General features: G+C 42.9%; 2 protein-coding genes and 2 pseudogenes across 6 annotated transcripts in view; 1 reads left to right on the forward strand and 3 right to left on the reverse strand.

Moving 5' to 3' along the window:
- Positions 1-1,671: 1,671 nt before the first annotated feature.
- Positions 1,672-56,811, forward strand: ACSS2 (acyl-CoA synthetase short chain family member 2). Of its 2 annotated transcripts, XM_066624100.1 has the most exons (19): positions 1,673-1,907; positions 7,277-7,472; positions 26,646-26,737; positions 30,411-30,514; positions 31,112-31,184; positions 31,943-32,018; positions 33,477-33,591; positions 36,797-36,835; positions 41,184-41,321; positions 42,630-42,800; positions 43,751-43,884; positions 44,577-44,709; positions 47,124-47,180; positions 47,559-47,639; positions 49,654-49,762; positions 50,533-50,601; positions 51,640-51,816; positions 53,747-53,821; positions 54,854-56,811. In XM_066624100.1, exons 1-19 carry the CDS (start codon positions 1,778-1,780, stop codon positions 54,979-54,981), a joined length of 2,097 nt encoding a protein of 698 aa, XP_066480197.1. In that variant the 5' UTR covers positions 1,673-1,777; the 3' UTR covers positions 54,982-56,811. The 2 variants fall into 2 exon arrangements, with proteins under 2 accessions (XP_066480198.1, XP_066480197.1); XM_066624101.1 differs by lacking the exon at positions 36,797-36,835 and having other exon boundaries at positions 1,672-1,907.
- On the reverse strand, positions 15,145-15,261 carry LOC136650676 (5S ribosomal RNA; annotated as a pseudogene).
- On the reverse strand, positions 49,972-50,091 carry LOC136650055 (5S ribosomal RNA; annotated as a pseudogene).
- A 3,163-nt stretch (positions 56,812-59,974) lies between the features above and the next one.
- The window catches only part of GSS (glutathione synthetase), a 26,071-nt gene continuing 14,485 nt past the window's right edge, over positions 59,975-71,560 (reverse strand). For 2 of the 4 annotated variants that reach the window (XM_066625960.1, XM_066625958.1), the window contains 5 exons: positions 71,487-71,553; positions 65,622-65,816; positions 65,275-65,356; positions 63,460-63,649; positions 59,975-61,826 (listed from right to left, as the gene is read on the reverse strand). In XM_066625960.1, the coding sequence (XP_066482057.1) occupies positions 61,703-61,826; positions 63,460-63,649; positions 65,275-65,356; positions 65,622-65,816; positions 71,487-71,553 (658 nt within the window). In that variant the 3' untranslated portion in view covers positions 59,975-61,702. Of the gene's footprint in view, positions 61,827-63,459; positions 64,275-65,274; positions 65,357-65,621; positions 65,817-71,486; positions 71,554-71,560 lie in introns of those variants that run through there. The other 2 variants (XM_066625961.1, XM_066625962.1) reach the window with 2 other exon arrangements.

Consider the following 71,560-nt stretch of genomic DNA (forward strand, 5'->3'; position numbering starts at 1 on the left):
TCCTCTTGCCACATCAGTCCCTGCTCTCTGTCACCCTGTTTACAGATGGGACAGGGCAGGGGAGTGTTTAAAGAGAACACACACATCCCAGCAACATCCCTGTTTTCCCCCCTGAACTCAGTGGGCTTTTTAAAGGGGGGCTACTTGACTTGAGTCTTTTAGAGTTGGGATTTGCCCATCCCTGGTTATTACTTATTTGTAAATAACTAAAAATGTGCCAGGTGCTTATCAGTCACACATGTTTTTGAAATAGCTTTACATGTCAGAAGATGCCGCTGTAATAGCAGTAGTAAAACAGATATTTTGTGGGCAAAGCTCAGGTTCAATCCCTGGCATCTTCAGAGAAAAATCTATAAAATCTTGGAGAGCTGCTGCCCCTCAGCGCAGACAGTATTGAACTAGCTGGACAAATAACTTTAGCTGTCAAAAAGTAGCTTCACATGTTATGTAGGAAGAACATAAAGGCAAAGAATCAAAACTTTACATATAGGCTAATGGGTTCTGAGCTGTCTGTGACAGATCAGGAGAGAGATCTTGGGGCCCTTGTAGACAGCTGGATGAAAGTGTTCACCCAATGTGCGGCGGCAGTGAAGAGGGCTAATTCCATGCTTGCGATCATTAGGAAAGGCATTGAGAATAAGGCAGCTAATATTGTAATGCCATTGTACAAATCAATGGTAAAGCCATACCTGGAGTATTGTGTCCAGTTCTGGTCGCCACATCTCAAAAAGGATATAGTGGAGATGGAAAAGGTGCAAAACAGAGCAACCAAAACGATTACTGGGCTGGGGCACCTTCCCTATGAGGAAAGGCTACAGTGTTTGGGCCTCTTCAGTCTAGAAAAGAGGCGCCTGAGGGGGGACATGACTGAGACATACAAAATCATGCAGGGGGTGGACAGAGTATAGAGAGACGCTCCTTTCCCTCTCACAAAACACCAGAACCAGGGGACATTCACAAAGGTTGAGTGTTGGGAGAGTTAGAACAGACAGAATAAAATTTCTTTATCCAGAGTGTAATTAGTTTGTGGAACTCCTTGCCACAAGAAGTAGTGATGGCATCTTGCCTGGATGCCTTTAAGAGGGGATTGGACAAATTTCTGGAGAAGTTCATTACGGGTTACAAGTCATAGTAGGTATGTGCAAGCTCTTGGTTGTAGAGGCAGGCTGCCTCTGATTGCCAGATGCAGGGGAGGGCACCAGGGCTAAGGTTGTCTTGTGAGCTCCCTCAGGCATTTGGTGGGCCACTGTGAGATACAGGAAGCTGGACTAGATGGGCCCTTGGCCTGATCCAGGGGGCTATTCCTATGATCGGGTTGTTAGGCTACAATCCTATCCACACTTTCCTGGGAGTAAGTCCTGCTGACTGTAATGGGTCTTACTTCCGAGTAGACATGCATAGGGTTGGGCTCTTGGGGTGTGAACGAGCAGGGCTGATGCTGGTGGAAGTTAATCCGGAGCAGTGAATGTGATGCTGCGTCAGGCGGGTGCACCGGCGTCGCGTCTCCTCCTCCCCCGGGGAAGGGACGGGGCTGCTTTGGGTGCCAGCCTGGCCGGCACTAAGGCGAAGCGGAGAGTCCCCTTCGTTGGGCTCCAGGCTTGGGCGGGACTTGGCTTCGCCCGCCCCTGCTCCTCCCTCCGCCGGAGCTTGGTGGAGCTGCCCCGCCACGGTCTTTCCCAGCTCAGTGCCCGCCGCCGCCTCGCTCTCTGCCGGCTGCAGCTGCGCTCTCCGCTCGCTCCCTTCCTTCCTTCCTCCCTCCCTCGGCTGGAGCCCGGAGATGGTGCTGCCCGAGGAAGAGCGCGCCGCCGGGGTCTACCGGGCGCCCCCGGAGCTGGTGCGGGGCGCGCACGTGCCCTCCTTGGAGAAGTACCGGGAGCTTCACCGCCGCTCGGTGGAGGAGCCGCAGGGTGAGTGCCAGCCGGGCCCGGGCAGCAGCCCCCAGGCAGGCCCCTCTGCTGGCAGCCTGCACTTCCGGGCGCGGCAAGGGCGGGAAGCAGCAGCCCTGCCAGGCGTCTCTTGCAGGGGGCTGTGCCAAGGGCGCGGGACCCACCAGCCACGCGCTGGCACGACGGTGCGTGGCCCTCTTCCTGGGCTCCTGGCTGGCGGGGCTGCTTCCACTGGGAGGCCTTGTCGTGCCCTTTTCTTGGCCCCTCCCGCCTGTGGCCACCCCACCCCGCCAGTGCATGCACAGCCCAGGCCGCTGGCTGGCTGTCACCTGAAGAGCAGTCAGGTAGCCTGTGTGGCTTGGCTGAGTACTCCCAGGTAGTGTGGCTAGAACACACTCAGCCTTGTCCCTGCAGTGCCACAGCTCCCAGTCAAGGCTCTTGGAGTTGTGTGTCAGGCATAGGAGCGGCAGTCCTATGCACACTTTCCTGGGAGTAAGCTCCACTGAACTCAATGGGGCTTACTTTTCCACATGCATAGGATTCGGCTCTCAGTCTTCTGCTATTGTCTTGCAAATGGAGACTGTTAAATAAACAACCTTGTCTAAGCTCCTGTTGAGTTAGGCCTCTCCCCTGCTATCAAAAGCTACTATGTTGCTTGGTTATGCATGTGTTGAAAGCTGCCAATATTTGTTTGAAGGCTGCCAGGTTATGCACACCAAGTTTTCCTTGTACATTCCTAGACCTTCTCTGCCAATTGTTCAGACATGCTCCGTAGATACTTCCTTGTATGGTGGCCATGTGCGGTTCTGACCTAACATTGCTTCATTTTTGTGTGCATGTTTTAAATATGTATTCATTTACATGTGCAGTAAGTGCATGGCACCTGTGTAAATTCCCCCCCCCATCTCGATCATGGATAGATGCATCTAAAAATGTGTTCATTTATATGTGCATTAAGTGCATGGCACCTCTGTAAATTTTGCCCTCCCCAATCTGATTCATGGAAAGATGTATTTGCATATGCAGGTACAACATTCAGGAGCTGTGGAGGAGAGTGTCAGTACTCTTGTAGTTCTGTACCAGTGAGTTGTTTTTTTTGGGGGGGGGGATTAATATTGAAGGGCAGTAATACAAGTTGGCTCAATACTGCACTGATATTATTATTCTGGAATGGTTGACTTGGCCCAGCCGCTCTCTTCAGTATCAACCATGAGGCAAATAGGCCAACAGCAGTGCCTGGGACATGCTGCTTCCGGAGCTGCTGGAGAATTATCTCCACTCAGTGATTTCTTCCTAAATGTGCTCTAGAGCCTGCAGTAAAACTGGGTTCCAGGGCTTTGGCAGTGGGTAGAATAGTCAGCTGTGCAACCAGTGCTATGCCCAGAGCTATATTCCTGGGAAAATGGTGATTGCCTTGTAAAGTCATCTAAGCAGGGTGCATTTGCATCCTGTCAAACAGCAGCAACTGACAACTCTTGCTCAGTTGGTAGTAGAAGTGGAGTAATGCTAGTAATGTTACTGGAGCAGATGACTGCTGTTTTGAGAGCATAGATACAAATTTTATGCATATATGCACTTCTAGCCTGTGAAGCACTTTTGCATCCTAAGGTGACTTGTCGATCAATTGCATATATGTAGAAATATTTGATCAGATTATAGCCACACCACTTCTTTGAAGACATTCCTGTGAATCTGGTTATAGATTAAGGTTGTTCACAGAATTGCTTTGGAGCAAGCTGCACTGGTGACACAATATAATTTTCCCTCATTGCCCAAGGATTTTATTTGAATGTTGCAAGCTTCCTGCTTGTGGGGAGAGAGAGAGAGAGAGGAAAGAGAGAAAATTTTTGGTGTTTGAGATCCAAGGATAAAAAGTTGCCAGTGAACTTTGAGGGCAGAATGACTTGGCTGGCCTTCTTGTACTGAATGGGCAGCTCTGATCATTCTTCTTACGCATGGTTTAGCAACAAGCAGAAAAGGCATTGATTCACTCATCTTGAGAAAACTGGAGTTGTACAGTAATTTGAAAAAAATCAAGTACTGTACAGTATTGTTGCACTAATACAGTTAGCCAGGTGATTCAATGGAATGGACTCATTCAATTCCATTCATTCCATTCAATGGAATGGACTCAGCCATGCGTGTACAGTATATTATTTTTCACGTTTTAATACAGCCGTTCCTCTAAGGAGCTCAGGGTGGTGCACGTAGTTCCCTCCTTTTTGTCCTCACAACAACCTGATAAGATAGGTTAGGCTTAGAGATTGTGACTGGTCCAAGTTTGCCCAGGAAGCTTCATGGCTGAGCAGGGATTTAAATCTGGATCTTCAAGGTTTAAGTCCAATTCCAGAACCACTGAACCATCCTTGCTCTCTACATCAGTACATTCATGTACAGGTGGGACCTCGGTATCCATGGAAGTTCCATTCCCAGACCCCCATAGATACAGAACCCGTAGATAACAAGATCCACAGAGGCTCTCTTACAGGACCTCAGGGCACAACCTCAGAATGTGCCCCAGAGGCATCTGAGACACACTTCTGGTTTTATGAAAAACCTAGAAGTGTGTCTCAGAAGGCTCTGGGATGCATTCTGAGGTGCATAGAGGCAGCAGGCAACCTCCACACACCTCAGAACATCCCCTGGATGTGACTGGAAGACATTTCTGGTCATGTCCAGGAGGTTCAGTGAAACCTTCCAGCTGTGGGTTCAGAACCCACAGCAAATCAAAGCTGCAGGTTCCAAACCTGCAAATGAGTAGGGCCTACTGTACTTAGTATTTTGAGTAGCTTGTGATCACTGTGAACTTCCGTACCAGAAGAGTCTTGCAAGAAGTGTCCTAGTTGAATGGCTACTGCATTTTTCCCTGATTTGTGTAAATAAGAAAAATATTTTCCTTGAGAAGATCACAGAAAAAGAGGGGGTGTGCTCAACTTGCATACAGAGGAAATGAGGGTTATGATCAAAGCTGATTATTCTGGGCAAAAATTCCTGGATGCAATTCAGTTGATCCAGAATTAACTACATTTGGAGCAGTGTCCATCTGTTCATGCATCAGGCCAGGTGTATTCAAAAATGCGCCAGGTGTATTCAAAAAGAGAGAGCATGGCAGATTTCCATGTGCGACATGTCCCATTTCTTCAGCATTACTAAACTCAAATTATATTATATACATTAGTATATAGAAGTTATACGATTTTGTCTAATTGCAATGTTGCTCTCATTTAAATGTACTAGCATTTGGTTTTAGACATTTTTTAAATACGTAGACATAATTGCTGGCCACAAGCTAAACTGAGAAATTTTGAACACATGAACACCCCCACCCCCCACCCCCAGTCTTGTGGCATCAAAATTTAACAGCTTTATGGTAGCATAGGTTTTTTGTGGGCCAGATCTCTCCAAGTTATAAATGTTTCTGGTGCAAAAGATCTGTTGGTCCTGAAGCTGCCACCATATTCATTTTTATTCTATTTGTTGTAACAGATTGCTGTGACTCTATAATTTGGGAAATTTCCATGTATCAAAGGAGACATACCCTTGCTGAAGGATAGGCTTTTGCTATTAATGCAAATTACAGCCTAATCCCATCCACACTTTCCTGGGAGTAAGCCCCTCTGACTCTAATGGGACATACTTCTGAGTAGACATGCATAGGATTGGGCTGTCAGTACTTCTCTTAAGTACAGATGTTAGGGTGGGTGTTGAATACATCACAAAGGTTACAAGAAATTCATTCTTAAAAATTAAACAAACATGAGAATTTTATAGCCTTGCCTTTTTAAAAAGATAATTGAGCATAATTTTATCTACTTACATTGCTCCCTTAACTGCACTTACTTGAATGTAGATTTTATTGACCTTTTGTATTTAACTTCCAAGTTCAGTGGTGGTATGTTCCTGAGTATTGGTTGCTTGGAAGGGGCAGTATAATAGCAAGAGAAGGGCTGTTGGTTTCAATCCCTACCTGTGTTTGACCATATGTATCCCTGGAATGGTTGACCACTGTGGGAAATGGAGTGCAGGACTAGGTGGACAGATCCAGTAGGACTCTTTGTGTACTTAAACATATTTAGGATGGAGATGCTTTGGGTGGAAATGCTACTGTCATGAGAGAACCATTTGTGTGCCAGTCATGTACAAGCAATGAAAGTTCATCAGCACACATTTAATACAATTAATATTATTACAAAATTTAAGTATCATAGGATGGTGAGAGGCTTGTCATTGCATCAGCAATTTCTTCTCCCAGACCACAACTGTAACCTCACTTACTTGGGACTAATTCCAGTTGAACTCAACAGGACTTCTAGGTGGAGATGCATATAATTATGTTGTCTCTAAAAGTACAAGTTTATGTATGTCTATGCAGAAGTAAGATCAATTAAGGGCGCAATCCTAACCCCTTATGTCAGTGCTTTCCAGCACTGACCTAAGGGCAATGCAGCTCTGAGGTAAGAGAACAAACATTCCCTTATTTTGAGGAGGACTCCATGAGTGACACCCAACTGCAGGATGCAGCACATGTCCCATTGGCACTGCTATGCCAGTGCTGTAAGTACTGACATAAGGGGTTAGGATTGCGCCCTGAATTCGATGGAGATTACTCTTAGGGAAGTGTGTATAGCAGTGGTTCCCAAACTTTTTAGCACCAGGACCCACATTTTAAAATGGTATTGGGACCCACCTATCTTTATAAATTATGAGACTTAAACAAAAAAAAGTTTCATTTTATCAGCTACTCAAGCCTCTGGTTTTATCCTTTTCACTGCGGTGTGGGGGGACCACCTTCTGGAGCATTTGTCAAACTCCGAATTCACTGGATTGGGACCATTCTGGTGGCCTTGCATTTCCCTTTGCCTGGCCTTCAAAAAGAGCTGAGATTTGGTGATCTACCCATCAATAAATGCACAAGTGTTGCTCCTTTTCCATTTGCACTGGACTCAATACACTTTCCTTGTCAGTTTTGCAACCCACCAAAAATCAGGTCACAACCCACTTGTTGGTCCCAACTCACAGTTTGGGAACCAGCCTGCCTTGCAGTGCAATCCTTTGCTTGTGTAGTCAGAAGTAAGCCCTATTGAGTTTAATGTGACTTGATAACGGGTAAGTGTATAGAATTACAGCCTTATATTCTGATCCTGACCAATTTTCCTGCACCAATGCAACCCCAAAGTAAGGTAACAAATACTCCCATCCTGTCAGGAGACCTCCATGACTACATCCCCTCCACAACATAATGCAGTGCGCGCACATAGGCACAGCTGCATCAGCGCTATAAAGTTGGTTAGGATCGGGCAGTCAATCTCCTTCTTTAAATAAAAGCACCACAGTTTTGCTTTGTGGTGTTTTCTGCTATTCACTAGGTCTTTGTTTTTGTGTTTTTGCAGACTTTTGGGGTGACATTGCCAAAGGATTTTACTGGAAGAGCCAACATACTGGACCATTTCTACAGTACAACTTTGATGTCACTAAAGGGAAAATCATTATTGAGTGGATGAAAGGGGCTACAACTAACATTTGCTACAATGTGTTGGACAGAAATGTCTATGAGAACAAACTTGGGGAGAGAATAGCTTTTTACTGGTAAAGTTCTGCTTTTTAAAAATCTAGACTGCTGATTTAAAAATCTAGACTATTAACCTAGAAAAAAGAAAATTGTTGCTTGATATTCTGGTTTGTTTTGAATTAACCATGTCTGCGAGTAATGGGGAACTGTAGTTAATATATAATGAAAACCAGCAATTTCCACCTTTGTGTGTAGAGAACGGGACTGGGGAGAGCCGAAGGTTCCTCTTTTACTATCATGCATTGCTTGTTCTCAGACTTGCCTCCCTTGCTGCAATATGGTCAACGGGTCATACGGGGCCCCTGGGTTTTAAATCTGGATCTTCAAGGTTTAAGTCCAATTCCAGAACCACTGTACCATCCTTGCTCTCTACATCAGTACATTCATGTACAGGTGGGACCTCGGTATCCATGGAAGTTCCATTCCCATGGTCACCAAAAAATGGTCAACGGGTCAACGGGGCCAGCACAAAGGCCCAAGCTGCCTCCAATTCCTGCCCCAGCCAAGGAAGATAGGTTTGCCTGGGCAGAGCAGAGGGTGGGAGAGGGTGGTGTGAGGGCATTCCAGGCCTGGGGCATTTCTGGGCAGGGGGAGGGCAAAATGGGGGGCTAGTGGTGGCAGCACATGCTGTATCATAACTCCAACTCACGGGCCTTGGAGCCCTACATGGGCTGCTTGAATTTGCACCGGATAAATAGCTGTTGCAGTTCTAAATAGCCCCATAGGTGGTTGGATTGTTCCACAGGGTAAGGGGAAAATATTTCCTTATCCCGAGGTGACCTCCAGCCTCCAAACCTGTGTAGAATGCAGTACAGGCTGCTGGGACCTGGCTGTACTGGCACAGGTTAGGACTGCTCTAACAAAAGGTATGTTTGGCAGTATGTGGTGGCTAGACAGCGAACTGAGATGGTTGAGTGCCTATCGCAAGGGAAGCAAAAACAGTGACACTCCAAAATTAAGCAATGATTTCTGTATATTGGGGGGGGGGGAATGGGACTCCCTAGGTAGCAGTACATAGATTTATAAATTAACATAAAAAGGAAAGGGGATAAAATGTCCCAAAGCACCTTGACAATGACCAAACACACTGACAGTGCAATTGTGTTCTTAACTAGTGCTGGCACAACAGTCATAAAAGCACCGTTAAGCACTTTTCAATGACTCATGTGTAAGTAGCACTGGTGGGAAGGCCTGTCCAGTCCCACTGATGTTGTATCCCAACCTGCAGCTGCTGGTAAAGGTGAGTGCTGTGCTAAACAGGGTGGTGGGGAGGGGACATTTCTGGGTGGGTATGGGCAGAACACAGGGGAGTAGGAGAGGCACAGGAGAGGGGCATATCCTATCCTCATTTCTGGACCTGGAAATACTACATGGGGCTTTTTGAACTTGCACCAGCTAAATATCTGACTCAGATCCGAGTAGCCCCATTGGGCAGTCTGGGGCTCAGCATGAATAAGGAGAGAAACATCCCCTTACCCTGAGTAAATCTTCAGCCTTCTCCTTACTTATGCTGGATACAACAGAGGCCATGCTGCCCTGCAGCAGCAGCACAGGTTAGGATTGGGCTACTCATCTCTCCTCTCCCCCCCCAAGAGCCACACAATGTAACAGGAAAAAAAAAGCAGAATAACACCTTGAGGGTTGGTTGAGGAAGTTGGTACACTTGTACCTTTAACAACTTACAGTATCTTGTATGCATTATGGATGGGGAGTTTGAACAGTTTGTCCCTTGCGTAACCAGTTTCTGCTGCAGGAAGGGTACAGCTGCTTATAATCAACATTTAGCATTCAGTGCCTCTTATTTTTATCCCTTTTGCAAGGAGACCTATAAATGTGAGATCATTGTTTTTCATTAACGGATTATTGCTTAGTCCTTCCTTGTACCCAGGAACAGTCATAAGTTGTTTCCTTTCTCTGACAGTTCTAGTTCCTTTTTTTCTTTAGTTAATACTTACACACTTTACAGAGCAACAAGGGAGGCAGGAAATACAGCATGAATCCTATCTCTGTTTACTAGGAAGTAAACTCTATTGATTTCACTATGATTTAACTCCTAGATACAGTGTGTAGGATTGCAGCTGTAGTAATGTATGTATCTTTGATATGGGTCTTTTGACTCCTAAACATACTAGGATTTTAGTCACGTATGTAATAGTTTTGGTTTGGTTGCAGAGTTTTCTGATGATCCTTGGAATCAGTGTATGGAATTTAAGCAGGCTGCAAAAAATTTTCTATTTAAAGAAGGTGGCATTATAGAATCTGGATTTCATACCTGTTCCAGTGCTGGATAAGTGTAGCCTTGCCATCAGGCAGCTGTGAGATTGTGTTGATGCAGGGAGACTGTAGAAAGTGTCTGTGATGTGCATGTCTGCCATCCAAGTGTTGGGTGTTCTGTAGTTTCCTTTGAGCTTTTGTAGTAGATTCTGCACTATCTTGTGTTGCTTCAGATTTGTTATATGAATTGTGCAGTTTACATTATGTGGTATGTAGATGTAAGCATAAGGACCTACAACAGTAGAGAAATGTGGCAAGAGATTTGTTCAAATCCAAAGTAGATTTGTAGCTTGTTTTCCTCTACTTCCCAGTAGTAGAGAATGTAGAATACGTGACTGGAGGTGAATGGCTTTTGACAGGCTTTATGTAATGTACAATTATGTCCAGGCCATGTTGTGAGATCCTTTCAGAAAGAAACTAATGATACAACAGCCCTGAGTGAGCCAAGAAATGGGTCTTCAGTCTGTGTTTTTATTGCTAGGACCTGTAAGACCTAGCTAGATGTCACTCTAAATTGTGCAAGGATTTGCAAAAAAATGCAGTGCATATCTAGTTCCATCAGCTAGTAGAACTTTTCTTCATCACTGTTTTTCTCTGCCTCTTGACTGGCTACCGTGTTCAGTGAGTGCAGGGAAACATGGAGCATTATGAAACTAGGATTCAGTAAATTCTACTACAGGAAGGAGGGGAGCTACATAATTTTTTCCAAAATCATTATAAAGAAGTCTGAAACTGGTCCTAAATGGAGAAACACCTTTGCTTTGCTCTGTTTTGTTATTCTTTGTCTGGAGTACTAATAGAACCTGTAATTTTAATGGCATGTTTAGCACATATTTGCTGCTTCATTCTCTTCATGGTTGGCTGTGTTATAGTTCTTGCAGGATTTCATTTCATAAATTGCCTTTCATCAATGGTTATATCAGTCAAGACAGTAATTGAGTAAGATACCAGTCTGACTTAATGCAATAAGCCCAGGGAAGCAGAAGGCTCATACACTGATTAAATTGGAGTCCATTTCAGTTATTGGCAGTGTACTGAATGTTTGTGTAGACCAGGGGTGCCCAAATCCAAGTCCTGGGGCCACTTGTGGTCTTCACAGACTCCCAATCTGGTCCACTGGGAGCCCCCAGTTTACAATGAGCTCTGGCCCTCTGGAAACTTACTGGAGCCTGTACTGGCCCAACACAACTGCTCTCAGCATGACGGCCAACTGTTCGACCTCTCATGTGAACTGTGGGGCAAGGGCTCCCTCCACTGCTTGCTGTTTCACATCTGTGGTGCAGCAGTGGCAGCAAAGGAAAGACTAACCTTGCTTTGTGAAGGCCTTTTATGGGCCTGGAGCTATTGCAAGACCTTCATTCATATAAGTTCCATCTCTAATATGTTCATTTATGTAAATTTATTCAAATTTGAAATGTAAATTAACTCTTTTTTCCGGCTCCCAACACAGTGCCAGAGAGATGATGTGGCCCTCCTGCCAAAGAGTTTGGACACCCCTGGAGTAGACATTTGCATATAAAATAATTTTTCTTAATGCCGCATAGCAAGCTGAGATGAATTCTGTGACTGAGAAGTACCATTAGGCATGGATATAACACTAAGCAGGAGGAGCTGAATATCTGTGGCATTGGTGAGACCAGTGCTCAGAACTCAACGTGTGGTCAGTTTGAGCTCAAATGTACTTGACTCGTGGGTATGAAAAGTTTCAAATTTATAAAAAGTTTACATAGGAGCCAAAACATAGGGGCCATGCATGCACTGTTAAGGCTTCAGAGTCTGGAGTCTATGGTTGTAATCAGGTGGGATTTAAATATATTGATAATAAAAACGGAATCTTTTGTTTTTTGTGTAGTTAGCTTAACTCAATCTTTGTGCTGCACCCAAGCCCCAAAGCTACTCTTAACTGCTTCTTAGATTTCTGGGGCTGGGTTCTATTTATTCTGTCATATGCCCCTTCCTTTTGTGCCTAGGTTTACTTAAATAGGAATAATTTTTCTTGCCTAGACTGCTGCAGCTTCAGAGTTGCTTTGTAGTTTTTGATGTTGTTTAAGGCTGTAGGCTGCTCAATAAAATGCATTTGTGTATCCTTGTCTATCCTAAAAGTGGAGAACTCTGGGAACTATCCTGAGCATTTGGCAGAAGATGACAGGAAAGGGTGTGTGTGTGTGTGTGTGTGTGTGTCCCTGGCAACTACCCGCTCTCTGCACGATGGTTGAAAAAAACCAAATGAGCCGAGATGCAGGTATCTACAAAACCAGTGATGATATCTAGAAATTCGAAAAGTGTTTTCAGGCCTTGTGTGTAATTGCTTTGTTGTCCCACACAGGCATATTTTGCAAACTATATGAAGACTTAACAACTTTAAAAGCTCAATAAAATTGCTAGCCTAAGCAACAGCATGGCAGGGTCATTTTTGTAGATTTCTAGAGATTAGATAAGACCCATTTTCGCTAAAAGTCTGTGGAGGATGGGAAGATGCACAATCACAATGCTACTATTAATAACTTTTTAAAAGCAGTTGTCGGAGAGCTGGTATTTTGAGGCTAGCTCTTCTGAATACCCTTTTTGTTATAGTTGCTTTTGCATTAAAAGTGTACTTGGCAATGCAAGACTGAATATGGCAGGCATATTTAACCTGCTTTGGGCTACGTCCACTGTGTGCAACACTTTCATCATGGGCATTTTGTATAATAAACTGTGCCGTGTGTTTGGTTTTCTGATTATAAGTTTCTTGGACCTGAACTGCAGTTACCGTTACAGCTGACCCCTTAGGAAGAGTTTTTCTTCTGTGTACATGAATGAACACCTCCTAACAAGACTGCTATGCCTCACCCCAATTGATGGGAAACATTGGGAAAAGTCTCTTATTTATAGGGAGCTTAATCCACACTGAACATCACTTGGGCAAGCTATCTTGAAACGAATGGCAAGCTATCTTTTGTATCTCTCATTCATTTTTAGGTAGGCTACTTAGGAGAAAGTGGCTTATCTACCAGCAAAGAGTTTTTTCCCAATATAAAGAAATAAACATTGTAAGGAAGTGTCTATAGCTAAGATTTTTTTCATCCCTTGTAAAAATCAGTATTTTGAATCTCTGAAATTGAAGCCTCCCCCCCCCCAATGAACCACACAATTGGTGCTCTTCTGGTTATTTAGGCTGCACTAAATAACTGTGGGGTCTAGGATGTAGCAAGCCTTCAGATGTATTTAGATAATGCTGGCAAGAGTTCATGGTGGCTCTCTTGTTTCTCTTGGCCAATATCAGCAGAAGCTTTTTAAGTTGCAAGCAGTGATGTGGATTTTCTTTAAAAAAAAAAAATTAATCAGACTTTTCAATGCCTTTAAATAGACTGGGACCTGATTTAGTATGTGTAGATCATATGCACATTTGGTTTTGATTATCTCTCTCTCCCCCTCTTGCAGTTTAGAAATAGTACAGATGTATGATACACAGTGGAGCTGTATCATACATGCATGTAATTTACATGAATTCGCGTAGACACGCTTGGCAAAAATTAACGTAGTGAGAGAAACAAGTGTGGGTGATTCCTCCCTCCATTCCATTCAGTGGGTGTTTGAGTGAGCATGAGATGGGAGACCTGAATCTCATCTCAGTTCCTGCATGCCTCTTGTAATGTGATTCCAATTTTTAAGGAGACAGTATGTATTTGTTTGAATTCAAGGGTAATTTTAATTTTACATGATTTCTGCCATATATGCTGACTTTTGAACCGGAACCTCAGATGATGGGACTCCATTGTATGCTTTATGTGGACAGTTGCCTTAAAAAGTTAATTATAATATTTGAACTGCCCAATTTGAATAGTATTGTATCTATTTGTGATGTTACACATGAATTTTATGAAGCAACGCATCTTTAGAAATGGCAAGTGTTCTTGCCAGGTCATTATTTGCAAGCAGGTAACTAGATATGCTCCATTGAAGACTTGTTCAATTGGGTGTTAAGTAAGGATTTTGTTCCCTCACTTTTTAAATGGAAAATCTAAATACCATCTAGATTGGCATACTGGGGCAGGGCAGCATACTTGGCTGTGTGATTGAGAAACCTGAAGCCTATTTCAGTCAGTCTTGGGACATATGAGTATTGCACATGCATTATTGTTGCTAAATCTTTGTAATAAAGTTGTTGAAATGTGGGTGAAATGCCAGTGTCCTGCAGGATCTATCTTATCTAGTTTTCTCTTAGATTGCTATATTGAGAAGCAGTTGTGTTGCCAGGATGAATGAATCGGCTGACAAAAGTCTGCTGTGGAGGGGCATGTTTCAATGTATACCTCTTTATGGTAACTTTATTTTACTGCTAAGTGTATAGCACTTTCTGCTCTCAGGTGCCTATTGCAGGTAAAAGTTCCATATTTATTGAAGCTTTGTTAAAGTCCTGGGGATCCTCATACAGTCCTGCTTATCTGAGACACTGTCCAAAATGGAAATAAACATATGAAGGTGATTATTCAGTGGTGACAGGGGGAAGATTGAACATATAGAGCTGATTTATATTGAATCAGGCCCTTGGTTAATTAGTTTATTTATTGTTTGACTGACTGGTGGTGGCTCTCTGAGATAGAGATTTTTGTAGACCTACTTGGAGATGCCCAGGGCTGAATCTGGAACCTTATGAAATCAAAGCAGGTTCTCAATCACTGAACATATGAAGCTACTAATTCCTTGTTTAAAGATATAATTTTGCTCTGCAGTGTATCCTTTAGGTGGCATGACTGTTTTGAACAAATAAATGGGAATTCTATGTGGTAAGCTGAATTTGAAAAATCCATGTGGTGGGGCCACTTGGGAAGTTGGAAAGAACCATGTTGTTCTGCGGACTGATATTTAGACTCGATGACCTTCCGCAGGTCAAAGGATGATGTGCTTAACTTTTGTTCTGGGCCCACTTATGTGCACCATCTCACATAAGAGAGAAAGCTCTCACTCTCTGGATATGTCCCTTGTGCTCTTGTGTATATTTTTGGAAAGAAAATGGGAGAATCCCTGCAAAGCTCAAAAAATCTATTTGTTTTACTTCATTGGCCAAGCCAATTTTTTGTTGTAGAAAGTGGTTGAATTGTAGATTAATGAGGATTGGAAAAACAAGTGCAATTTGCTTGAAAGCTCTGAGGAGCTTTTTAGGGCTGTAAACTCTTACAGTGGCCCAGAATTTATGGAATTGTTTTTAATTAAACTAATTGTGCAGCTCACAGTTGTGTTGAGCCAAGTCTGGTTGTAGAAGGTGGACACCAAGGTTCACATGGAAAGATAGTGGGGAGGCTGCTTCACCTTGGGAAGTGCTGGGGAGAAGTCTCTCACCACTTAGCTGTGGTAGTGCATCACAAAGCCATTGCAAAATGCACTCAAGAAAAAAATGGTTGGCAACCTTCAGTCTCGAAAGACTATGGTATAAGCCTACAGCACCCGGTATTCCCAGGCGGTCTCCCATCCAAGTACTAACCAGGCCTGACCCTGCTTAGCTTCCAAGATCAGAAGAGATTGGGCATGTGCAGGGTAACAGTTGCACTCAAGAAAGGGTTTGTCATATGCTGCCAGCTCTTGACCTATGGCAGAAACTGCTTTACATTACATGAGTTTGAAGCACCCTCCGCATGCCTGTATTTCCAGTGTCTGCTGTGCCTACTTGTATGTGTGAACTGGGCTGATGTCTTGCCATTTTTGTACAGCAGGTTTCCATGGGGTGGGCTTCAGAGGATCTGTGAGTCTTGTGCAGAGAACATTTTGTGAACATGTTTATGTGCATTTGTTCTGGGGAAGGGGGTCTATAGCTTTCAGATTTTGAAAGGGACCTGTGACTCAAAAAAAGGTTGAGGACCACAGGGAAAAAACAATATGACTTACTCTCTTTCCTTTGCTACTCTTCTGCTAATTCATCAGCAACCATGCTAGGAGGAAGTTCATACTCCATTGTCCACAGAGCTCTTGCTGAAAATTGTGCCTGACCAGCAGTAGTATCAAGTTTAGCCTCCAGCTTTCATCAGACCCTGCTGTCTTCCAGTAAGTCTGCTTTATTGGTGCAATACTGCATGTGAACACCACTACAGTAAACAAATTGAATTAGACAGGCAGACTCCTTTCTATATTTCTATAGGGGCTTATGTGTTAAAAGAAATACTTTGTGAATATATGTATAAGGCTAATAGTAATACACCTCCCAGGTGGGTTGTTAAGTCAATGTACTACTTCTGCTAAGAGCCATTTATGCCATCTTGTTGATCACTGAGGTTCTCCAGGAAGAGCAAATAGTTGAGTCTTGTGTCTTGTAGCAGCCTATAAAGGAAAGTAGCATGTGCTAGGAAAATTCTGCTGAATTCCCAGCAGGAAACAAACAAGCCTCCTTATCACTTGCCACTTTGAAACTATTAACTGGGAGTGTCAGATCATGTGGAAGTGTTATAAGGTATATTACTATTTTATTATTGCTTACTAGTTGTGTGTGTTCTGCCTCTTAGGCAACTGAGAGCCCAATGCTATGCCTGTCTACTCAGCCATTATAGTCAACAGAGCTTACTCCCATGAAAGTAAGGGAGGAAGGAAGCAGAGAGCGGGTGTCGATGGGCAATTTTCACAATGGAGAGAGGTGAAAAGCGGTGTGCCCCAAGGATCTGTCCTGGGACCGGTGCTTTTCAATCTCTTCATAAATGACCTGGAGACAGGGTTGAGCAGTGAAGTGGCTAAGTTTGCAGACGACACCAAACTTTTCCGAGTGGTGAAGACCAGAAGTGATTGCGAGGAGCTCCAGAAGGATCTCTCCAGACTGGCAGAATGGGCAGCAAAATGGCAGATGCGCTTCAATGTCAGTAAGTGTAAAGTCATGCACATTGGGGCAAAAAATCAAAACTTGAGATATAGGCTGATGGGTTCTGAGCTGTCTGTGACAGATCAGGAGAGAGAACTTGAGGTGGTGGTGGACAGGTCGATGAAAGTGTCGACCCAATGTGCGGCGGCAGTGAAGAAGGCCAATTCTATGCTTGGGATCATTAGGAAGGGTATTGAGAACAAAATGGCTAGTATTATAATGCTGTTGTACAAATCTATGGTAAGGCCACACCTGGAATATTGTGTCCAGTTCTGGTCGCCGCATCTCAAAAAAGACATAGTGGAAATGGAAAAGGTGCAAAAGAGAGCAACTAAGATGATTAAGGGGCTGGGGCACCTTCCTTATGAGGAAAGGCTACGGCGTTTGGGCCTCTTCAGCCTAGAAAAGAGATGCCTGAGGGGGGACATGATTGAGACATACAAAATTATGCAGGGGATGGACAGAGTGGATAGACAGATGCTCTTTACACTCTCACATAATACCAGAACCAGGGGACATCCACTCAAATTGAGTGTTGGGAGGGTTAGGACAGACAAAAGAAAATATTTCTTTACTCAGCGTGTGGTCAGTCTGTGGAACTCCTTGCCACAGGATGTGGTGCTGGCGTCTAGCCTAGACGCCTTTAAAAGGGGATTGGACAAGTTTCTGGAGGAAAAATCCATTATGGGGTACAAGCCATGATGTGTATGCGCAACCTCCTGATTTTAGAAATGGGTTATGTCAGAATGCCAGATGCAAGGGAGGGCACCAGGATGAGGTCTCTTGTTATCTGGTGTGCTCCCTGGGGCACTTGGTGGGCCGCTGTGAGATACAGGAAGCTGGGCTAGATGGGCCTATGGCCTGATCCCGTGGGGCTGTTCTTATGTTCTTAAAGTGTGGATAGGATTGCAGACTAACAGGCCAATCCTAACCAACTTTCCAGGGTGAATGCAGCCATGCGAACAGGGTGTATGCTGCGTTTTGGGGTTGGGGGGGCAGTCACAGAGACCTCCTCAAGGTCAGGAAACATTTGTTTCCTTATCGTGGGGTTACATTACAGCTGCATCAGTACTGGAAAGTTTGGTTAGGACTGGGCTGTAAAAGTAGTTGTGCAATAGCATCCTTTGGGCACAGTGTGATAGACAGTTTTTAATGCTAATTTTGCTTTGTCTGGCGTTGCTTAAAATGGCACAACTTCAGGTATTTCTAGGTAATTCCTTTGTCTTGACTTTGTCCAGATCCACGCCTTTTTTGGGGACACACATCAAACGGCCTTGTCTCAACATCAACAAAGGAAATACTTCTCTAGTTTTCTTATTGGACCTTTAATGGTCTGCTATATCATACAAATGTTGGACAACTTCCAGTGATTGGTAAGAATTCAGGGATAAGAATTAAGCCCTGGTGTCAATTTACTCTTTATGTCTCATATGCACAAGGTTGTGTGGTAAGGGCATGTTTCAAATCCCTGGAAGCCAGCTTGTGAGGTTTCGTCATCAACTATTCTCTTGCTACTTCTGTTTGACAGCTGTGTAAAGCTGCTAGAAGAACTCACTCAGAGTTTCAGCAAGTATTAATATATTTTTCCATTTTCAACCAATTCAAGTACAAAAAGTTATGTTCTAAACTTCAGTCCAATGGTTCTCAAACTTTTACACCAGGACCCACTTTTTAGAATGAGACTGTCAGGACTCACAGGAAGTGATGCCATGACCAGAAGTGACATCATCAAGCTGGAAAATTTTTAACAATCCTAGGCTGCAATCCTACCCACACTTACCCAGGAGTGAGTTCCATTTACTATCATTGTTAAAAGCATATACATAGTAGCTTGTTAAAAGTACAGATGTGTAACATTTCCCCAAATGCAGTCACATACCATGGTAGCAACAAGTCTAATATATTAAAAATAAAATATTGAAATGAATGAAGACCCACCAGAAATTGGCTCACAACCCACCTAGTGGTTCTGACCCAGAAGAAACACTGGTCTAGTGGATGAGAACTAGTAAACTGGAACTGAATTCAGACAAGAAGATGAAAGCAGTAATAGTTAGAGAGGCTTTCAGAGAAAAAGGAATGTGACAGACTGCCTCTTAAGAAGGTTAGGTACCATTGCTGTTTGTGAAACCTTTTGTGAAACAATGGTGGTGACTATAGGTTCACTTCTCATAGTTCAGTTCAAGGTATGGACAGAGTCTTGCATACCTGATTGAGTGTTGTTTCCTATTTGGTCTTCCTGTCCTTTTTAAATGCTTTGCTTATAGGTCTTGTGTACGTGAGGTGTGGTTGTTTGATTGGGATGGGGCTCACTTGTTTGAGGAAAGAGCAGTATAGAGTGCCACCTGCTTAAATTGTCACTTAAACCTTCTTTGGATGCATACCTAATTTCATATCTATTCATTACCATGTCTACTCTCCCTCCTCCCCATGCTTTCTAAACTTAATAAGTGCCTTAATAGTGCACTTAGATTTAGTACTTTATTGTATTGTAAACATAAATCCTACTTGTCACAGGGTTGGGCAAGTTACCTTTTCCTTTAAGAGAGGTTTTAAGGTGATCCTTAGTAGAAGACTGTGTGTGGCTGTCCAGGTGTGGTTCATTTGTAATTCGGGGTATAAAATCTGGGTGTGGGTTCACAGGCAAAAGAAAGGAAAGCTTGGTTTAGCACTCCTTAGTCTGGAGCAGGGGTGCTCAAACATTCAACTTTAGGGATGCTGGACCTTTAAAATTGTGTAGGAGAGATAATTTCAGCAGGTGCAGCTTGTCATCTGTGGGATGACAAGTTGCACCTGCTGAAATTCTCTCTTCTATACACTTGTTAAAGGTCCAGCATTCCTAAAGTTGAAAGTTTGAGCACCCCTGGGATCATTTCAGAAGGCAGTTTATAGAGTAATATGCTGCTGACTGTCCTTCAGTGTTGGTTATTCAGTTGCCACCCACCCTGCCTCAGAAGGAACTTAGAGTAAGACCTCTGATCTCAACGGGCAGTTTTGCTTGGGATAGTCAAGATAACCTATAATTGAATATGCATGCTTGCTGCTAAGAACAGTTTGCTGTTTGTGTTAACATTTGGGAACATAGAAAGCTGCCCTGTGCTGAGTCAGGTCTCTGGTCCATCTGACTCAGTATTGTTTGCATTGACTGACAGCAACTCTCCAGGATTTCAGAAAGGGCCTGGGTATAAATGTCAGGGGTTGACCCGGGGACTACCCTATGGGTGTATGCAGAGCAGATGCTCTACTATGAGTGATCACCCCTTCCAGTATTGGCCACACAGTTCCATGCTGTCACAAAACATTCAGCATTGTGCATTGGTGCTGACAGCCTTTTAGCATTGACCAGTCAATGTGGTGAGCATTTCTACATGAGAGGAAGTGTTTTAATGGTGTTGCTTCCACGTAGGTTATATTACAGGTGGGCTCTAGTCTTCTGGTGTTTATATGAAGCAGGCTTGAATATAGTGGTAATTTGTCTGCAGTACTGAATGGCGTTAGGAAAAGAGAGTGAGTGCAAGACCTTGGGAAAGTCTAACAAGTGTATTTACTGAGTGGGTGTCAGTGGGTGTTTCCCAATTGCCTGGATTGAATAAACTTATCTTCTTATAGTTACACTTGTTGTAACATGTAAGTTTAGCAACCACAGAGTTTGTGCCATCCTGGAAAAACAGTCTCTCTATCACACCTAGATGGCAAATAGATTCTCTCTAAAAAGTTTGTCAAATCTTTCCTTCTTTAGTGCAGACATGGGAGTCCTTAATATATGTTTCTGTATGTTTTGACCACATTTATTTAGTAGGCATGTCTTAATTTGTTTCAGCTAAAATCTTGATTTCTGGTTTCTATATAATGCAGAATTCTGAGAATGATGATATATGTATTAATTTCATTTATATTTTGCCTTTTTCCATGATGGAACTCAAATCAAAGTATGTGGGGTTCCTAAGCAGTGCCATGTCTGACCCAGGCCTGCTTGACTAAAGCAAGTGCTGCTCACAGACCATATCCTGGGCTACATACACACACACAAGTTGAGATTACTTACTAGTTAGTCTTTGGACTGTGCTCATAATCCAAACAAGCTTCATGTTCCTTTCTCCTCCCACATCTCTAGTTGTATACCAGGAATCTTTGTTTCTTTAACTATTGCTGATGTGAAGTTGGGAACACTCTGACTTACAAGTCAGAATGCTAAACCAGAATTTAAAGTTGGTTTAACATCTTGGTTTGTAGCCAGCAATAAACCATAGTTCCTGACTTTGCAATTAGCAGTGGGACTATGGTTTAAAGAAATTAGAATGTCAGCATCATGATGGATTTGAGGAGGTAAGGCTAATGGGAAGTAACATGTGGGTTCTGGCTACATTCACAATTCTTAATGAATTGTGGTTAATTGATCATCCACTGGTGTTGCTAGGGGGGTGCGGGCTGCACCGGGTGATGCGCTGGGGGGATGACGCGCCCGGGGGATGCGCTAACATCGCGGGGTTAGGAGCCGCCCTGTCATGCCATACATCATTGGATGTAGAATGGCCAGCAGAGTGCAGTGCAAAAAACAAAATTGAAATAGCTCCTTTCGTTCAAAAGTTATGGCCAGAAAACCAGAAGGAAAAAATGCATGGAGCCCTATGGAAAGTGAGCTGTATCACGCGTTTACTCGTGAGTAGGCATACTTGCCATCGGCTGTTGGAAAGGGCAGGCTGAGGGGGATCCAACAACACCAGAATGGTCCCGATCCAATGAATGCAGCTCCCCAAAACACCGGGGAGCTGTGAGTCCCCCCTCCCAGCTGTGAGTCTGAGCCCCAAACGGAGCCATGTGGCTGCATTTACTCGCAAGTAGGCGGACTTGCCTTAGTCGAGGCAGGCTGAGAGGCTCCAAGGATGCCAGAATGGTCCTCGTCCAATGAGTGCAGCCCCCCAAAACACGGGAGAAGGAGGTTCCTCCCTCCCAGCTGCCTCCCTCCCAGTCTATTGAGCCCTATGGACAGCAAAGCAGCCTCACAGTCGTGTTTACTCACAAGTAGGCAGATGTGCCTTGGCTAGTGGTCAGGCCAGGCAAAGGGGAATGTGAGGACACCAGAAGGGTCCTGATCTGATGGAGCTGCTCCAGAAGGCAACCTCCCCTCCTAAAAAGAACAAAAAAGAGACTTGAATGGTAAGAGGAAAGTTTTCTATTTTGCACTTGTGAAGCCAGGTGGGTCTTTATTCTGATGTGCCTGAAATAGAAGAACTTTAAACTGGGCAGTGGGAGGGCTGAAGAGCTCACTGATTCTTTTTGGGGGGTTGTTATTGCAGGCAGACTACAGAGTAAGCTCCATTGACCACTGTGGGACTTGCTTCAGAGTAGACATGCATAGGCTTGGGCTCACAGGCTGCAATCCTACCCACACTTTCCTTAGAGTAAGCCCCATTGACCACAATAGGACTTACTTAAGAGTAGATTCACTTGGTGGAACAGGACTGTCTCCTCCTTATTTATTTTATTTTAATTAATTTATTTATAATTATTTATTTTAATTTGCTTGATGATGTCACTTCTGGCCATGACATCACTTTCAATGGGTCCTGGACAGATTGTCATTCTAAAAAGTGGGTCCCAGTGCTAAAAGTTTGAGAACTGCTGCAATAAGGTGTTAGTAAGTTGACATGGGTGTGTGTGTGACTCTACAAGTTTTCAAAATCACTAAAATCAGAATTTGGAGGAATAAGACCATTTTTATATATTAATCAATGCGTACTTTCATGCAAAATGCATTGAAACAAACCACATTGAAATATCTGTGTTATAACAAAAGGTACAGCCAAAAAAACCAGTGGGGCGGGGCGATGGTACATCACCACACCCACCTGGGGAGTTGCCCCGCCCACTACATGGCATGGCACCCCTGATCTAAATCAATCCATTTTGATTGATTATTGAGATTACATTAAGCATTTGTATTTCACATAAACTGATGTTATTCTTCTGCAACTGAGAACTTTATCTCAGATTAAAAATCTATCTTGCTGTGTTTTGTCAGTTTTATACCATTATAGTTACTGCTATGTTTGCACTGTACAGTTAGATTTGGCTTTCCATTGAGGTAGTAATAGTAGAAGACAGAATTAGCGGTGTTTTTTCCAAAGTTTAGACTGTAATCCTTTCAATAAATGTTTAAAAGTAATTCCAAACCTGTCTTAACAGTTTAGCTCGTATCATGTTCAACTCTTGATAAGTCAAAAGCTTTGCATCTGCTCAGGGTACAGTATTCCAACAAGAACCTGGTGTTTTCATTCAGGGATTAGCTTTGGCCTACTGGCATAGTTTTCTTGAACTTCGTCTACCTAAAAATTAAGTCTATGGGTGTGACAGATTATTCTGTGTGGGGTTTCTTCGGACTCAAACAACTTGCTGAGCTTCTTTCATACTCCTTATATTTTTCTTATCTATTTTGGTTCATTCTTTGAGTTATTCATTCATCTTCTTTGTTCCATTCCCTCAGATTCTTTACTCATTGAGAACTGTCTCGCTGTCTCCAATAATCCATCTTCGCTTTTCATTAAGTTCCATTTAACTTTGTTCTGTGATAATGCTGACCCATATAAATACCAAGTTCAGGATTTATGGGCATTTCTGTTAAAGTTATGCAATATTGACTGCAAGTAATGTCAACTGCATGTAATTCTTGAGATGTTTAAAGTCTCAAGTGCCTTGCTGCCTTGAATACCAGAGCTGGAAGGAAGTGCCCTCTTTTTAGTTCACCTTTCGGTTGCTAGTTCTGATTAAAGGAGAGTACATGTATTCATAATGTTTTGAAGGTTACTGATGGCATCTGATTTATATTTTTAAAAGAAAGGAAGATTATAAAGGTGTTTGTCTAGTTTAGTAGAGCATGTCAAAAACATTTGCAAAAGCTATGGGAAGTCTAAACATCCATTCTGCTTTAAAAGAACTATCCTGACATTATTGACAGAAGTCTTTTTTTAATAGACATTTATCCCATTACATAAAAAGCAAAAGCATTGTGTCTAGCTAGAACTGTTTGGAAAAGAGCAACTTATTATGGACATCTTGGTGAACTGCTTCTTCATTGAATGAACTAGGGCTGTTCACAATAAAGCAACTCACCTTCTAATCTGTGTGACCTCCATTTCTTGGCCTTTTACATGAATCTGACTATCTGCAGAGAACTGGGTGGAACCCTTTTCTCATTGGCAGGTTTGGCTGGGCTCTGCTCATCTCATCTTGCACCATCCATGCTCACCATAACTACGAGGAAATAGGCTTCTTTGGAATGTGTAGCCAGGGGAGGGGATGGGCATGGAGTTTGCCACTATTGTGTTGTGTAAGAGCATATAAATTAAACATGAAGTCGACTCAAGCTTTTGTTGGGGGTCAAACTATCCTGGAATATTCCAGCTGTCACTGTAGTCAATTAATGATCTTCAAGGTTTCAGCATGTGACTTCTAATTCTGTGACTCCTTGGCAGTGGAGAACAGAAGTGCACCTGCTTACTGTGAAGAGAAAGGCTTGTCAGGTTCTGTTCTGTTCACCAGGTCATAGTTTCTGCAATAGATGGATGTTGATTCTTTGTGGATCCCTTTTCAGCTATATAAAAGTTACCTTGAATGGATCCATTAACATGCCCATTGTCTAGACCAGGGGTGTCCAAAGTTTTTGGCAGGAGGGCCACATCATCTATCTGACACTGTGTCGGGGGCCGGGGGAAAAAAGAATGAATTTACATTTAAAATTTGAATAAATTTACATAAGTTTACATAAACGAATATATTAAAGATGAACTTGTATGAATGAATGAAGGTCTTGCAATAGCTCTATAAAAGGCCTTGCACAAAGCAAGGCTGGCCTTTCCTTTGCTGCCGCTACTGCATCACAGACATGAAACAGCAAGCAGTGGAGGGAGCCCTTGGCCCGCAGCTCACACAAAAGGTCAAACAGTCACCCTCACACTGAGAGCAGTTGCGTCGGGCCAGTGCAGTGAAGGGCCAGAGGCTCATTGGAGACTGGGGGCTCCCAGCGGGCTGCAATGAGAGGCCTCGAGGGCTGCAAGTTGCCCCAGGGCCGGGGTTTGGGCAGCCCTGGTCTAGACCTAAAGAATGACATTAATCAGATTTGTGCATTGTGCAAAATATTGGTGGAGTTTTTTTAAAATTTACATAATTTTAAGAACAATAATTTGAAAGATTATCTGATGTTTACGATCTGTGACCTGTTTAGAAAAACTTCGTATTGTTTCAGTTTTGAGTCTTATCCTCCTTTTTCTTAGACAGCCAAAGTGGTGGACTGGATGATGCCCCAAACTCAGTAGCTGTAGTGTAGGAAAGATTGAACATATCTCCTATTATATTTGTTACCATGCACTTTATTTAAAAGGGGGGAGGGGAAACACAAATATTTTGTCTGTCTTCTTTCTGCTCAGGTGTCTTTATCTGACACAATTTTACTTATTTTTAAATGGAAAAAAGATCCACAAGTGTTGCAGTGGGTGGTCACTTTTACTCACAAAGCTGTTAAAATTAGGATGAAATTTATGTTTTCATGTAAAACACTGTAACTTTTTTAAACAAATGAGAGCCTGTCTGTAATTTGTACACTTATTTACTTGGGCATTGGAATGATAGAAAAAAGCTACTTTTATATAATGTTTTTGTTATTTTTATCTTTGTGTCTTAATTTTGGTAATGCTTTTTAGGTACTTTTACTTTGGTTTTTATCTGTAAACCTGAACTTAGTAATCAGTGTACCATGGGAAAATAGACAGAAAAGTGACATGGTGCCTTATATAGATTAATTAGAACATAAGTTTTCATAACCAACAGACTAGCACCAGTGAATCTTAACTGAGTTTTCCAAAACAACGCTGTTGCAATGTCCATCATATCCTAACCCCATGAAAGTTATCAACAGACAGCCAAGTAACAGGTGCCTGTGAGGTCTGACTGCACCAATTGGTTTACTGTCTGCCATGGAGTTTGCAAAGCTACAGGGGCCTGACTGGAATGTGTCAGTCAGTAACTTTGCTGAACAGTAGCCGGGAAATGGGTATCTGGTCTTGTGTGTTCCCAGAGGCATCTGGTGAGATACAGGAAGCGAGATTAATTGAGCCCTGGCCTGATCCAACAAGGAAGAACATAAGTGTACGTGCAATGGTGCATTCTTCCTTGGTCCAAGGTCCAAGGTCTTGTGTTCTTCCTTGGACATGTACACTTTCCTGTTGCCACTCCCTTGCATCTGGCATTCATAGATAGGCTTACCTCTAAAACCCAGAGATGACATACAGTCATCACGATTTGTAACCTGTGATGGACTTTTTCCTTCATAAATCTGTCCAATCCACCTTTTAGAAGCATCTAAGCCAGGATCCACCACCACATCCTGTGGCAAGTAGCTCTACAGATTAATTACACACTAGATAAAAAAATATTTTCTTCCCCCCCCCATTCTAACTCTCCCACCAGTCAATTTTAATGGATGTCTCCTGATTCTTGTGTCTTTGAGGGACAGTTAGGCAACATTGTTGATAGCACAAAAGTATTTGATCATCCTGAAGGGTCAGAATGAAGGGAGGAGTAGAAATGTGAAAGACAGAATGGAGGGGGGTAGAGACTTGCATCTTAATGATATTTGAGTTGCATCAGTGTGCTGTTTTTCTGGTGTTGCAGCAGTGTCATGGCTTCCTCATGAGGAAGCTGCTTGAACCATTCATTAATAAGGCTATGCCATACCTCTGTAACTAGATATGATAGGGTAAAACTGATGTTATTTTTGGAATCAGCATCCCGAATTCATATAAAATCACCATAAATCTTGAAAATTTTTCTGACCCTCAATTTTGGAGGTCTCTGTTCTCCATCATGGTGAGGATGCCCACCTGACTTTAAGGTAGCAGCAGTTTTACATTTAGTCCTTTTAATAAAGGCTAGAATTATGACGGTTTAGAAGCATACGTGTTGTGGTCTTTGAGATTTGAGCATTTGGGCTCCTTTGGGGAAACATGGCTGGCATTGAACTACATTTGCTGTTCAGTTGTGAAGATGTCTGACCCTTGAATGTCTGTCTTCATAACTAATCTAATTTTCATTTTTGTAGGGAAGGAAATGAACCAGGGGATTCTATGAAGATCACATACAGTGAACTGCTGAGTAAAGTCTGCCAGTTTGCCAATGTTCTTCAGGAACAAGGTATCTGACTCCACAGATATCCACAAATTTGCTTGCTGAAATAAACGTCTCTCCCTCTGGTGGGTGTGTCAAGCCCCCCTTTCATTTTCCTCTCCCAAACTTGGAGCTGCAGAAGAGAGTGAAGAGTGAAGTATTGTCTCTCTTAGGATTTTTCTGTTAGCATGACCCTCTTCCAACTTGGAGGGTTAAGGACGACAAATTTTGGCTGACTATGAAGGATAATTGCCTAACTAATATAATGCTCTCAGGAAGGTGCTTACTTGGTGGTACTAGAACTGACAAGGAGTGTATGTTAAGCCAGCCAGATTTTTCTGACTTTTAAGTTGTACTTCACTAATATCCTTCTGAGGTTTCTTCTCTACTACCAAGACATTTTTGAACTTGGAAAATAGAACTTTACCTCCACGCCACAGTCACCCCAGACACTCACCCACAAGTCGACCCCGCAGATAAGTCGAGCGCAGGCCTTGAGCCAACAATCATGGAATTTTACATGACCCTCGGATAAGTCGGGGGTTAAACTTAAGGGGGTATCTGACTATAGATTTTACCCGAGACCAGATCCTGAAAAGTAACCTACCGCTAATCGTTACCTAAGAACTGTAGTCTCTAATTTATTAAAAACATAATAAAAGATCATAAGATACATTTTTATTCTTTTTTAAATTTTGGTCTTCACCACCTTTTTGTAAACACTACCAGAGTAAGTGCATTGTAAACAACATACCAGTAAAACAGTGGTTCCCAACCTGGTATTCATGTACTTTCAGGGCCACTCAACAGGACCTGTAGGGATACTTGAAAAAGAATGGAATAATGGCAGAAAAAGGCAGGTCGTGCACCAGAATGCTTTGCAGGGCCAGCAAGGCAGGAAGGAAGGTAGCTAGTTGACTGAAAGCCCCAGCAGTAGCTAGTTTTTGGCAATTGATTCATGTTTGCACCAGTGATTGAAAACCAGCACAGTAAAAAAACTGAAACAATATGGAAAGTGATCAATCACCCAGAATTTCTCAGCACACTTCTGGTGCAAAACAGTGGAAAGGCAGAGTCTTCTGTTCTTTAAACAGATGAAAAGAGAAAACACTGTGATGAATACATGAAGTCTGGGTTTTCATATGGGGGAGAGGAGGGCTTGTATTATTAATTACAAACATTTTGCTAATAGGAAGGGTACAAATTATGGAAATGCAAGGGATATGCAAGTGAAAAAGGTTGTACCATGAATCAAATCCACCTTTAAGGTGTCTGGTGTGTTAAGCCAGAAGCTCCACATACAACCCATAACACATAACTGGGAGTGTGCAGTTCAGTTCACAGCAGAGAGATGCAGCTGCATATATTTGCAATCCTTTTTACTCAGAAGTAGACCCACTGCTTTCCATGGGTGTTATTCTTAAGTAATGGTGCACTGAATTGTAGCCTGGGAAGGAGGGTCCCATCCTGGTGTTTCAAAAAACAGACCTGCTTTGCAAGCATTTGCCAAGCAGAACCAGGCTGCAGCAGAAGGAAGGAGATTAAAAGGTGAACTTTGGCTGGAATTTCCCAGTTGCCTTGAAACAATCTCTGGCATGCCTGCCTGGTGCCTGCCTGCTGCTTGAGAAACTTGGCGCCCGCCTGCCTGCCTGCCGCTTGAGAAAGGAAACTGTTCAGAGTTGACAGGCTCCGCCCTCTGAATGACCCGCGGATAAGGCGAAGTGATAATTTGAGCTTGATTACTTGGCAAAAATTTCACGTGCTATACATGAGTATCTACACTATGTCCTTAGGATTGTGTCCATCTTTGCTTATTCAATAACCTTCACTAATAAAGACCTCTTTATTTTTTAAATTCTGCATATATTATATACAGTATATATATTATATACAATATACGTATACAGTATATTTATCCAAGTATATTTTTATACTGTATACTTTATATACAGTATATATTTATATGTACTGTATATGTATATTTATATGTATATGTAGCAAGGTTTAAAAACCATATTTAACATTCTCACCTTCCCTCCCATTCTGATTTTGCACACGTTTTCATAGTTAACATTTTATTAAAAATTTCTGGTTTTCTGGCAATATAGGGCCCATTCCTATCCAATATTCCAGTGCTGGTGCGGTTGTACCAGTGGGGTGTGCGTTGCATCCTGTGGTGGAGGGGCAGTCACTGGAACCTTCTTAAAGTATGGGAGCATGTGTTCCCTTATCAAGAGGCTGCATTGTGGCTACACTGGAGCTGGAAAGTTGTATAAGATTGGGCCCATAGTCACTATTGGACCCATAGTCACTTGCAAATGGGAAAGGGTAACCCAGTTAAGGAGGACAGACATCTACATTTATATTATAACTAGGATAATGCATGAGGCTTCTGAAATATGTTCAGGAAATGGCTGGGAATAATGCATTGGGAGCAAAACTAACGTATTTTATCCAAGACTTTCTTTCCACTATGGATCCAACCTAGTTATTTACTCAAGCAGCTTAAGGATACATTCCTATGTACATTTTCCTGGGAGCAAACCCCATTGAACTTAATGGGATTTACTTTTGAGTAGACCTGTTTAGGATCAGGCTGTAAATCAGTTCCAGATAGAGCAGTTAATTTAATAATGCAGGAAGATAGAAATATGTGGATGGGAATCTGTGAAAAGAATACTTACGTTGAAAGTGATTACCCTTATGTTCTCTCCCTGGCTGACATCTTGCTACATGAATACCGAATATAGCAGTGTTTCTCAATCAGTGGTACAGGTTCCACCAGTGGTACTTGAGGTCAGCAAGACCAGGGATGTGACACAACAAATGGTGTTAGGAGGCTTGGCTTGGCAGACAGATCACCCAAGCATGCTTTTCTGCGCTTGAAAAAGCTCTCCGACCCACCCTGAACCTCTTATTGGTGTTTGTCACATCACATCTGGCCTCCCAACCCAGAAGTAACTGGTGATGATGTCATCACCAGTTACATCCAGTGAGATTTCAAATAGGTGGACAATGTGTAGTGGTACGGTGGAGGACAAATGTTGAGAAACACTGGAATATAGTATGTGAAACTGGAAAGTATGTACTAGTTTTTTCCAGCTGTTTAAAATTATGCTTGCAGTTGGTTAAAGGACAATTACTAATAGTATGAATTCATGACTCTTAAAATTGTGGTATCCATTGCAACTTGTCAGTAAGAGAATCCTTATAAAGCCTATTTTTGAAAAAAAAACCCAATATATACACTTAGAAACTTCTAAATGTGGTTTTGAGAGTGACTTAATTGCAGGAGTATCGTATTTTCTTGCTTATGGGAACTGTTGTGAGAATTCATCCATTCAGAGATACATACATATCCTGCCTTTCTTCCAGTAAGGGCACTCAGGGCATTAGTAGTTGCAAAGTACTTTGGAGATGAAATGTAACAGTTGCCTTACTCTTGATTGTGACTGTAACAACCATGCAGGAGCTTTGTGCTTTTTCTTCATTTGTGACTCCAAAGGAAATGCCCCTGGTCCTGAATTGTAACAAGGTTTAATTTGCCATATGTACCAGAAATTAACTTATGCGTTTAAGCATGGCTCTTGCTATGTTTGCCTTAATCCTTCTCTTGGAATGTTGGGGCCCACAAGGGCACAGTAATTGAATGGTAAAATGTTTTCAGCTAGCTTGAGAAACATCTCTTTCTATTCCACAGGTGTGAAGAAGGGAGACAGAGTTTCTATCTACATGCCTATGATCATTGAGCTGGTGGTAGCCATGCTAGCCTGTGCCAGAATTGGAGCAATTCATTCCATTGTGGTAGGAAAGAGCTGTGTGTGTGTGTGTGAGAGAGAGAGAGAGAGAGAGAATGATTATTCTGTTCTCGCATATTGCAGGTTGCCTATTGAAATGGTCAGTGATTGTAATAAATATCTCCTAGAATTCAGCTAGTTTCTGTCCCTTTTGCTTGATTCCCCCCCCCCCCTTTGGCATGGAATCCATATTTTGAATGGAGTGACCATGTAATTTTCCATAGAAGCCATCAGTCTTTTGGCTACTGTTGTGATTTTCAAACATTTAATCTTTTAAGGAACCTTTTCCACATTGATGTGCCTGAACTTCTGCCATGAAAGGTTTGAAAGGATTGAGTAGTCTCTTCCAATGTGTGCATTCAGGACATGTGGGATGCTAACCAAGTTACATTCTGCAGGAAGAGTTTGGTGACAGGCAATCTGTCTTTCAGGGAAGACTATACAAATACTGATTATTCTCATTGAGGAAACTAATAAATTTTCCCAGAATGAAAATCACTGGACTAGTTCATTGGAATACTGGTGTCCTCCTCAATTACAAGTGTGTCACTCACAGGGGTTAAATTTCTGTGACCAAGCTGAGTGATCGTGTTGTCTTTGTCAGTTTGCAGGTTTTTCAGCAGAATCCCTTTGTGAGAGGATCATTGATTCCCACTGTTCTCTTCTAATTACTGCAGGTAAAGTAGTCTAGGTTGTATAAGTTTCTTAAGTTTTATAAGGTCTTAAGTGCTTAGTAATATTCCATCATTGCAGAATAAGGCAGGGCTGTATTAAAACAGCCTTCTGCCACCATTCTGTAGCTTCTCATGCCATCATCTGTTAATGAGCAATAAATTTTCATCAGTGTGTTGCTAATCAGCTTTCCTGGATACCTTTTTAATGCTGTTTTCCTTGTGTGTGATTTGACATTCTGTTTGGCTATTCATTTAGATAAATAAACCATAGCCTTCTCATGGTATCCAGTAATTTAGTAGTTACAACTGCAACTTTTAAACTCAGAGCACCTTCAGAATGCATTACAATATGAGGAATCAACCTTTCCAAGATTTACATATTAGTCCCCTGCCAAGTTATTAATAAGAATGTTCATACAGTACTGTGTACCGCTTTTCAACAAAAAAACCCCACAAAGTGGTTTATAGAGAAAATAAAATTTCATTCTCTGAAGCAATGATGGTGCTCTTAATAGAACCAAGACATAAAAGATACTTCCAAGTGTGTTGCTCGTTGTAAGTGTGAGCCCTTCCTGTTGGGAGGGTTTCACTGTTCTTGGTAGAGACTTCAGTTTTTACTCTTGAGTCTTCAGCTACCTCAGCAAACATTCCCTTCTCTCAATTCTATTGTTTCTGTTACTTCAAACTTCCTTCCTCTGACCTTCAAACACTTGCAGACTGTTCTGGCAAGGTAGTTTAATGATTTACTTACTGTTTTGTAGACGCCTTTTATAGAGGTGATAAGCTGATTAACCTGAAGCAGATAGCAGATGAAGCCTTGCAGAAATGTAAAGACAAGTAAGTCCAGACTTGGATGGAATGAAAAGATTCCTGTTGAAAGCTTTTGTTTGGATGTGGATGTAATTGCAGAGGATTGTGGTCTTTGAAATACCATATCAACCTGGGCTCAGAGGAATGAAGATGTATAAAGCTGGAGAAATAGTGTGCCATGTAGATCCTTTTGAGAAATGTTGCTATTCTAAAGCAGTTTGTTTGGAACCTTGTTATCTCACTCTTATAAGTTTCCACTTATCCAGTTAGCTGCTTCTAAAATGGAAGATGGTAGCTCTCCAACACAAAATACTGCTATGAAATAAGGTAGGAAGTTAAATATGCTCTAATAATAATAATAATAATAATAATAATAATATAATAACAATAATAATAATAATACAGGTATTTATATACCACCTTTCTTGGCCGTCAGATTTCTCCTCAGACTTTATTCAAGGCGGCTTACATAGGCAGGCTATTTAAATCCCCGTAGGGATTTTTATAATTGAAAGAAGGTTCTATCTTTCAAGAACCACAACGTTCCAAATGTTTCTCTCTGATCTGGTTTCACATTCTGGCCTCCATCCTCCCACACTCAGAGCAGATGGAATAACTCGGCTCAGCTTGTCAGCTGCTTCAAGGTCGCACGGTGCCGGTGGCCTTGAACTGGCGACCTGCGGATGTTATCTTCAGGCAAATGGAGGCTCTACCCTCTAGACCAGACCTCTTCCCCGTTTCAGTGAGAACTACAGACAAGTAAGATTTGATGCAGAGACGCTCAGTTCAGATATTGTCCGAGGTAGGCTCTGACAGCCTCCCTCTTATACTTCCTCTGACCAATCAGGTAAGGGATGTCCTCATCCCCATTACCTCATCCTCTCGTGACTGCATTACATCATCCTCCCATGGATGCTCTGGCCCCTTTCCTGTACACTTGGCTGCAAAGTCACTGTGACTCAGCACATTTACCCAGTCACCATTGGTCAGTCCATGGTCACATGGTACACTTTCCTTGTGCTTTACTTTAGCCTTAGGCTTATATCTGGTTATGGGCCCCGGGCTTTCAGGCCTTGCCATGCTCAGGCAGCAAATTTCCACAGGCTGTGGCTCGACACCCTGACAGGTAGGAAGTTAAATATGCTTCTCATTTCAGTACAGACAAGCAAGTACAGACAAGTAAGATTAGATGCATAGAGGCTCAGTTCAGGTATTGTCCTAAGCTGTGGTTAAGGTCACTTTTCTGTGATTTTGTGAAATATCTGAATTAACAAACCCTGGTTCGCCTTTTGTTTGGAAGTAGTTGGAATCACAGTTTAAGTGATGAAGCCATATATGGGTTTTGAGGTACCAATTATCCTGCCTGCCTAACATTTTATGATCAACCTTACAGGTGGAAGTCTGCTGAACCCAATTCTCCTCCTCCTGGAATTTTTTGTCTTGGTTTGTTCAACTTAACTCACTTTGCCTTTCTTCTCCTTGCAGAGATGCCCCTCTTCGAAGGTGTATTGTGGTCAAGCACTTAGGGAGGGAAGAGTTGGTGCTAGATGGGCCAAGCAGCAAATCCCCACCACTTAAGAGGCTTTGCCAAAGTGTGCAGGTGAGTTACCTGTGTAACCATGAGAAGGCTCTGCACAGGCATTTTTTTTCTTAGAATTTTCCTATTGTGGGGAATAAAGATTTTGTACTTTCATTGTAGAGATCAGAGCAATCAAGTAGCAATTTGGTGCTGCTGTGTGAATGCAGCTCTCTTCCCTTGCGTTGCAACTGAGATGGTTGTCTGTAATATGAATGTACAACTGACAGAGGCACCCATTAGATAGTGCCTATAACATCAGTGCTATTATTTTATAGTTCTTTCCATTTTCTTGCTATGCAATAAGAGCGCTGATGTGGCCGTTTAATAAGCAAAAATATGAACAAGGCTACTCTTCAACACATTTTTTTCTCCCTCCCCCACAGCTGTCACGTGCAAATTCCAGAAATGTTTCTTGTCAGAGATGTAATGTATTGAAAGACCTTTGGGCCCCACTCACGTCAAATTTAAGTTACTTCCACAACAGCTAGAAATTAAAAGTTTGCATGTATGTGGCCCATGATACACAGATTACTAGATGGTTGAAAACAAGGCTTTTACTTGCTTGATACTCAGGACATGAAGTCTTCTTCATGAGAGAAAGCTAAGCATCCTGTGTGACAGTATGGAGAGGTGTAGAAGTTCTTCTTAGTATGCTCTTGAACTAGCATGAGATGTATCCGGTGCTTGCAAAATGCAAGCTATAGATACTTGCACACGTATACATACAGTATATACTTGCCGGAGGTATGTTCTTCCCCTCTGCAGCTCACTTGTCCCATTTTTAAAGGAGAATTAAAGTATATGACTGGAAATATAGGCATTCCTGCTGTAGCAAGGCCCATCATTATATTTATTATGGAGATCATGTAACTGTTGCAAAATTGAGAGTGGACTAATAACTCTGGCAAAGTTGCCCTTGAATGATAATCTAGAAAGACTGCGGGCTATAAATCTGTTGGCACAGTAGCACTCTCTGCTGTCATTCAGATTTTCCAAAGCACTCACAATTAATTGTACTCATTCCACTTATCATATAAATGTGTTGTAACCTATGGCAGTATTGCCTTGTACACACTAATCAATTTATCCATCCACCATCCTTCTCAGCGCAGTACTGCTTTGTTAACACTTGATGCTAACTAGTTAGATTTACCTATTGCACTCCAGGGGAATAACAGGGATGTGTACTACTTGGAAGCTTTCCATGAGATCATTGGTCTCTGGAGCCAGACTTTGGTGTTCAGAGATGTCTACCCTGCTGAATAACTGCAACTCTGTTACAGCCACGCATCCCTTGTCTGTTTTGTATATATGCGTTCAGTATAAACAATGCTTGGAGAAGAAGTTAAATTGGAGGATTTATTAGTGATTTCGGTCTTGTATTTGCTGAGATGATAAATCTGTGTGTGAACCATACCTCTTCAGAGAAGAAAAAAATTCAAAGACATAGATGTGGGGGAACAGTGATCTTTCCTTGTTTATGTATAGGGGGTGTGTGGGTGTGTGTGTGTGTGTGTGTGTGTGTTAGGGAACATTTCATCATGTGACCTCCCCCCCATCTGCAAGTATACTGCCTCAATGAGACCTGGGCCAACTCCTAACTGTAGCGTCCCATTACAAGCCTCATATTTACATGTTACAGCAGAGGTGTAGGAGCCACTTTGCTCTGTGTCCCTGCAATGTTTAAAGGCCAGTTTTCAGGTCAGAGTCTGTGATCAACTGGGAAGGACTCATGCAGCAGACCCTGCCTTTGTTGTTTCAGGTTTTGAAACCATATGGCAGTACCATGAAATACATGGTGTTTGTCAGGATTCAATGTCTAAATGGGGGGCTAGTATCTTCCCCACAGTGTGATTGCGGGTTTCCCCGCCAAACCATGTACCACACTGTGTCTGGCTGCAAATTGAGGTTGTATACTGGCCCATGGTCTTTTTTTTTACTGAAGGTAACTCTGTGCTTGAATAGCTGGATGAATTGGACATTGATATTTGATCTAGTTTAAATGTTACACAAGCCCATGTATTATAAGCCATACACTAAAATAAATAAACCACCTCCTACCACTGTTATAACTTGTAAAGGGCATCACTTCCTTGCTGACATTTGTTCTTCAGATAAAACTGTCAGGAGCACATAGTTAATTGTCAGACACTCTCCTTCCTGCTCCGGAAAGCTGTTTGTGCAATGAGTTTCTGGGGTGGGGTGGATAGTTTGATTTACAGAAATGTATCAGTTGCCTATTCACAGGCATATACCACCACTCTTAAAGCTCCAGGCGGTTTGTAGTGTGTTAAATATATACTGATCACTCAGCAACTTAATTGATATACTGATCACTCAGCAACTTAACCTGATCGGGAAGTAAACACATGAGGTTCCATATCAATTTCATCTCTTTGTACGAGAATGTAGAATGCAACGTAGCATCACCTCTGATAATTACAAGGCACAAATGAAGGATGCAAAATGTGAATCGTACAAGGTTGAGGAGGTGCCTACTTTGTTTGCAGGAGGTATCAGGTGGAGTTGGTGAGAAACTTTCTTGAGCTATCATTGCAAGCCTTGTGCTGAGTCCAAAAGCCCATCAGGGTTGTATCACTACAAACTGTTAAACAGAATGATTTTTGGTACCATTTTGCTGCCTGGTGTTCTTGCCTCACTAGGATTCTGTCAAGAGCTACTAGGCATAGCAACAGTCAGGCTTGCTGTTCTGGCCAATGGTAGAACTTGATTGTGGGAAGTTCCATGGCAGTCTTGTTCAGCTGAAAGTGTACATAACTAAAATCTGATTAAGAGCTCTTAAGTGCTTATTAGTTCTCTGTTACTTATGCATATGGATCTTGCATAGGACTCTCCATTTAGAGGCTAATTAGCTGAACCCTTTTTACTCTTGCATGAACTTTGACATAGTGGCTGATGCAGTGCTTTCGCACGTGCAGCTGGTTCTGACTTACGTGTGCCAGAAGAGAAAAACTGAAATAAAACCAGTCAGGAATAATAGCAAAGCATTTATCATGCAGTAACTTTGTGACCCGAGCCTGTGCTTTGCAGTTCTTCCTCTGCTTTCTAGAAGAAGAGCTTTTGTGTCTGTGGTTCACTCCCTTTTGGGCCCTTGCAGCTCCTGCGTATTCCCCTTCCTTGCCAGCATGGCATAAAAATAAGTGAGGGGCCCATTGAGACTTTTCTGCTTCTCAAATCATATATCCTCTTTGTGGATTTTTAACAGGAAAAAAAGACTGAGAGCTCAAAGAAAGTCCATCCCAAGGTATTTACTGTGTAGCAAAAGCTTTCTGTTGATATATTTGTCACTCTGCTTACCCTTTCCAGCACTCCCCTCTTAACTGCTCTCTTTCACCCTCTCTGCACTGCAGTGTGTGGCCTCTTAACCCCACTTCTGACAGTTGCATGCTAGTTGTAGACATCACTGTCCCAAGGGGAGGGAAGAAGGGAGTGGTGGGATACATGCCACTGACCTGGGAATGTTGGAGAGGGACAGTGACTCAATTGTAATGCTAACACTTCTTTAGACTCTCTTGTACTTACCGAAAATGTAAATGCGGTTTTAAAACCAAAGCAATAAAAGGTGTGTGTCTCAGTGATAATACTTCTTAGGTAATATCTCCAGCTGGGCCTGCCAGCTGGCATCCTGAAATGGTGTTGCGTAATGCACAGCATGTTCCCACCCTTGGGTCTTTTTCTCCAGGCCAAACTACTCAGTGGGCCTATGAGCTAGCCTGCCTGGCACTTCTGTTCTGACAACTGAGCCAGCTCTGCTTCCAGAGGCATTGTTGAAATGCACATTCTTGTTACAGTGAAATGTGACTCTAGATTTTGTTTGTTGCTCTAGCCGGTTTGTAGCTAGCAAAGCTTAGTTGGATCAACATGATTGCTAGCTCTACCTCCTCTGTTGTTAACTTATGCAGAAAGATTACAAAAGTATTAACTCACCATTAGCTTTCCTATAGAAGGAGAGTTTGATTACAAATCCCTATTAATCCACTTGTTGATATTCTTTTCCAACCATTATGACTTTGGGGAAATGTAGCTCCTTTCCCGATATTTGGAAAGCTGCTACAGGTAGTTTTTTACCTCTGCCCATGAGACCTCGCTAATAGTACTTCCAAGATAGTGAAGAGGTACCTTATGAGGTCATGTCAACAAATATATGTATGTTGGTAATGCATGAGACATCCATTGAGTTGGTGCAACATGTATGGCATGGAAAATGCTTGCAACCTCACTGAACTACATGTACATATCTATAGGCTGGGTGTGTTCTCATTCCATGATGATAGACAGTAATAGAGCCAGAGCACACTAGCTATTGTACCAAATAAAGGTTGGCAAAGCTCAGTCATGGCTTCTAAATTATTCAACAAATTTTATTTACCCCAAGTCACAGTTTGGTCAGAACTGAAACCAATGGGTGAAGTAGATTTCTGGTTCTGGTTTGGAGGCAAAAGATGCGTTGTGTTGGCATAGTTTGCTCAGTACAGACATTATTTAATACACGTTTACCTCACTTTTCCTTCCTCTAATATGGGTGCCCAGCAAACTATGATTTGGTCAATCTAGGGGAGGGAAGAAGAGGAGAAGTGCACCACACCAAGACCTGTTGATGACATACCATAGTTTGGCTATTTTCATCTTAACCCGTCAGAGTGGTGGGCAGAAAATAAAAGCATGCAAGGGGCATTTGTGGTGGTCCCCTGTGCACACCCTCTTCCTGGCTTCAATTGGCCCACAGTCCAGCTCTTCCCTCCTATGCCCTGCTTTTGTTTAGTGCTTTCTTGCATATCTCGGCTCTCAAAGTGGTTCCCAATGGAAGAGCACAAGAAGACCAGCTAGCTGTACAATTTAGATGCTCTGCTGGCATCTCCATCTGTAACATGTTACTTGGAGATTAGTCCTGTTAAAATAAAATACCTAAATATATTCTGCTGAATTAAATGCTATGTGGGCTTGTTTCCATAGTGCTGTATGCAGGCCACCAAGAAGACAATTTTTTGTATATGTGTATTCATCTGGTTTACAAAGTTGCTGTCTCTGTGAAACTAGGGAACAAATCAGTGATACCGAGGATGAATGGCTGGTGGTCATAATTTCTTCCAGCACGACTTTTGAAAAGAGCTTCAGCTTTTTTGCAATAATATTCTTTTCAAGGCTTTACATTTTCCATTATGGGGATGATTAGATCATTGCCATCATGGTGGGCAGCTTAATACACACATAGAGCTACAAATAGAGCATTTATATAAATGCTTAGTTTTCCTTTTTTAGTGTACATAGGAGAAACCTTAAAAATGTGCATGTGTTTGTGCATGAATAGTAAGTGCAGTAACCACTTGTGGATTTACAACATGTCAGCCGGGTGTGCTGTGGGGCAGTATTGTAAAGGCAGTATTGTAAAGGATGGTCCAGACATGTTTAGAAGCTGAGGATCTAAGAGAACTGATGTGTTCTATAGTTGGCAAAGGCAGTAGACCTAAGCACATTTCCCTGGCAGCAAGGTCCAAATAAGATCATATTGTAAGACTCTTAGGGCACAATCCTAACTCACTTTTCAGCACTGACATAAGGGCAATTCCGCTCCAAGGTAAAGGAACAAACATTCCTTATTTTGAGGAGACCTCCATGAGTGCCACTGCAGGATGCAGCACATGTCCCATTGGCACAGCTATGCCTGTGCTGGAAAGTTGGTTAGGATTTGGGCCTGAGTTACCTATCGGGGAGACCTGGCTTGAATCTTTCTCTGCCATGAGCTGACAAAGTGACATAAGGAAAGGAAAGTCTTTCTATCGGCCTCACCCCCCCATTGGTATACAGCAGTGGTGCTCAAACTAGCAACAGCAGTGCACTCACAATGCAGTCCCTGTTCAGACCGCATCCAGGCATTCCACCTGGGTGCCTCACAAAGTCCTCCTCGTTAGAAGTACAGGAATGCCCCAGACAGTCGCGTTGTTTACCCGGCATCCCAGAAAGCCGCATGACAAGACATCTGGGCAGACGCAGCTGTCTAGAGCATCCCTGTCCCCTGATTTGGGGACTTCACGCTGCACCTGGCCGGAACCAAAAGATCCGCTCACTGACCCGACAGATCTGCGCAGACGCCAGATCCGGCCCCTGGGCCACGGTTTGAGCGGCCCTGGTGTACAGTGTTAATACAGATCTGTCTCACAGGCTTTTACTTATCTATTTCAAATAGTTATGTTCTGTCTTTCTACCACAACCCCCCCCCCCCATGGCAGCTTGCAACAGGACTAAAATGACTATAACAGACTCTAAGCAAACAGGAAGTAAAATAGTTATGGGAGGCTGTAGAAAGGATTACAGCAAAATAGTATATGGGAAGCTCTTCAAACTCTATGAAGCACAATACAAATGCACTAAGAATTAGGATTATTGTGGTATCCGTTTACAGCTCCTGAAAATTATGGGTGAAAACTTTTGCTCAAATACTAAAGGGAAATTAAAATGCATGCCTGTGTTCTCATTTGCACGTTTTAGGGCATTCAGTTCTGCCACGTTTTCTAGGCAGGTGAGAAAGTTTCTAGGTGAGATAGTTTCCTTACGTTTCCGGTTTTGTTATATGTGTGCCACGTGGCTGTAAAATTCTAAACAAAGTGCTGCGGGTGATTGCAGTGGAGAAAGCTCAGCTGGCTTGCATGATTGAGGAGCAAACCTATCACCAAAACTATTGTGTTAAATATTACCAAGGACTGTTTGTGCATTGAAAATAAGATACAGTTATAAATAGTTGGCATTTTTTTGTTTTAATCTAGAAATTTCTAAAATTATACAAACAAAGCAGGCAAAACAGCAAAGTCTTAACAATCATATGTGACTGTTGGTGCAGGTGTATGACTCTTAGTACCAGGCATACTTATTCATCATGACAGGTGACCAATATTGACCATTTATATTTGCTGAAGCCGAGCTTCAGTGAGGATTACTGCTGATGCACATAGTACCATCGGTTAAGAGAAATCTACCAATTCTCATTCCTGCCATGGATCCATTGTTTGATCTTGATCAAGTTTGTGTCTCGGCCTCAGTTCCTGATCCGTAAAATGCCAATCGTAGTAACATACATCCCTGGGTTGTAATGAGGGTATATACAAAGGTTGTGAAAGCTTTGAAAATTTAAGTTTGCATATAAACAAATAGTAATAATTACAAACAGTAATACTTGCAGGTATATTTTCTCAGATGGCCTTCCTTGCAAGTGTCTTTTAAGTTCAGATATGTATTGCATAGCAGCCTTCATTACATCTGGGGAAAAGAATCGTAAAACCGATGGAGAGCCCCAGAGGTGTTAAATTAATGTCACAGCTTGGGTTGAGAGATAAAACCATCCACAGATTTAAGCAGATGTCAGTGTGTGCTGCCTTTTGAGAAGGTTTGTGCAGCCCAATGAGGAGTGAAGGTACTCTTAAAAATAAAAGCAGAAATTGTGAAGCAGAGCTTTGGGACTAAAGGCAAAAGAGGTAGTAGGCTATGTGACTATTGAGTGCACGTCAGTGAAGGTGCAAGCGCTCTGTTTTGACTTTATTTCCCACACTCTTTCTCTGAATCTTAAAGTATCATGCCCTTAACCGTGTGGTTTTCTACAGATTCCTTGGGATTCGGAAGTTGATGTTTGGTGGCATGAGGTGATGAAAAATGCTAGCAAGGAGTGTGAGCCTGTCTGGTGTGATGCAGAAGATGAATTGTTTATTCTCTACACTAGTGGATCAACTGGGAAACCCAAGGTATGTTGCTTTAGTCTGGGCTGTACACCTGCATCTGTGCTGCAGTGCCTTGAGTAAGGAAAACGGAGAATTGTCATTGCTTGTTATCAGATTGCGCATGCGTTCTCTCTCTCTCACTCCCTCCCTATCACTCTGCAGTGTCTACATTTTTTTTTGTTACAAATAAAGTTCCCTTATGGTGCAGTTGCATAAGATCTATATGAATGATATCCACAGAAATTGAACGTTGCAGTTCATAGCGTTATAGCTTGGTTTCATTTCCTGAGGTGCATTGAGGAAGTAGTTTGTGCTGTAATTGGTTGTTTCAACATCCAAGGAAGGCTTCCAGTTCTTTGTACTACCTTTCTCCAAAGCTCTAGCACCATATAAATTCAAAGGAAATCCACGCATCTTCTGGGAAATGATGTGTAAAAGGTATAAAGCAGAAGCTGCACCTTCTTCCTGCAGCCGAGAATGTTTTGTAAATTCTGAAGTGAACCAAAAATAGATGTGTGTCTGTTATGGTATGAAGGCTGAAATTGTAAGTTGTCATGGCTTGGAGAGAGTGCTCCTGTTGCTTGTGGCTTATTAGTGATCAGCTCAGAAGCTGTTATGGAAAAGACTTGAGGCTACTGCTCTCTACTTAGCTGCCAGACTCTTGTGCATTTGTTTTTTTCTCTCCTGCCAGCAATGTTTAATTTGCTGAATGGGCTTTTACTATGTTTTAGGCTGCAGGCACAGATTCAGTGTGTGAGTACAAGTGACACTGCTGCCTGACTTGCTGCCCTCATTAAGGTTGCAATTCTATGGATGCTGGCCTGGGCATAAGCCCCATTAAAAACAATGGAGCTGGCTTGTGGGTAAACATGAATTGCTCTGTTAGTCTTCCTGCAAATGGGATAACTAGGATTTCAGCTACCACTTTGAAAATGCATCTAATTACTCCAAACCAAACTGAAGTCCTTGTGTAAGTTTAATGTGATTGTAAATATATTACATGACCTTTGGGAACCTAATCAGAATACCTGTCAGGTTGTGCTTGGTTCCTTGTATCTCTTCACCTTAGTTAGACTGCCAGTAAACATGGGCACATTCCAGAGAAATGTCATTTTGTGGTAATGTTTTCCTGTGTCAGGACTCACTTCACAGGCTTCTCCTTTGAGTGAGTGATCTGAGATGTGATGAGCTTTAAGGTTAAAAATAGACTTATCTGACGTAGTATTTATATATTTGGCTAATAGTGTTTGGAAAAATATTCCAAATGCAATGCTGGTGTATGTCCTTTTCTTAACACATTCTTTATTAGTATCTTTTGTTGCTTTATTTCAGGGTGTTGTGCATACAATAGGTGGATATATGCTTTTTACAGCTGCCACCTTTAAATATGTGTTTGATCACCATCCTGAGGACATCTATTGGTGCACAGCTGACATCGGGTGGATTACTGGCCATTCCTACCTCACATATGGACCTTTGGCAAATGGGGCAACCAGTGTCCTGGTAAGTTCAGTGTGGTAGGAGGTAAAAGGCCTGCAAACAGTGTTAGAATGTTGATAGAGACTGAATGGCATTTGTGGGTCATACATCATCCTCATCGGTAACTGGGAGTGAGACTGTAGCCCAGTAATTGAATGTGTGCTTTGCATTCTGAAGGCCCCAGTTTCAGTCCCTGTCATCTCCAGGTAGAACTAGGAAACATCCCTTGTCTAAAATCCTGGAGAAATCTCTGATCTATGCAGTTTGTCCAAATTGTTTCATACCTAGGGCCAAAGTTAGCATTCATGGTGCCTGCTGAGGGCTGGAAGTGACAATATTAAGCAGGCAGTGATATCATTAAGCAAATGGTGGCCAGAAATTAGCACTTTGTTCTCACATAAAAACTCATTAGTTGCAAATGGCAGAAGAGAAAATGTGCAAATCTTGTTTGTAATTTCAAGATATGAGAGAGCCCAAGTATCACACTGGGTGAGCCAGACTGTAATGGGGGCCAGATAAACTGCTTCCAGGGATTTGTGAGCCTTATGTTTGACACATAGACAATACTTAGTTCTGTGGCCCAATGATCTGATGGGATAAAGCTGCTTCAGATGTTCTTCTAGAGCCAGAGAGAGCAGCCACAACACTGTCGGTACCTCAGGATGAATGTGGCTTGTATGTGACTTGTACTGAAATTCTGACCAGAGAAAAGGAGTTCAATTCCCTGCTCTGATAAGCTTAAATCGGAGTACTGTGGTCTCTGTGTTCTTCTTTCTGCTGCTTTTTCACAGGTCCTTTCCAGTGACCAACAATCCTGGACTAGAGGTGACCACTGTAGTTGTTGTTTTAATCAAAGGATAATTATTCCAAGAAGACTTTTGTGTTGACCACTGCTGCCTGGGCTACAGGAGCATTGCTGCTGCAGCAGAGCCCAGTAGAGGTGGCCTGTGCTAATGACTGTATCTCCTGCTTAGTTTGAAGGGCTCCCCATTTACCCAGATGTTGGTCGCATGTGGAGCGTCATTGACAAGTACAAGGTGACCAAGTTCTACACCGCGCCCACTGCTATCCGCCTCCTCATGAAGTATGGTGATGAACCTGTCCGGAAGTAAGCATGACTCTAGGGGGAAGGAGGAAATTGTTTGTTGGTAATGACTTCCCCAGAATGTGCCCCTGAAATGAAGCAGTGAATTAGAATGTTTGGACTAAGCAGACTGGCCCAGCTTTCCCCCCGGGCACCTGTATTTTGGGTACATGTTTATTTCTAACTCTCACTTCTCCTAACACATCACCAAGGAAAGGAGAAAAGAGACTAAAACTTGGCTGGAACTTAGTCTGAGCCCTGGTGATTGCTAAAGAATGTCTGACTCTCATCCAAATGACTGTAGCTACCGTTGCCAACTCTTGAAGGACCATAGGTCAATGGAGGAGCATGTGCTGTGCATGTGGAAGGTCCATGCTTCAATTCCTAGCATGCCCAATTGCAAAAAGATCTTGGATAGTGGATCTGGCCTCTGGTTGGGACCTAATTTGCTGGTTAGGAAATCTCTATTTGCTGCCAGTCACTGAGGACAATGACAGGCTAGATGGAGCAGTAGTCTTGACAGTAGATGGCAGCTGCTTAAATATCTTTTCAACATAAGGCTTTGAAGTTACCTGGCAATGTTTCTGAGTCTGTTCAGTTGTCCTCCATGCTGCACAGCGTCCTCCATAAAGGCCTAACTTTAGATCATGTCTACAAACCAACTTCTGTTTGGGAGGTTTTTTCTTTTTATAAAATCCATGTTCTTTTTATGTCAGGTACAGCAGGAAGTCTTTGAAAGTGCTGGGAACAGTTGGGGAACCCATAAACCCAGAAGCTTGGCTTTGGTACTATAGAGTGGTTGGCGAGGAGAGATGCCCTATAGTGGACACCTTCTGGCAGACGGAGACAGTGAGTGCAGTTTGGTTCCTTTCATCCTTTATGAATGAGCTGGTTGTTTGTCTGTGTAGGTCCTGCAATTCCTAGTTCTCTCCAGGGTGTCAGCCTTTCATCTGAAAACTTACTGTAGTCTTCACTAGCATGCAGGCTGTTTCTTAGAAGTGCATTGGTGGTGCAAGTATGTCCCAGGACCACTTATATCTCTTTTTTTCTCCATGCTACTGGTAAAAGCACTTCAAAAACCCTCATTAAATCCCAGCTTTTTAGCCTTCCCCCTTTATTTCTGTCTCTTTCTCAAACCTGGCCCCTTCTGTTGTATAGAACAATGGCCTTGTTCAGAGATTTATTGTAAAACTAGAGGGGACAAGGAACTGGCCAGGAAGAGTCTCCAAGCTGGCCCTTCGGTTTTTCCTGTCAAAGGCAGTGGTTCTCACACATTTAGCACCAGGACCCACTTTTTAGAATGAGAATCTGTCAGGGCCCACTGGAAGTGATGTCATGACCAGAAGTGACATCATCAAGCAGGAAAATTTTTGACAATCCTAGGCTGCAATCCTACCCACACTTACCCAGGAGTAAGCCCCATTGACTATCATTGTTAAAAGAATATACATAAGAGCTTGTTGAAAGTACAGATCTATAACATTTCCCCCAATGCAGTCGCATACCATGGTAGCATGAAGTCTAATATATTTCAGTAAAATATTGAAATGAATGGGACCCACCAGAAATGGGCTCTTGACCCACCTAGTGGGTCCCAACCCACAGTTTGAGAAACACTGGTCTAAGGTCTTCCTGGTGAAGGTCCTTCTCAGCCACCCCACCCCTCCTTTTAACTCGCAACCTTCCTGAACTGGCATTTTGCATCTCCACAGTGCAAGTTCCCAATTCTAGGAGCAAGCTGAGCTGAGAAGTCCTGGGTCTGTGCTGCTTTCAGCCTGACAATATTCTTGGAGAGTCTTTTGGAGACTCCCCCCCCCCCAATCTAGTCATGCATTTGCTTGCTTGTCTGCCTGACTGGCTTTCATTGTTCTTCCTTCCTTCTCCTTCATTTAATGGACACCTTGCCCAGAATCTGGCACTGCTGTAGATGCTTGCGTACCTCCCACCCACCCCCACTAACAGATGATCTGGGGAAAGGGGGATAACTTTTTATTACCTAACTGGAAACTATGCATTAATTCACCTTTTGTACATTCTTCCCCTGCCTCCCCCCACTGTGCTTTTTTTAACAGGAGGGAGTAATTATTCTACTTCTTGTGTGGTGTCTGAGCTAGGGCTCAGTGTTATTAATTCTTGCACTAGATTAAAACAATCCTAGGTTATTAATTCTTGAACTGGCCAATGTTTTGATTCTGACCTGGGAGGGAAAAAGCAATCCTTTAGTTTAAATTATTAATTCTTATGTTTAAAAACAACTAGAAAAACCAAGGTTATGTGCATGTTTCTTTCAGTTCAGAAGCAGAATCATCTAGGGGTGTGTGTGGAAATTAGACATATGTCTGTTTCTGAACTGGGAGGAAAAACCTTATGGACCTCCACACAATTTCCTTATCCCACTGTGGTCCCCAGGCCAAAAGGTTTGCCCACCTCTGTGCCAAACTATGATTTAAATTGAGTGTGTGTGGCCTTGTGTGCCTCCCCCCCCCCCCCTTTGGCATGTATGGAGGAATGGGAAAGCTTCTGCTTTCACTTTTGAATAAAATGATCACAGTTTACTGTTGTATACAAACTGATTTATTTTATTTTTTTCACATTTTTATACCCCCCTTCCTCCAAAGAGCTCAGGGCGGTGTACACAGCTGCTCCCCTCCTTTTGTCCTCACAACAACCCTGTGAGGTAGGTGAGGCTGAGAGAAAGTGACTGGCCCAAGGTCACCCAAGAAGCTTCATGGCTGGGGGGGGGATTTGAACCTGGGTCTTCCAGGTCTAAGTTCACCTCCCAAATCACTACACCATCCTGGCTCTCTTGGGGATCTGTGAATTATTAACTGACTTTAATTGGTTCAAACCAGTATATCAAACTATAATTTGATCATAGTTAGTTCTAATTAACCAGTTTGGTTTCATATACTGGTTTTAATTAATTAGAGTTAGGTATTAAACCACAGTTCCTGAGTTTGGTATACAATAAGAAACTGTAGTGTGGTCAAAAGTGTAAGCACATGCTTTCACTCTTCTCCTCATACTTGAAGTGGGGAGAGTGAACAAGCTTGTGTCTTGCTGTTGCTTGTTTTCATAGCGCTAAAACACAGTTTAGTGTTGTCTGAACCAGGCCAATGATGTTCTCCATTCCGTAGCCTGGATTTCAGTGTGTTCTTCCATACTTGGGATCTACTCAGTTCAGGCAATGACAGTATCTAAGTAGGTCATTTTGAGCCAAACCACTTGTTATGTTCATGATTGTATTTGATGTCCTCCTCTAGGGTGGCCATGTGTTGACTCCTCTTCCTGCTGCCACACCAATGAAGCCAGGCTCTGCAGTAAGTATAATAACTTCTTATTCTATTCTGTTTATGCAATAGTGCACTTTTTTTCCTGATATCTGTGACTTTGGAATTGAGCCTGGGCAGGGAACACCTGCGCTACCAGGAAGCATCTCCAGGCTAAACAGTAACTGTTTTGTGGACACCTACATTTTAAATAAGTGAAAAGAGTTTTTGGTATTATGGCAACCAGTGTGAATGCTGCTCTGGACAAAATGTTCAAGTTACTGAAATTTCTGTTAATACTTCCTTAGTAGTGCAAGAACATGGGGGTTACTTTCATTTCTGGGCTAAGTACTAGGTCCAGGTTTCATGTCTTTGTTTTCATTTTCCTGTTCTTCAGAAATGTACTCTGAGTATTGTATTTCTTGGCAGACATTTCCTTTCTTTGGGGTTGTCCCTGCAGTGCTGGATGAGTCTGGGGAGGAACTGGAAGGAGAAGCTGAAGGTTATCTGGTAAGAGGCAGCTAAATATATAGCTAGCTAAACACAGTCAATGATTGAATGTTTCATGTTCCATGAAGCATAGGTTCCATTTTTTTAACATATCTACCTGGAGTATTTTTCCTATAACAGGATCATCTTGCTCAGGGCTCTCCAGATTCCAGCCTGTGGGCCAGATCTGGCATCCCACCTTTTCCCTTCCCTGTGTGAACGGTGCTTACTGTTCTGCGGGGGAGTCTTCCTTCCTCACTGCCGATCTCCCCCAAACTTACCCCGGCCCACCACTTCCGAGTTCTGTCGTCCCAGAAGCCAGTGCGTACTGATTTCCAGGCAGTTGTGGACCGCTGCAATTTGGGGGTGCAATTTGGGGGAGATTGGTGGGGGGAAGAAAGACACCATCCCACTGGGGAAAAGCACTGGTCACACCAGGGTCACTTTCCGGCTGCATGGCTGTCTCCAGTTTGGAGACTGTTGATCTTGCTGCAAGTGCCTTTATTTGCCTTCTGTCAAAACTACTTGTTTTGTTTTAAACTTAGAGGAATAATGGATGACTCTGATGCTGATCAGAACAGTGGTGTGAGGAAGGGAGTGTTTTTTTAAAATATATAACTTACTGCTGTGTTTTTCCAATTTGTAATGCTCCCCCACTGTTTCCATTCCAATACTGTCCACCATTAGTTCTTTGTGGGGAAAAGACCCGCAATACTCAGTAGTGGTCTTTTTTCTTGCCAGGAGGACTCATAGAAATGTTTGCTGGGGGAGCAGCAGGGAATTTGATTGGGAAAATGGTGCAGGGGTGTAGTTTAATGACCCCGTCTTGTGCCCCTGCTCTGATTAAAAAAGACATCAGCGCTCCTTACCCCATAACTGCTTTCAAGTTTTGTTTTTCAGAAAGAGTAGGAGATTCATAGCCCAATCCTATCCACACTTTCCTGGGAGTAAGCCCCTTTGACTCTAATGGAACTTACTTCTGAGTAGATACGCATAGGAATGGGCTGACAACTGGCAATCTCTTGCAACATCTCTGTTTTGGCCCTGGTTTGAAGTGTGACTGTACTTGAGTACTGATAGGAGGTTAAACTGGACTGTGACTGGACCACAGTTTCTCTCTAGTAGTAGTGGAAATCAGGACTACTTTGAGTGGATTTCACACAGGAGCTTTTAAGTAGCCTTAGATCAGGAGTAGATCTGCCAAATAGACCACTGCCCAGAGCAGGTCATAGTGAATCTTTGGTCAAAGGAATCTTAGGAATAGGAATAGGAAAGGAATCAAAGGAATAGGTCAAAGGAATCTTTACAGGGGAAGAGAAGGTATTGCTTGGCTGCTGTCCATGTTCTGGGTTTGGCTGCTACATGTCTGTTTATGAAAGATGAAACCATTCTGATCCATTTATTTCACAGTTACATTGTGGAGGGCAAAGCTTGTTAGTTTTTCAAAATATGGGATACAGACATAATATCTTGCTGTTTGTACCTTGAGGGCTGAAATGTGCGTCAGGCTGTCTTCGGTATTCCCAGGTGGTCTCCCATCCAAGTACTAACTAGGCCTGACCCTGCTTAGCTTCCAAGATCAGACAAGATCGGGCATGTGCAGGGTAACAGTTGAGTTATGCTCTGGGACTAAGTCATGATATTGCTTGGTGTGCTGGTGATGAATGTTGTCCTCACTTTCTTGCAAAGAGTTTGTGGTTATTCTATTTTATTCTCACAACCACCTTATGAGGTAGGATAGATTGAGAGATGTTCTTAGATAATTCCTTGCCCAAACAAGCTATATGATTGATTGATTTGAACGCAGATCTTTTTAGCCCAGCTCTGTTCACTGTTCAACATCAATGCCTCATGCAACAGTCAAGAAATTTACAGGAGTTGCACATAGCCACGTATGGTCCTGAGTTCTTTGTGAGATGAAGAACTCTTTGGAAGTTGCCCACAATTTCGTGTAGTATAAAGTACTCAAAGTGATGTGTGTTCTCTGCCTGTCCTCCCCTTTTAATATAACCTCTTATCTGTCCTTTTTCTTCAGGTTTTTAAGCAACCCTGGCCAGGCATAATGCGTACAGTGTACAAAAACCACCAGCGGTTTGAGACCACTTACTTCAAAAAGTTTCCTGGCTACTATGTGACAGGAGATGGTAAGGCTGCACCCAGCATCCTGGACCAAGGCATATCGGCATCCCTGGAGGGCTTGTTATTTATTCAGAAACAGCCGTAGAGACCTGACACGCTTTATTTTACATCTGGGTTCATTCTCTTCCTAAGGTGTGGTGGACCTGCAAACACCTTTGTGAGCTAATTGGCTAGTTTTGGTTGGCAACCTTCAGTCTCGAAAGACTATCGTATAAGCCTGCAGCACCCGGTATTCCCAGGCGGTCTTCCATCCAAGTACTAACCAGGCCTGACCCTGCTTAGCTTCCGAGATCAGATGAGATCCAGCATGTGCAGGGTAACAGTTGCTGCAGCCCTGAGATACCAGACTTCAACCTTGAAACATGCAGTGGTGCCCATGGTGCACTTCTCTTTCCATTTATTAACTTGGCACACTGCCATTATGTTTGATGGTCTTCTGAAAGCATGTGCCCTGCCACGCACCATGAATTAAATACTATAAGTAAATGTGACTTTGTAAACAATTGTATTCTCCATAACATTTTGGTAAAGTTGTATTCCCTTTACCTAAGTGTTAAAGTAGCTTGGGCTAAGAATATGCCCTTTTAGAACTTCTCATTATTGTTCTACTGCTTCATTTTCTTCATGTAGCTAGTGTATTTGCCCCTCTTGCCCCCCCAGGTATGCCACTGTACCACATGCCTCTGTCCCAGCCTCTCTTCCCCCGAATTCTTCTCACATACTCTTTTTCTAGCGGCTGCCTTATAATGGCCAAATTATTGGTCTTTTTTCCTAGGTTGTAAGAGAGATAAAGATGGTTATTACTGGATCACGGGTCGAATTGATGACATGCTGAATGTTTCTGGTAAGACTGAATTTTCTGCCTTTATGAAAGATTTACATTCCTGTACATTATTTAAATTCAGCATCTTCAGGCCTTGGTCTTTTAGGTGACATGAATCTTCCAAAAGAAATTTGGGAGAATGCAAATGCTAGCAGATGAAGTGAGGAGGGGGAGGGAGAGAAATGGGGAGGGTACAGAGGCAGACAGGGTGGATCAAGGCTTGGAAGTAGGTGGTATTGGCAGTCGTGGTGCCACCAGTATCCGATCCTCCTTCTCAGCCTTGATCCCTTGACCCAGGTCCACTCAGACTCGCACCAACGAAAATATCTAGCACAGGTCTGGGTAGACCTATTGGAGCAGAGGAGGCTTGTCCCAAGGCAAGGGAACAAATGTTCCTTACCTGGAAGTCCCTGGGAATCCAAACTCTTCCATAGGATGTAGCATGCACCCTGTTGGCATTGCTGCATTGGCTCAAGGGAGATGGGTCGGATTGGGCTGTGAGTTCTCTAAAATATGCACACCAGGTTTTTAAGAGTTCTTCACACTAGCATCACAGCTCAAGGAGAGGCAGGGCAGGGAAACTTTTCAGAGAGTATCATTCCAAAGAGTCTTCTCAATCACATATCGTCATACTGTTTAAATACAGTCCTGCTATAGCAGTGAAGTGCTTACATGATTTATAAAATATGGAACTTAATCATGCCTATTAGAATTAATATCCTTAATTGGCAGCAGTAATAGTGTCTTTTCACACAAAGCATTTGGATCGGCTCTTCCCTCGCATGGTTATATAGAAATTATATTGTACCATATCCTGTTTAACCAAGATTTTATAGAAAGGGTTTCTTACTTTCTGGTTTATTTTAGTAGGATGTCTCTGTTGGCCATATGCAATCCAAGCCAGGGGAATTAGTGTGAAATTCAGACTCCTCAGCCTATGTCATCATAGCAAATATTACTTCCCTGAGCTCAGCCCCTTCCTATTCATGTACTCCTTTAATGTGAAGATGTTTGGGGTAAGAAGGCCAATCTGAGAGCCTCCTTTCTTCCCATTTACAGGGCACTTGCTGAGTACAGCAGAGGTGGAATCGGCTCTGGTGGAGCACTCTGCTGTCTCGGAAGCGGCAGTGGTAAGCCACCCACACCCTGTGAAGGGAGAGTGCCTCTATTGTTTTGTGACCTTGAGGGATGGTCATGAATTCACAAAGACCTTGACTGATGAACTGAAGAAACAAGGTAACCATAATGGAATTTCCCATTTTGGTTGATTAAAGGGTCAGAGACAGAAACTGGAAGGCATACAGGATTGGGTGAAATCATCCTCGTCAAGGAATTGTTGAGGGGCAGAACCAATGTTTCCACAATAAGAAAGCCCTGTGCTGGTTCCAGAGTCAATTCTCTCCCTTATAGAAGAGGCCTTCCTGGGATGATCCCTGCCTTCTAACAATTCACTGTACACACCCACCCACCCCTTTGCTGTGCTCAAATAAAAGGGTCAGTTCTCAGCTCTGCCAGAAGCTAAATTTAGCTCTTGCTGTCCTTGATGCTGCCAGCTAGCACCCAGTCTGAATACATAAGAGCAGACTGCGTGCCTCATGGACAGGGCAAAGGTGTCATGTGCACAGCAACTTTCCATGCTCTTCTTTCCAAAGAAGCCATGGGAGGAGGGGGATGGTGCGGCTGACCGACCACCAGGCCATTCCCTCTGTTCTGTGTCTGTGTTCATACAGCAACAGAAATAACAAAATGAATTCATTTTTAATGAGTAGTAGAAAGCTTTTCCAAAGCTTTTGGTGTAGAAAGTAAGGACGGGCTTTCCAGTGGTTGCTGGCCCACCAGATGCCTCTGGGAGCATACAAGACAACAAGATACCTGTTTCCTGTTGCCACTCCCTTGCATCTGGCATTTAGAGATAGGCTGGCTCTAAAACCCAAACTGTATCATGATGATACAGTCATCATGACTTGTACAATGACATAATAATATTCACTGTTTTACTGTATTTTCAATCCTTTTTTTTAATGATCTCAAGTATGGAATTGAAAATACTACTTATCTTTGTAGTGGTATGGCTCCTGATTGGTCGCAATGCCTTTTCATCAATACAGGAATGTTGGAAGGAGGATGAAAAGATATGTAGGGGAATCCTTCATGGTTAATTAACCCCTCAAGTCACATTCGGAACCCCAAAGCAGGATTTAGAATGTCAAGTGGTTACAGGAGCTTGTGCTAAGGAGATGCTGTATTTTGAGCAATATGGAAAGCGTATGAAAGTTTAGATCAGAAGTTTTCGGATTGTCTCTTCTGAGGAATCCTGTGGTTTCTTTGAAGCTTTTTCAGGGATTCAACAATGAGATGATCACTAACAAGAGCCAGTGTAGTGCAGTCAGGTTGGACTTGGGGAAACCTGTGGATCTCCATAAAGCCCAGTGGATAATCTTGGACCAGTTGTGCTTGTCAGAGGAGAGACAGGCTGATAATGTAATACACAAGTTTCTCTGAAAATTGCTTGACATCCATTATCAGTCTCCTTCCATTGCCGGTATAGGTCATTCTTGTAATTCAAGCAAGGAGAGGCCGAACAGTCTTCCAGTGTGCCAGAATGAACTCTGTGAATCCTAGAACATGCCCCAGACTTCTGTGCAACACATAGAAATTACTTGGCAGAGTGATCCTGGAAGAAAGGTCAAGGTAGAATGTTGAGGAAACCCTTCTTTTAGGTCAGGAATAAAATAGTGGCCTATCTTTTCAGAAAATGAACCATTCCTAACTTTAAAAGAAAACTGAGCCAAGAATCTTAATGACAAACCTAAAGAGGAAACAGGAGGAAGAATATGCATTGTAATTGTCTATATTGAATCTTTGCAAATGTTTTCCAACCTTACTCTTTATGTATAATGGGGCATTCATATCACAAAACAAAATGTTGTCTTCCCTATAAAAACTTGGCAGATTTTTCATCCTCTAGTGATGTGTTCTGTGCTGGGTGCGAGTGTCCAGTAGTTTCTCCTTTCTTGGTGCCTTGTCTAGTTATGTTGTCAGCTGAATCATAGATACAGGCATCTAACATGCTTCATGTCCGCATAGATGTTTGAAGTCTTCAAGCAGTTTGCTCCATGAACTATGCCAAGGATGTCTAATAAATGTGTCCTTCTCTCCATTGCAGTTAGAGAAAAGATTGGGCCCATTGCAACTCCAGATTATATTCAGAATGCCCCTGGATTGCCCAAAACCCGCTCAGGTACAGTTTGGATTGCAGTAATAATAATAATAATAATATACAGTATTTATATACCGCCTTTCTTGGTCTTTATTCAAGACTTTATTCAAGGCGGTTTACACAGGCAGGCTTATTAAATCCACGCAGGGATTTTTACAAATTGAAAGAAGGTTCTCTCTTTCAAGAACCACCACATTCAAGATGTTACGCTCCGATCTGGTTTAACATTCTGGCCTCCATCCTCCCACGCTCCGAGCAGATGGAATAGCTCGGCTCAGCTTGCCAGCTGCTTCAAGGTCGCACGGTGCCGGTGGCCTCGAACTGGCGACCTTGTGGATGTTAATCTTCAGGCAAATGGAGGCTCTACCCTCTAGACCAGACCTCCTGCCCATTTGTATTGTACATTTGTAGGGAGCACAACTCCTGGTCCCAGGGAATGACTCTGGTCCCAGGTCACATGTTCTTCCTAGTACTTGAATGTTCCATTATATACTTTTGGAAGCAGATACTATAAGGATTTCAAGCTAATAACCTTGTCAGTGTCATTGTACTAGTGGATCCCTAAATTAACTAGAGCAAATGCCTTAGGCTTGGCTGAATTTGCTGTGCATGAGAATTGGTTTTGAGTGGCAGAAGGGATTTAAAGCACGCCATGAAGCACCAGGCTAGATATCCATATAAGTTTGAATAAGGCAAGGTAGCTTTGGGTGGACTTCACCTTTTTGGAACTAGGATTTTCTTTGGACATTTTGCTTAAGTTTACCCCAAGCTATGAGTAACTGTGCAGTTCATAGTATGTTAATGGAACAGACAGGTCTGGAAGAATTCATTAACACATTTCAGGTCTACCTCAAGCTTCAGTTGCTGTTTAAGATTAGAATCTCTTGTCTCTTCAGTGTTGCCAATAACTTCACAAGTCCACATTGTTGTGACTAGATCTAAATCACCCATATCTTAAAATCCTGCATAGCTGTTCAATTACTATTTGTTACTGGTATTTTTTTTTCTCATGATGGAAGTACAGTTGGATGTTGTGCTTCTATTTCTTCACAGGTAAAATTATGCGAAGGGTATTAAGAAAGATTGCCAAAAATGACCATGAGCTGGGAGATACCTCAACAGTGGCAGATCCTGCAGTTATAAATCACCTCTTCAACAACAGGTGTGAGACGATACTGTAGCAGGGCCTCCCGAGAGAAAATGGCAGCAGTGCAGCAATTTGGTGAGAAGTGTGCCCCATCCAGATAATGACTCTGTGTTCCTCAAGGAGAAGCCACTCTGTGCTGAGCAGAATGTAAAGTGCTGTAAATGACGAGAAGAAACAGTGGTGCTCCAAGAACCAGGCCTCTTGTGTTGTAGCTCTAGCTGTCTTGCCTCTGGCGAACTGTGTACATTACGCTGCAGACCAATACTGCGTCTCTGAAATTCCATCCTCCTCCAGTTCAAACAAGAACGACTTAACCTTTTAATTTCATCAACTTGTTTTGTGGATTTTCATTTTTTATTTTTAACCTGAGCTTAGACTGTGCAGGCATTGGCGTGGAAAAGTGGCTCTAATCTCGAGTGTAATTACAGGCCTTTGAAAGGCTTTGAGAACTAGCAGGCAAAGCAGTAATCCTCATGTTGAGGCAGAATAATTGGAACAAACCAATCCATCATTCTTCAGTTTAAAACAATATATATGCAGCCTCATAATACCTGAGCTGCATGTCATCAGCAATGAGAAGTTTTAAGTTTCTATCTTAACTATGAAGCTGTATAAAATTACTTTTTCCGGGGTTATCTCCACTGAATCTTAGCCCAGAATTGGCTGTTAGCAGTGGTAAGTCTTCTTCTAGAAAAGCAGTAATGCTGTCCAAATGTTTGGGGCTGTGTATGTGCATACGTGAACATTTGTGTGCATGTGCATTTAACTGAATTTTTCGAGAGCATTGTTCTCTGAAAGTAGAGATTGAGGAGCTATAGAGCTGTGTTTAGTGTCTGAAAATGAATTTGCTATGGCTGTAGATTGGTCCCATGGGAGTACCAGTTAAGTCTGGGTGGGGAGAGGATATACCATCATGTATGAAAAGCGGGTGTTATATATACCAAAGGGAGAAGTGACACAGGGCAATTTACTACTTCCACAAATTTCTTCAGCCATGGTCACATGGAGAAAAAGTGTACAGCTGCTGGTGATTCCCACTCATGACTGCAATGGCTCAAAAGAGTGCTGCCATAACAATGGAAATTGCTTTTAATATTTTTTATACAGTTGTCCTGTTTATACTTCTCTTGGGTATGTGTGTGACCAAAAATGAACACCTGCTGCTGCATTTCTGGAGAGGGGATACCACCAGCCTACAGCCATGTTCTCCTTCATAGTGATGAATATATCTGTAGTTCAAACCCACCAAAGGCACTGTGGTTGGCAGAAATTGATTTTAAGGTGTTCAATTCCTCTATCAAACAGGCTGAGATCTAATGTGGACATGCAAAGCTTTGAATAGACTTGATCCCGCAACCCAAACTAATCAGTGCAGAAAGTGTGGACAGCTTCTTGTTTAGATAGGTTTGAAAGGTACGTGGGCTTGGGGCAGTTTCTGCTGTCTGATTTCATTGTACTTAAAATAGCTTCTGTTCATATTTTAACGTCTACTACATTTTTAAAAGGGGTGTTAAATTTGGCTGTGATGGCCATGTTGTGGTAGCCCCAAATGTCTGCTTTGCCCTTGGAAATGTTTAACACAATCTTTCCAAAACCATGTTATTGATGAATAATGTTAGTTATACAGTTCTGATTTCTTACCTGCTCTTTGTATTCTAAATGCACCTGTCTATCTGTGGTCTGCAACATCAGTGTATATTTAACCTAATGCCCTGCAGCATTAAAGCTAGGCCAGTGGCTTGCTATGTGCTGTTAATAGGAAATAAGTCCTTTAAATCTTGGTCTAATATAATTTTGGTTGAGAAACAGCTAGAATTCTGTTTTTAATGGGAATAAATCAAAGGAATAAAACCTATAAACCAGTGATGGCTGTGGGGATATTTTTGTACGTAGGTTCCATATCTGGTCTTCATTTGTTTTTAAACAGACCAGGATTGTTTCACATTTTCGCCTTTATTGTACCTTCTGCCAGTGTAACTGCTTGCTTGATGAACGTGAATTTAACGGCTAGAGAATTCAGCAGAAACTTCACAGTAATTAGGAGGGCACCAGGACGCAGGTCTCTTGTTAGCTGGTGTGCTCCCTGGGACATTTGGCAGGCTGCTGTAAGATACAGGAAGCTGGACTAGATGGGCTTATGGCCTGATCCAGCACAGCTGTTCTTATGTTCTTAATTGGCTGCTACAACACTGGCATTTCAGGTATCCTTCAGCTTTGAGATGTCACAGTAGTACCAGCCTGATGCAGAATACAGCAGGTATCTCCTGGTAGAAACAATAACCTTAGCTGCTGCCTTGAACATATGCATGAAATAACTGGATTCACGTTCTGCAGTTGTTATACCTCTATTGAAGACTGAGAAGTCACAATGACAGAAACATAACTGGAAATCCATGCACATGAAACCTAAAGTTTACCCATTAGCTGTTTATCAATACACCAAAAATCTGACATCCTTGTGTGACAACTTAGGCTTCAGATATCAACAACTTTCATTTTCACTGCTATTATTCAATTAGGGCTTTAAAATGAAGGATGAAGGGCTTTGGATGAAGCGGATTATCTGGATCCTTTTCAATCTGGTTTCAGGCCGGGCTTTGGGACGGAAACCGCCTTGGTCGCCTTGGTGGATGACCTACGCCGGGGACTGGACGGGGCAGTGCGTCCCTGTTGGTCCTGCTGGACCTCTCGGCGGCTTTCGATACCATCAACCATGGTATCCTTCTGGGCCGATTGGCCGAGTTGGGAGCTGGAGGCACTGTTTTGCGGTGGTTCCGCTCCTACTTGGAGGGTCGGTCCCAGATGGTGGTGCTGGGGGATGCCTGTTTGACACCCTGGCCCTTGAGATGCGGGGTGCCACAGGGCTCAATTCTGTCCCCCATGCTATTTAACATCTACATGAAACCGCTGGGAGAGGTCATCCGGGGGTTTGGAGTGGGGTGCCATCAATATGCTGATGACACCCAGCTCTATCTCTCCTTTCCTCCAGACTCCAGGGTGGCGGTTGAGGGCCTGGAGCGCTGTCTGGAGGCAGTGAGGATCTGGATGGGGGCTAACAAGCTGAAATTAAATCCAGATAAGACAGAGGCTCTCCTGGTTCGGAAATCCTCGATGCAGGTGCTGGACTATCGGCTTGCGCTGAATGGGGTTGCACTCCCCCTGAAGGAGGGGGTCCACCTGGACTCGCAGCTGCTCCTGGATTCCCAGGTGGCGGCTGTGGCAAGGGGGGCCTTCGCTCAGCTTCGGCTGGTGTGCCAGCTGCGGCCGTACTTGGATCGTGCTGACCTGGCCATGGTGATCCATGCCTCGGTGACATCGCGATTAGATTACTGTAACGCGCTCTATGTGGGGCTGCCCTTAAAGACGGTTTGGAAACTGCAACTAGTGCAGAATGCGGTGGCCCGTGTGGTTACTGGAGGTAGGCGGTTTGACTCTGTCAGTCCGCTTCTCCAGCGGCTGCACTGGCTGCCCATTCGTTTCCGGGCCCAATTCAAGGTGCTGGTATTGACCTTTAAAGCCCTATACTGCTCTGGACCAGGGTATCTTAGAGATCGCCTGCTCCCGTACAATCCGGCTGGTCCTCTCAGGTCATCAGAGAAGGCCTTTTTACAAGTGCCGCCGCCTAGGGAGGTACGTGGGGCGGCTGCAAGAAATAGGGCCTTCTCAGTAGTGGCACCAACGCTATGGAACTCCCTTCCCCTTGACTTAAGAATGGCTCCCTCTCTTGAGACCTTTCGGCGAGGCCTGAAGACCCTTCTGTTTAAACAGGCTTTCTGAGTTCTCGGCCTTTTAACATCTTTTTAACATCTTTTAATATTTTTTACAGGCCTGATTCTTTTGTGACTTGCTGCTGCTCTATGCTCTTTTTACCTATTTTTTTTACTCTGACTGCTGTTTTTTATGATGTGTTAATGTTTTTAAATTATGTTTTTAATATTTTGTAAGCCGCCTTGAGTCCCTTCGGGGAGAAAGGCGGGGTAAAAATAAAGTTATTATTTATTATTATTAAAATGGTGCTATGTGACCCACTTACAAGGTTTACACCAAATCCCATACTTCAGTACTGTACTTGTATTTAAGTTAAAATATCTGGTTCTTGCCCAGCCCAGTGCTATTGTGGCTGTGTGAAAGAACCAGTGCAGCAGTCCATAACAAGATCTGTAACTTGGGGAGCCAGTGTTATGCCAAAGATTTTACGGTGCAGGACTCTTGGGTGGCCATTGGGTCAAAGCAATTATAACAGAAGGCTGCTGTTATAAGAATGTTTGTGTGGCCTGAATTTTTAGTCACATTAATCAGAATTAAAGAGTTAGATTGTAAGATCTCTACATCTGCTTTTAAAGACAGTAGATTTTAGCTATAGGGGGCTTTGGTCAAACTCAGATTTAACCTTTCCTCCTTAATAGTATTAAAGGTTGGCTGTTTTATTGCTGGAATTGAGGTAGGTCTTTTCACAAAGAGCATTAATGCTCCCCTGTGCCTCACAATCTCAGCTCTCCTCATGTTCAATCAGTCTTGGCCATGCTGACCATGCTCTTCATCTTCTCTCTCCCCCAGGAATCCCCACATTTTCAATGTTTTTGAGTGGTTTTTCCCCAGTGCCAAGGGGTGCTGGTGCAATTTTTAAAATTTTGAGCTGTTCCAAGTATCTTCTGTTTGTTTTACTGCTGTCTTCACAGCCATATGTGTTTGAAAGCTCAGCCCAAGCCCATTCAAAAGTCAGATGTTTGCTACTCAAATGCCTGTAAGTTTTTATTTACTGCTGCTGGCAATAAATCTAGGCAGCACTGTGGAATGCTATGTATTATAAACAGTATTATGAAATGAACAACTATGTAGGGTTAAATAATACAGGATTATAAACATTTAAGCACTAGAAGGAATTCATATGCTGAGCCTGCCCCAGTATGTGACACACATGAAGAGTTTAAAAATACCAGGAACCACCACTATAGTTTTTCTATGCAGAGGGGGCACTATAGTAATCAACTAGGGGGGAAAAAAGGAAACCACACAGACCATGTAACTTCACTTTCTTAATAGGTATTAAGGCATTTTATTTTAAAAACTTTAGGCTAAAGAAAAATGGCATGACATATCTAGTGTTCCTGCTGGTTGTTGAATACTGTCCTCTGTTAAGCCACATTAAATTTTCAGAGCCTCATCTTTTAACAATTCAGGTTTGAACTAATTTAATATAAAGGGCTGTTGAAAAAGATGAAATGCACAGTTTAGTTTTTTTTTCCCTGAAGAGCAGGCCTGTACCACAAGCTATAAAAACTTCAGCTGTAAAAGACAGCTTGCACCATGGAAGGCAGCTGGTCCAAAGTAACTTCTATTATTTGAATTTTTTAAATGTGTATTTTCTTCACAATACCAAATGTATCCTAGCTCAAGTGCTTTCTATTCTTAAAAAGAAACAGGGTTAGGTGTTGCAAGCTGGAATATTTCAGCTCCTTTAGTTTCTGGTTCTCTGGAAGAAAGGGGGCATTCTGAACCAGCGCCTCCTGAATCTCATGTGGTCCAGGGAGTAATCTGATCACAGCAAGCACCTTTTTTAAAAGGTTAAGACTTTGGATATAACATCACATGATTCAGTCTTTTTGAAATTAAAGGCATATACTTTTTGGTGAAGAGTAGGAGCTGTTACAAATACAGCAATACCTTGACTTTCATCACTTTGCTCTTTCAACCACTTTCATTTATAACTGTTTCATCCACTTGTTTTTCTCTTTCATCCAAACTATCTGCACTATCCAAACTATCATGACATTTGTCAATATTTGTTTATTACTGCTTATTTTGGTTTCTCATGCATCTGCATATGTCATGGTTTATTTACATTTTTTGCCAGCCTAAGTAAGGCTTGGACACTGATCCATTTTTAAACTTTCATCCATGTTCTGATCCCTAATCAGTGGACAGTGCAAGATATTGCTGTAACTTAATTCTGTAACTATAGGACAGAACAGCCCCTGCTCTCAACTCAAAAGGATGATCTAGAGAAATTACTACTGCTTACCTATGAGCACTGCTTCACAAATGGTAGCCTATTTTAATCCCCCTTTTAGGTGGGGTACATGTTACTTTTATTACTAAAACAGTAAAATAACATTAAAATAAAAATAGTCACCTTCCAGGACTAAGTCCTGGCATATACCAGTATTCAATCTATACGGGACCAAAAGGAACTTCCTGAAAAAAATGCACCTTGGTGCAGAGTTACATTCCTGTTCATGAAGGCATTTCACCATGTAAGACAAAGCAGGGAGTGCCACCATGTGGGACTTGTGTTCCCTCTGCAGTTCAGGGTGCAAACACACCCTTAAAAAAATGTATTAGGCATTTCAAGGCAATGTACTCTTTCTAGCTGGTGCTTGAGCAAAGCACCTGTAGTGTTGTGTTCAATGCTATCTTAGGAAATGCCTACACCAGCAAAAACAGATTGCCTGTGATCATAATGCAATAAAAAGGATATTGGGTCCACAAGATGCTGATTTGATAAGGGTACCTCAAGCAGGAGCAACTTGCCAATAAGCATCAACTGGAATGCAACACTTTCTGAGAGCAGGAAGAAGCAGTTGCTAGAAAATCAGTGCAACTGTGCTACTTTGTGCCTTGGGCTCAAATGATAGAGGGCCGCTTCCAGCAAGACTGATTGATAATCAAGTTCACCATTTGGCAATCATGCCCTAAAAGAAAACATCTCCTAGTTCAATCAGCAAGGAAGATGTTGGAGAAGAGGTATTCTGTGTTCATATCACATATGGAGTGTCTAGAACAGCTACTCCAGCAGCTACACCACCATCAGCATGCTCTACAGCCTTTGTTCGCAAGAGATGGCCAACATGCGTGTTCACCACAAGAGCCTGACCCTGTCTGCAAGGGAAAAAAAAAATTAAAATAAATGCAAGAGCTACTTTACTTGAATCACACAAAGATCCTTCTACCATGCATTGCATTTTACCAGAGAACTACAACTGTAAAAGGGCTTGTTTGATGACCCACTGAGCTTACTGCAAGAAACTGCCCATGATTTTTCACATTGTTTTAACCATATTTGTACAGGCAGCTTCCCCAACACCTCATTCCTCTTAAAGTAATAATGAGCAATAACCATTTCAGCTAGAGTAATGGAGGTATGTGTATACCATATCCTTTAGAATGGATATAGCTAATGGCCCCAAATACACACCATACCCTAAGCTCCTGCTATGTCAGATACATGTTTTAATAGCTCCAGTAATTACTAACAAAAAAATAACTGAGCAGTGTCCTGTACTAACTGCAAGTACAGTGTCCTGTACTAATTGAAAAGTGACCTTTTCATGTATAAAGAGACCCAGTATAACATATACAGCTGGGAAATGGGAAGGGGGGGTAAAGCTAGGGACATGACTTTCTCCACATAGCCCATCCATGAGGCCATGAAGCAACTGCTTCGAACAATGGGAGGGGGTGCAAGAAGCTGGCAGGGGTGCCCTGCACCTGCCTGCAATTCCCTGTACTCTGGCACTGTCCATTTATTTTTTTTGCTTGCTCTCCAAAAGGAGCAAAGGCACCAAAGAAAGCACGGGGGGGGGGGGGCGCCTTCCCTCCTCCAACACAGCTGCAGAAGAGCATGGTGGCAAAGTCAGAGGATAGGGGGGGCTGTGATTCTGTTTCCTGGGAAAAAAAAAAGAGCAACCAGAAAGTCTATGCCATCACTACCTCTTGTCCATCAGTTTTTCAGAACTAGCTGGGTAGGAGGCTCTTGGGATAGAAAGATTCAGTTCCTGGAATCTTCCCAATTGGATTTGTTTTGAAAAACTCATGGGCAGTGGCCACTGCATGTATGTGTGTTGTTGGGGGGTAGTGAATTGGGTACTGTTTGGTTGGGACAGACCTGCACATCTTTCTTATTCTGTGTAAAGCATCACACACTGAGATGGTGCTATCTCTAGGGCAAAGCCAAAAAAAGCCTGAACAGGGAGCAACTTACTCTATATTTTCTTTCTCTAAATCACAATCCTGGGAGAAGAACTTCTGATGCCTAAAAAAACCTGTCACACAATGAAAAAAAATGGCTCTGCCTCAACTCATATTTTGTACAGTGGACTTTTGGTATTCATGAGGGATCCATTCAAGGACACCCCCCCCCCATGGATATAAATTCCACAGATAAATCTGACTGGAGGGCCTCCAGCCTCAGGCTTGGCATCTGTGGAAACTAAAATCTAGATGCTGAGCCTGCAGATAAGGGGGGCACAATACATGTTCAGTAAACACACCATGGTTGTAGACTAAGTTGGCAACAGGGTACTTCAGAGTTCTCCAGATGTTGGCACATGGATGACTTACACCAGTTCTACTATAAATCTCCATGATGAGTGTGCTGTATTTAAATGAATAGGTGTAAAAATGTACCCACAGTCTGCAGTAAAAAAGAGGTGTTCTTTGAAAAGCTGCAGATGCACAGGGATTCAAAAATTATTCAAAATTAACGCCAGTAAAATAAAGCAACTTCACTGACCTGACATAGACTCCAAAGATTCCCAACTCAGACACACACTCTGATATTTTCAGTGGACTATGAGCTCTTAGTAAATAATTCAGTGCGGGAAGAGGCTTTATTTTGTCCATGAGAATGTAGGAGGTCCTCTCCGGACTGTCTTTAATCTTCTCCAAAATTTGCTTAAGCTCCCCACCATAGAGATTGTTCCCTGACAAGACAGCAGTAGTCAAAAGTTCAAATGAATTTAAACAGCTGACAGATTAAGTTACCACCCCCAAAAGGGCAAAACATGCACTTTCCCCACTGGCAATATTTTTGCTGGCAAAACACTTAGGTCAAAGCAGGGACACTAACATTTTGCTGTGGGAAGTGGCACCATATTGGGAGTTTTCTTTCATCCTATACTTAGATCTAGGAGTGTTTCAAGCTATATTACGATGCTGAGCACCTTCGCATCACCTAAGTAATACCAAGCAATAGTATCACTACTTAGTTGTGCCTCAGACTAACTGTGACAAAGTATGCACATTTTAAGGCTGCCTTTCTACTCCAATAAAGGAGTCACGAAGTGGCTTCAAGTTTCAATATAAAAATAATTGTGCAAAGGTCACACTAAATAGGATTTGAAAGAGAAGACCTGCTTAGCTCTGACAAAGTGAATCAAGTCACTTGCTACTCTTATACTATGTTGGTACAAAGATTTCATCATGTTAGTGTCAGTGAACACTGCACTCATACGTGGACTGCAGAGCTTACACAGTTGATTTTGAAATGGGTCAAGTCCTTCAATTTTCTGTCAGAGTGCTGCAGACTTTTAAAATGAGAATCAGCAACTGCCAAGAAGAATCAAGGGCCAGAGAAAAGAATGCTTGTTGATAAACATGTGGATACTGTGAGAAGAGTTCTCCAGACATTATTTGGAAGCAAGTTTAAAAGGTCAATTACAGTAGCTTTGTGAAGAGTCACAGTGATAAGGATTGATACTTAATAAAATGTATAATGGTACATTAGAGACAAGGAGCCCCAAATGCCAGCACAAGTGGACTGCTCAAGCAGGTCAGATGTGTGGCTGATCCTAATGGGAGATTGGTGTCTGAGTATTCAACTTTTGGGGGGACAACCATTTGTTATTAGGGCCACTGGGGGATGCAAGCCCCTGCTGTCAATGTGGTGTGCCTTGTCAATTGACAAAGAACTGATGGTGGGCCTTGACAATTTTAGTGCCTTGTCAATGTGCCATGAGATGAAAAAGGTTGAAAATCATCGACTTAGATTAAGCAAATACAAATACGTTCATAATAACTCTTGTCTGTCCAACACTGTGCTGTGCCAAATAAAATGCCTGGATTGTATCTTAAGTACTTCCTCTATTTGTGCAAGGATGGAGAGGAGCAGTTTTCACTAGTCTCCCCTTCCTTATTTACCTCCCTTAAAATCGTCTCCCGAGGATGCCCCAACCCTTGGGAATATGTTTGGGGCAAAGAGGAAGGGGAGATCAGCAAGAATTCCCCCTCCATGCCCTTATGCACACAGAACTTCTTCTGCAAGCAGAAGTAGTATTTAGGACACAACCATATGTGCTGAAACTGATTTTGTTTCAAGCATTCTTTCTTTCCCTGCTTATTAAGTAAAGCTCAGAAGACCTCAAACTTTATGGAAAACATAGGTAGGGTCTAGAACCGATCCCAGGCATACACTACAAGCAAATACTGATGGAATCAAGATACTTTTTAAGAACAGCAACATTTTATCACCTAAAATATCTGCATTTAGTTTTGAATTTCCCTCATAATATTCAGTTATGTTTGTTGGGCACATCCTATGCAAAATTACCTCCTCCTTCCCGTTGTGGTTTTAACACAAACTGGTCTGGGTCAGCAATTGCCATGGCAACCATTTTATCACCCTCTTCATCCTATAGGAAGAAAAAATCTGGTTTCTGCATTATTAGTATCGCTAATTGTCAGCTTTGACTTCTAACAGTTATATTAAATGATAAAGAGAATTCTACACAAAACAATGAGATTTCACAATGTTGAGAAAGAGTACAAAAATTGTAAATTTTACACTGCTGTTGTCACACAGACTGTGTCCTTGCTTCTATACTGCTTAGTATACAAACAATGACATAAAAAAAAGTACAAGACAGCGTACACTCTCCACAATGCATGGCTACTTACCATCTCAAGAGAGTAGAGGCCAGTGAATGTTGCTCTTAATCGAGCCACTGCTTCTGGTTTGTTAGGAAGCAATCTTTCCAGCGTTCCTGGTCGACTCAGTTCTTGTTGAACTTTCTTGGTCCCAGCAAGTTGTGTGGCAATATCAGGGCACTTCACTGCTCTGGATCTTTCCAGCAACAACCGTGCTTCCCAGTTCTTCAAAACAAACACAGACAAGGATTCAGCTACATATTCCCATATAAAATATAGCTTATTAAGTATTTCAACATCTGAACTGTCATATTCTACCATTGTAGAATGCTGACTTTAAAAAAAACACCTGACCAGCCTTAATATTTACGGTACTTCTAAATACGATGCTTTTTGAATAGCTGAAGTTTAACATTTCTCTGCCATTTTATTTTATGACTGCTGTGTGTATTGTACTTTGAGACCATTTTTTCTACTTCGTGAGCTGCCTTGAAAAGTATTAAGAAGCACACGTGGCCTCTGGGACACCCAGTGCCTCGGGAACTAAGTGCCAGGTAAGGCACTGCGAGTTTAGCCTCGGTGCGAGTTCAGCAGCAGGGCGAGGAGGCCAGGGCCCCAGATACCGCCCTTTCTCTTCCCTTGAGAAGAGGGTCGCAAACCAGTGAAGGGTTTTTAAGTACCCCTAAACAAAAAAAGAAACAAACTATGCAGTCAGACAGCCAGCAGCAGGGTGGGGGCTATCCAGTGTTTTGCATCAAGTGCAACATGTATGACTATATGCCTCTGGGACATAAGTCGTGGGTGTGTCCTTGGTGCAAGGAGCTCCAGGGACTCAGGGAACGCATCTGCTCCCTTGAAGCCTTGGTGGCCAACCTGGAGAAGCAGAGGCAGGCAGAGAAGGACCGTGGGGAGACTTCCGGGGAAGATCAGGCTTCGTCCCAACCTCAGGCGTGCAGCTCCTCAGCTGCCCGGGTGGGAAGTCTCGGGACTGGAGGACGTCATCCTGGAGAGGAGGGAAACAAGCCCCTGGGGGGACCCTTTCTCCAGGGGACTCAGGATACTCCTCGGCGGGAGGGGGTTGGGGGTTTATTGTAGTGGGGGATTCAATTATTAGAAACATCGAGAGGGGAGTTTGCGACGGATGTGAGGACCGCATGGCAACTTGCCTGCCTGGTGTGAAGGTTGCGGACATCACTTCTCGTCTAAACAGGCTGGTAGACAGTGCTGGGGAGGAGGTAGCAGTTGCGGTGCATGTCGGCACCAACGACGTGCGCAAGTGTAGCCGGGAGGTCCTGGAGGTCAAATTTAGGCTATTAGGTAGGAAGCTGAAAGCCAGGACCTCAAAGGTAGCATTCTCGGAAGTGCTACCTGTTCCAAGTGCAGGGCCAGCTAGGCAGGTGGAGATCAGGGGTCTCAATGCATGGATGCGACGGTGGTGTAGGGAGGAGGGGTTTAGATTCGTTAGGCACTGGGGAGCCTTTTGGGACAAGCGGGGCCTGTACAAGAGGGACAGGCTTCACTTGAATCAGAATGGAACCAGACTGCTGGCGCATAACATTAAAAAGGTGGCAGAGCAGCTTTTAAACTGATCCCTGGGGGATAGCCGACAGGAGCCTAGGGGCATCCGGTTTGGAACTCCTCATCCCTATGGGATGAGGATGGGGAGCTTAGAGAACAAGGTAAAGGCAGAGTAGGAGAAGAAATTGGGAATGGTAGCGTGATGGGATATGATAGACGGTTTGGCACAGTGAGAGGATGTGGGGACAAAGGAGCGAATAAGCAGCCCATCCTGGGGCATTCCATGTACAATGGCTTTTATGCAAATGCCCGAAGTCTCTGAGCAAAGATGGGAGAACTGGAATGTCTGGTGACTAGGGAAACCATTGACATAGTGGGCATAACGGAAACCTGGTGGAATGTGGAAAATCAGTGGGATACTGATTATACTAGATGGTGGAATGTGGAAAATCAGTGGGATACTGATTATAACTGGGAATCCCCGGTTATAAACTCTACAGGAGAGACAGGGAGGGGCATGTTGGAGGTGGGGTGGCCGTTTACGTTAAGGAAGGGATAGAATCCAGCAAAGCAGAGATTGAAGGCAAGTCCGACTCCACCATAGAATCTCTGTGGGTTAAATTACCAGGCCTCAGGAGTGATGTAATACTGGGAGCATACTATTGTCTCCAGACCAGAACCAGAAGGGGACCTTGAAATGAGGAAACAGGTCAGAGAGGTGACAAGGGGGGACAGGGTTGTAATCATGGGGGACTTCAATTATCCTCATATAGACTGGGTCAATTTGTGTTCTGGTCACGAAAAGGAGACTGGATTCCTTGACATGCTAAATGACTGTGCCTTAGAGCAGCTAGTCATGGAGCCCACCAGAGGACAGGTGACTCTGGATTCAATATTGTGCAGCACTCAGGAGCTGGTTAGAGATGTCAATTTTACTGAGCCGTTGGGGAACAGTGATCATGCCGCGATCCGTTTCGACATGCACATTGGGGGAAGAATACCGGGCAAATCTCTCACAAAAACTCTTGACTTCTGACGAGCCGACTTCCCTCAAATGAGGAGGCTGGTTAGAAGGAGGTTGAAAGGGAAGGTAAAAAGAGTCCAGAGTGCATGGAGGCTGCTTAAAACAGTAATAGAGGCCCAGCGGAAGTGTATACCGCAAAGGAAGAAGGGCTCGACTTAAGTCCAAGAGGGTGCCCGCATGGCTAACGAGCCAAGTTAGAGAGGCCATAAAGGGGAACAAGCTTCCTTCCATAAATGGAAGTCTTGCCCTAATAAGGAGAATAAAAAGGAATAAACTGTGGCAAAAAATGTAAGAAGGTGATACGGGAGGCCAAGAGAGACTATGAGGAACACATGGCCAGTAGTATTAAGGGGAATAATAAAAGCTTCTTCAAATATGTTAGAAGCAGGAAACCTGCCAGAGAAGCGGTTGGCCCTCTCGATGGTGAGGGAGAGAAAGGGGAGATAAAAGGAGACTTAAGAGATGGCAGAGAAATTAAATGAGTTATTTGCATCTGTCTTCACTGCAGAAGACCAGAACAGCCCCTCCTGACCAAGGAATTAAGTCAGATAGAGGTTGAAAGGGAAGATGTTTCAGACCTCATTGATAAATCAAAGATCAATAAGTCACTGGGCCCTGATGGCATCCACCCAAGAGTTATTAAGGAATTGAAGAATGACGTTGCTGATCTCTTGACTAAAATATGCAACTTGTCCCTCAAAACGGTCACAGTGCCAGAGGATTGGAGAATAGCAAATGTCATACCAATCTTTAAAAAGGGAAGGAGGGGGGACCCAGGAAACTATAGGCCGGTCAGCCTAACATCTGTACCAGGTAAGATGGTGGAATGCCTCATCAAAGCTAGAATCTCAAAACACACAAACAGGCCTTGCTGAGGGAGAATCAGCATGGCTTCTGTAAGGGTAAGTCTTGCCTCACAAACCTTATAGAATTATTTGAAAAGGTCAACAGGCATGTGGAGGTGGGAGAACCCGTGGGCATTATATCTGGACTTTCAGAAGGCTTTCGACACGGTCCCTCACCAAAGGCTACTGAAAAAACTCCACAGTCAGGGAATTAGAGGGCAGGTCCTCTCATGGACTGAGAACTGGTTGAAGATCAGGAAACAGATAGTGGGTGTCAATGGGCAATTTTCACAATGGAGAGAGGTAAAAAGCGGTATGCCCCAAGGATCTGTCCTGGGACCGGTGCTTTTCAAACTCTTCATAAGTGACCTGGAGACAGGGGTGAGCAGTGAGGTGGCAAAGTTCGCAGATGACACCAAACTTTTCCGAGTGGTAAAGACCAGAAGTGATTGTGAGGAGCTCCAGAAGGATCTCTCCAAACTGGCAGAATGGGCAGCAAAATGGCAAATGCGTTTCAATGTAAGTAAGTGTAAAGTCATGCACATTGGGGCAAAAAATCAAAGCTTCACATATAGGCTAATGGGTTCTGAGCTGTCTGTGACAGATCAGGAGAGAGATCTTGGGGTGGTGGTGGACAAGTCAATGAAAGTGTTGACCCAATGTGCGGCAGCAGTGAAGAAGGCCAATTCTATGCTTGGAATCATTAGAAAAGGTACTGAGAACAAAACAGCTAATATTATAATGCCGTTGTACAAATCGATGGTAAAGCCACACCTGGAGTATTGCATCCAGTTCTGGTTGCCGCATCTCAAAAAGGACATAGTGGAAATGGAAAAGGTGCAAAAGAGAGCGACTAAGATGATTACTGGGCTGGGGCACCTTCCTTATGAGGAAAGGCTACTGCGTTTGGGCCTCTCCAGCTTAGAAAAGAGACGCCTGAGGGGGGACATGATTGAGACATACAAAATTATGCATGGGAAGGATAAAGTGGATAGAGAGATGCTCTGTACACTCTCACATAACACCAGAACCAGGGGACATCCACTAAAATTGAATGTTGGGAGGGTTACGACAGACAAAAGAAAATATTTCTTTACTCAGTGTGTGGTTGGTCTGTGGAACTCCTTGCCGCAGGATGTGGTGACGGTATCTGGCCTGGATGCCTTTAAAAGGGGGTTGGACAAGTTTCTGGAGGAAAAATCCATTATGGGTTACAAGCCATGATGTGTTTGTGCAACCTCCTGATTTTAGAAATTGGCTACGTCAGAATGCCAATGCAAGGGAGGGCACCAGGATGCAGGTCTCTTGTTATCTGGAGTGCTCCCTGGGGCATTTGATGGGCCGCTGTGAGATACAGGAAGATGGACTAGATGGGCCCATGGCCTGATCCAGTGGGGCTGTTCTTAAGATTATAAGGTGGGATATACATTTTAAAACTAAACAAATGCCGTTATGGGCACTGGATCCCAGTCAAAGTATGATATATAGTTTTCTACTTGCACACAAAAGCTTTTTTGCTACCCCTTTTCAGTGATAGCTCCAAATGTGTCTTCCCAAGACAAGAAGCTCTCTAGAGCATCACCCCATTGAGGCACAGAAGGAAGGAAATACTGCCTCTTTTTCCATGCATATGTAGAAGCTCCCTGCACTATCTACACACAGTCAGAAGGAATGAAAGGAAGAAGAGGATTGGAGCCTGGCCACTGAATACAGAACTTGACATTTTGAGTATCTCAGGTAGTGGTGGCAGTTTTCCTCTTGTCCACTTTCTAAACTTAAGCATGTGACAAGTTATCAGCAATGCCTGCTGAAATTTTAGGAGTGGAGAGGGGAAGCAATGAGCAGGATCTTCAGTGTTAAAGAGGTTCCAGCACTTTGCAGAATTTTTATCCCTCCACCAATCAAGAAGAATTATGGGAAGTTGGTATTCAAACTTGCACTATATATTTAAAATTTATAGAGATCAGAATCCAGCTTTTCCTGGTTTTTTTTAATTTAAAAAAATATAGCAGGGTACAAACATTGTACATCTCAAAGGCTCACTTCATGCAACAGCACGTTGACACAATATTTTGCCATCAAAAGCTTCCTAGGAAGTGATAGGGATTCAAATTACAAAGAGGAATCTTGTATGAGGTGTTCCTTATCCTACAAGGCAATCAAAATAAAAAAAAGAGACAACATAAAACAGATTCTCACTCTAAATTAAGAATCTGCACCTCACATAGATCAGGTTAAGATGCCACTCCCATACCTGTATCAGCTGGGTGTCTTAGAAGCTAAGCTGAGCTACTTCTGTAATTAGTGAAGTGCTGCTGTGTCACTGGAATTAGCTGGGGAAAAAATGCTCAGTTGTCAACTTTATCCTGCCATGGGGAATACTGAATACATAAACTGAAGCATGTTAAATAACATCTATTCACATCAAGACAACCAACTCTGTTTAGGATAGTTTCAAATATAATGCCCAACATCTTGCAATTAAGGTTACAAGACGATAGTACCAACCTGTTTATTATAGTTCTTTGGAACATAACCTTCTCTGTAGTACACCACAGCAACTTCCTCTCCATCTCTGGGGA

This window comes from Tiliqua scincoides, chromosome 4, assembly GCF_035046505.1.
Source record: "Tiliqua scincoides isolate rTilSci1 chromosome 4, rTilSci1.hap2, whole genome shotgun sequence".
Taxonomy (NCBI): Eukaryota; Metazoa; Chordata; class Lepidosauria; order Squamata; family Scincidae; genus Tiliqua; species Tiliqua scincoides.

Excerpts from the sequence above, each read along its gene's own strand:
- ACSS2 (XM_066624100.1), top strand. The coding sequence starts at position 1,778 with ATGGTGCTGCCCGAGGAAGAGCGCGCCGCCGGGGTCTACCGGGCGCCC. Across the intron at positions 1,908-7,276 it reads CTCGGTGGAGGAGCCGCAGG|ACTTTTGGGGTGACATTGCC; the intron begins GTGAGTGCCAGC and ends GTGTTTTTGCAG. Across the intron at positions 36,836-41,183 it reads CAAAGAAAGTCCATCCCAAG|ATTCCTTGGGATTCGGAAGT; the intron begins GTATTTACTGTG and ends GGTTTTCTACAG.